The 72089-nt window shown below is 45.8% G+C and overlaps 3 protein-coding genes across 3 annotated transcripts in view; 2 read left to right on the top strand and 1 right to left on the bottom strand.

Annotated features, from left to right (window-relative positions):
• Positions 1-405, top strand: part of LOC123151733 (protein PLANT CADMIUM RESISTANCE 7-like) — a 1589-nt gene extending 1184 nt beyond the window's left edge. The window contains exon 5 of the mRNA XM_044571394.1: positions 28-405. Coding sequence (XP_044427329.1) covers positions 28-113 — 86 coding nt within the window. The 3' untranslated portion in view covers positions 114-405. The remainder of the gene's footprint in view (positions 1-27) is intronic.
• A 30098-nt stretch (positions 406-30503) lies between these two features.
• Positions 30504-33638, bottom strand: LOC123149801 (protein GET1). The gene is made up of 7 exons (XM_044569541.1): positions 33416-33638; positions 33132-33211; positions 32940-33010; positions 32668-32738; positions 32501-32582; positions 31097-31146; positions 30504-30750 (listed from the first exon to the last, which is right to left on the bottom strand). The coding sequence occupies exons 1-7, from the start codon at positions 33494-33496 to the stop codon at positions 30667-30669; spliced, it is 519 nt and encodes a 172-aa protein (XP_044425476.1). The 5' UTR covers positions 33497-33638; the 3' UTR covers positions 30504-30666.
• Positions 33639-33704: 66 nt separating this feature from the next.
• Positions 33705-39948, top strand: LOC123149799 (uncharacterized). The gene is made up of 4 exons (XM_044569540.1): positions 33705-33925; positions 35756-35877; positions 35961-36363; positions 39906-39948. Exons 1-3 carry the CDS (start codon positions 33781-33783, stop codon positions 36279-36281), a joined length of 588 nt encoding a protein of 195 aa, XP_044425475.1. The 5' UTR covers positions 33705-33780; the 3' UTR covers positions 36282-36363; positions 39906-39948.
• The last annotated feature ends 32141 nt before the right edge of the window (positions 39949-72089 follow it).

Genomic DNA, 72089 nt, shown 5'->3' with positions numbered 1-72089 from the left:
AACTGCTTTTGTTTTGCGTGCGTGCAGGCTGGGAGGGCCGGCCGCGGCCGGCGACTGCACCGGCGGCGACCGCCGTGCCCCGGGTCCAGGTGCCGATGACCAGGCGGCTATGAGCGATCGATCTAGCGCAGCGTGGGGCCGTCGAACGAGCTAACCAGCACGGTTAACTCCGGTCTCCCAGCTTAGTGAAGTACCCCACTGCCTTAATAATAACCCAGCGTGGCCGTGCGCGCGTGTGCGCAGCTTTTGGTTTGCTCTGTCTGGTATCTTCGCTAGTGGCGCGTAGTACTGCGTGATGTGGCGATTTGTACTTGGGCTGCAATGCCTGTCACTTAATTATGCGTGGTTAGTGTACCCATAATGAGAACGCAGTTTCCCTGTTCCGTCCGTGTCACGGACAGTATATTTTTTTCTATGGGAACCGGGGTTTACGGTGGCCATTCTCAGTAACAAACGGAACGGCATCATCATATTAATTTTGTTGGACGTTGCTACACAGCGCCCACGCGCTATGCGAGCGGATCTCCGGCCGGCACTTAAGGAAAGTGTCCTTGTCGCCCCCACCCCATGTGCTAAAAAGGGCAAGTTCAATTTCCCCTTTTGTTGTCACGTCCTCACAACCCAGCCATCCTTTCCCTCCACCCGCCACCAGAAAACCCAACGGCTACCGGCCCAGATCCCCCGTGCAACTCCTCCTTCCCCCAGCCACCGCCAGACGCCATGGCGTAGCGTTGGGGAGCTCTCCTCCAACAGCGAAAAAACATATTAAAAATAGGGACGAAAATAACAAAGCAAAAAATCATGGGAAAAAATTTCTGAAAACGCAATTGTGTCTGCAACTCTTCTTGCTGATCAGGCAAAAATTCTGGTGAATTGTGGGCAAAAATATTGGCAGAGTTGGGCAAGTTTCTCCCATTGAAACAACAAAAGGTAAAAGGTTGTTCCAATTATTTTGGCCATGAACTTCTTTTAGTTCTAGAACTAGTGTATTTCCCACTCTGTACCTTCCTCCCTAATCTTCTAGTTACAAAAATTGCCCCCTGTACCAAAGTGTTTGCAGAACATGACTTCGATCTTGTCCCATGCTCTTGCATCCCCGTACCCTGTAGAAATGGATGCTAGATAAAAGTTGCTAAATCTTGAATTGTATATATCTTCTCTATTGTCTTGCACCTTGCTTCTGCTAAAAAGAAAAGAAAAGAAGCAGAGTTATTTGTGTTAGTAATCTGTGTATAGTAAAAACTAGTCAATAATTTATTTGTAGTTGCTTGCAAAAAAACTTGTATTAAATTCTAGTTGCTTACAAGAACAACAAGTAGCCAGGCGAATAAAGCCTGGAAACTACTAGTAGAAAAAAATTCCTGCAACCCTGTAAAGGCTGCTCACTGAGTTTGGTGTGCTTTTGGTGATTAGTGGAACCTTGTAAAGCAACTACACCTTAGGTACAAGCCTTTCAAGTTGAGGATGTGCTTCCTCAAACCAGTTATAGCAACAAAAGAGTAAAATATGACTCTCATACAATGTAGAAATCACGGTACTTGTGATGCGGAAACCTCTCCAGGCAATTCACAATGAAATTGTATGAATCATGAGGTTCTGTAGTAGGTGGACAAACAGTATATCAGAATGACAACCTCTTTAGTCTTTGCCCATATGAACACTTTACACTATCTACATACTCCAATTATTTACTAGGATGCCAATGGCAAGGTTAAAAGTGGAGGCAACAGCATTTCGAAGGATTTTTCTTGGAAATTAAATCCACCATAGTGCTGACAGCCTTCCATGCCGATGTAAAAAGAAAAAAGCCTTCTACGTCTTTAATAAAGCCTGTCGCGGCACTGTGGAGAACCACAAAAATGGCATTATTTGACTTTTACTTCGCCATTCATGTCACAAACAAGATTTATTTTGCAATTATAGTCATAAGTCGGCTCCTGTAGTGGTGGAATATTCTCAGCAGCAAAAAAATGATTGTAGACTATATATTCTCAGCCGTGGGTAGGCGAGCTGGTTTTACCGGCTTAGGTCGATTTCTGATGGGTGTGGAGGTGCGTGTGGGCGAGTAGGTCACCAGGTTAGGCGACCTAGCACACCGTGGATAGGCAATTTGGTATTGCCAGCTTAGGCGATTTTCGATGGGTGTGGGGTTCCCATGTGGGCAAGTAGGTCGCCCGGTTAGGCGACCTAGCACGCCGTGGGTAGGCGGGTTGGTATTGCTGGCGTAGGCGACTTTTCGATGAGTGTGGGGGTCCCGTGTGGGCGAGTAGGTCGCCTGGTTAGGCAACCTAGCACGCCGTGGGTAGGCGAGTTGGTATTGGCGGCTTAGGCGGTTTCCGATGAGTGTGGGGATCGTGTGTGGGAGACCAGGTCGACTGGTTAGGCGACCTAGCACCCGGGGGTAGGCGAGTTGTTATTGCCGGCTTAGGTGGTTTCTGATGGGTGTGGGGGTACGTGTGGGCGACTAGGTAGACTGGTTAGGCGACCTAGCACGCCAAGGGTAAGCGAGTTGGTATTGCCAGTTTAGGTCGATTTTCAATGGGTATGGAGGTGCGTGTAGGCGAGTAGGACGCCAGGTTAGGCGACCTAGCACGCCAAGGATAGGCGAGTTGGTATTGCCGGCTTAGGTTGATTTTCGATGGGTGCGGGGGTGCGTGTGGGCGAGTAGGACGCCGGGTTAGACGACCTAGCACGCCGCGGGTAGGCGAGTGTTGGAGAACGTAGTAATTTCAAAAAAATTCCTACGCACACGCAAGGATCATGGTGATGTATAGCAACGAGAGGGGAGAGTGTTGTCTACGTACCCTCATAGACCGTAAGCGGAATCATTTATCAACGCGGTTGATGTAGTCGTACACCTTCACGATCCGTCCCGATCAAGTACCGAACTTACGGCACCTCCGCGTTCAGCACAAGTTCAGCTCGATGATGTCCTCACCTTCTCGATCCAGCAAGAGGGGCGAAGTAGTAGATGCGTTCCGGCAGCACGACAGCGTGGTGACGGTGTTGGTGAAGAACAATCTCCGCAGGGCTTCGCCTAAGCACTATGAAAACTATGATGGAGGATAAACTAGAGGGGACAGGGTTGCCGGCACACGGCTTGGTGTTTCTTGATGTGTCTTGGGTGCTAGCCCTATCCCTCTATTTATATGTTGAGCCTTGGGGTCAAAACTTGGAGTAAAAGTCTCCACAAAGTCGATTTCACCCGAAAGGCAAGAGTTCTTCTCGGACTCCAGGGCCAGACGCCAGGGTTCCCGGCGTCTGGACCCAGACACCAGGGACCCTGGCGTATGGCCCCTGGACTCCGCAAAACTTCCTTTTGGGCTTTCCAAAAACCTTGTGGGCTTTCCCTTTTGGCCCATATAAAGTGATTTCATACCCAAACATTTCGGGAAACATCCGGAACCCCTTCCGGACACCAAACACTATTATCCCATATATCAAACTTTATCTCCAGACCATTCCGGAGTTCCTCGTCATGTCCATGATCTTATCCGGAACTCTGAACAACATTCGGTTACCAACATACATAACTCATAAATACTATATCGTCAACGAACGTTAAGCGTGCGGACCCTACGGGTTCGAGAACTATGTAGACATGACCGAGACACTTCTCTGGTCAATAACCAATAGTGGAACCTGGATGTCCATATTGGCTCCTACATATTCTACGAAGATCTTTATCGGTCGAACCACATAACAACATACGTTGCTCCTTTGTCATCGGTGTGTTACTTGCCCGAGATTCGATCGTCGGTATCTCAATACCTAGTTCAATCTCGTTACTGACAAGTCTATTTACTCATTCCGTAATACAACATCCCGCAACTAACTCATTAGTTACAATGCTTGCACGGTTTATAGTGATGTGCATTACCGAGTGGGCCCAGATATACCTCTGCGACAATCAGAGTGACAAATCCTAATCTCGAAATACGCCAACTCAACAAGTACCTTCGGAGACACCTGTAGAGCACTTTTACAATCATCCAGTTACGTTGTGACGTTTGGTAGCACATAAAGCGTTCCTCCGGTAAACGGGAGTTGCATAATCTCATAGTCATAGGAACATGTATAAGTCATGAAGAAATCAATAGCAACAAACTAAACGATCAAGTGCTAAGCTAACGGAATGGGTCAAGTCAATCACATCATTCTCCTAATGATGTGATCCCGTTAATCAAATGACAACTCATGTCTATGGTTAAGAAACATAACCATCTTTGATCAACGAGCTAGTCAAGTAGAGGCATACTAGTGATACTATGTTTGTCTATGTATTCACATATGTATTATGTTTCCGATTAATACAATTCTAGCATGAATAATAAACATTTATCATGAAATAAGGAAATAAATAATAACTTTATTATTGTCTCTAGGCATATTTCCTTCAGTCTCCCACTTGCACTAGAGTCAATAATCTAGTTCACATCGTCATGTGATTGAACACCAATAGTTCACATCACCATGTGATTAACACCCATAGTTCACATGTCATGTGACCAACACCCAAAGGGTTTACTAGAGTCAGTAATCTAGTTCACATCGCTATGTGATTAACACCCAAAGAGTATTAAGGTGTGATCATGTTTTGCTTGTGAGAGAAGTTTAGTCTACGGGTCTGCCACATTCAGATCCGTATGTATTTTGCAATATTTCTATGTCAACAATGCTCTGCATGGAGCTACTCTAGCTAATTGCTCCCTCTTTCAAAATGTATCCAGATTGAGACTTAGAGCCATCTGGATCAGTGTCAAAATTTGCATCGACGTAACCCTTTACGATGAACCTTTTGTCACCTACATAATCGAGAAACATATCCTTATTCCACTAAGGATAATTTTGACCACTGTCCAGTGATCTACTCCTAGATCACTATTGTACTCCCTTGTTAAACTCAGTGTAGGGTATACAATAGATCTGGTACACAACATGGCATACTTTATAGAAACTATGGTTGAGGCATAGGGAATGACTTTCATTCTCTTTCTATCTTCTACCGTGGTCGGACTTTGAGTCTTACTCAATTTCACACCTTGTAACACAGGTAAGAACTCTTTCTTTGACTATTCCATTTTGAACTATTTCAAAATCTAGTCAAGGTATGTACTCATTGAAAAAAAACTTATCAAGCGTCTTGATCTATCTCTATAGATCTTGATGCTCAATATGTAAGTAGCTTCACTGAGGTCTTTATTTGAAAAACTCCTTTCAAATACTCCTTTATGCTTTCCAGAAAATTCTACATTATTTTCGATCAACAATATTGTCATACACGTATATTTATCAGAAATATTCTAGTGCTCCCACTCACTTTCTTGTAAATACAGGCTTCACCACAAGTCTGTATAAAACTATATGCTTTGATCAACTCATCAAAGCGTATATTCCAGCTCTGAGATGCTTACACCAGTCCATAGATGGATCGCTAGAGCTTGCACATTGTGTTAGCACCTTTAGGATCGACAAAACCTTCTAGTTGCATCATATACAATTCTTCTTTAAGAAATCCATTAAGGAATGTAGTTTTGACATTCATTTGTCAGATTTCATAAAATGTGGCAACTTGCTAACATGATTCGGACAGACTTAAGAATCCCTACGAGTGAGAAAATCTCATCGTAGTCAACACCTTGAACTTTGTCAAAACCATTTTCGACAAGTCTAGCTTTGTAGATAGTAACACTACTATCAGCGTCTATCTTCCTCTTGAAGATCCATTTATTTTTTATGGCTTGTCGATCATCGGGCAAGTCAACCAAAGTCCACACTTTGTTCTCATACATGGATCCCATTTCAGATTTCATGGCGTCAAGCCATTTCACGGAATCTGGGCTCATCATCGCTTCCTCATAGTTCGTAGGTTCGTCATGGTCAAATAACATGACCTCCAGAATATGATTACCGTACCACTCGGTGCGGATCTCATTCTGGTTGGCCTACGAGGTTCGGTAGTAACTTGATCTGAAGTTTACATGATCATCATCATTAGCTTCCTCACTAATTGGTGTAGGAGTCACAGAAACAGATTTCTGTGATGAACTACTTTCCAATAAGGGAGCAGGTATAGTTACCTCATCAAGTTCTACTTTCCTCCTTCTTTCGAGAGAAACTCCTTCTTTAGAAAGGATCCATTCTCAGCAATGAATGTCTTGCCTTCGGATCTGTGGTAGAAAGTGTACCCAATAGTTACTTTTGGGTATCCTATGAAGACGCACTTCTCCGACTTGGGTTTGAGCTTATCAAGATGAAACTTTTTCACATAAGTATCGCAACCCCAAACTTTAAGAAATGACAGCTTAGGTTTCTTGCTAAACCACAGTTCATACGGTGTCGTCTCAACGGATTTAGATGGTGCCCTTTTTAATGTGAATGCAGCTGTCTCTAATGCATAACCCCAAAACGATAATGGTAAATCGGTAAGAGACATCATAGGTTGCACTATATCAAATAAAGTACGGCTATGACATTCGGACACACCATTACGCTGTGGTGTTCCAGGTGGCATGAGTTTGTGAAACTATTACACATTGTTTTAATTGAAGACCAAACTCGTAACTCAAATATTCGCCTCTGCGATCAGATCGTAGAAACTTTATCTTCTTGTTACGATGATTTTCCACTTCACTCTGAAATTCTTTGAACTTTTCAAATGTTTCAGACTTATGTTTCATCAAGTAGATATACCCATATCTGCTCAAATCATCTATGAAGGTCAGAAAATAACAATACCCGCCATGAGCCTCAACACTTATCGGATCGCATACATCAGTATGTATTATTTCCAATAAGTCAGTTGCTCGCTTCATTGTTCCGGAGAACGTAGTCTTTAGTCATCTTGCCCATACGGCATGGTTCGCATGCATCAAGTGATTCATAATCAAGTGATTCGAAAATTGCATCAGCACGGAGTTTCTTCATGCGCTTTAAACCAATATGACATAAACTGCAGTGCCACAAATAAGTTGCACTATCATTATTAACTTTGCATCTTTTTGGCTTCAATAGTATGAATATGTGTATCACTACGATCAAGATCCAACAAACCATTTTCATTGGGTTTATATGTTGGGTTTCGTAGTAATTTCAAAAAATTTCCTACGCACACGCAAGATCATGGTGATGCATAGCAACGAGAGGGGAGAGTGTGATCTACGTACCCTTGTAGATCGACAACGGAAGCGTTAGCACAACGTGGTTGATGTAGTCGTACGTATTCACGATCCGACCGATCCAAACACCGTTACTCCGGCACCTCCGAGTTCTTGGCACACGTTCAGCTCGATGACGATCCCCGGGCTCCGATCCAGCAAAGCGTCGGGGAGGAGTTCCGTCAGCACGACGGTGTGGTGACGATCTTGATGTTCTACCGTCGCAGGGCTTCGCCTAAGCACCGCTACAATATGACCGAGGTGGAATATGGTGGAGGGGGGCACCGCACACGGCTAAGGAACGATCACGAAGATCAACTTGTGTGTCTATGGGGTTCCCCCTGCCCCCGTATATAAAGGAGTGGAGGAGGGGAGGGCCGGCCCTCTCTATGGCGCGCCCTAGAGGAGTCCTACTCCCAGAGGGAGTAGGATTCCCCTTTTCCTAGTCCAACTAGGAGTCCTTCCATGTAGTAGGAGTAGGAGACAAGGAAGGGGAAGGGAGAAGGGAAGGAAGGAGGGGGCGCAGCCCCTCCCCCTAGTCCAATCCGGAGTAGGCCTTGGGGGGCGCGCGGTCTGCCCTAGGCAGCCCCTCTCTCTTTCCCATATGGCCCAGTAAGGCCCAATACTTCTCTCCCGTATTCCCATAACTCCCCGGTACTCCGAAAAATACCCGAACCACTCAGAACCTTTCCGATGTCCGAATATAGTTGTCCAATATATCGATCTTTACGTCTCAACCATTTCGAGACTCCTCGTCATGTCCTCGATCTCATCCGGGACTCCGAACTCCTTCGGTACATCAAAATTCATAAACTCATTATATAACTGTCATCGAAACCTTAAGTGTGCGGACCCTACGGTTCGAGAACAATGTAGACATGACCGAGACACGTCTCCGGTCAATAACCAATAGCGGGACCTGGATGCCCATATTGGCTCCTACATATTCTACAAAGATCTTTATCGGTCAGACCGCATAACAACATACGTTGTTCCCTTTGTCATCGGTATGTTACTTTCCCGAGATTCGATTGTCGGTATCTCAATACTTAGTTCAATCTCGTTACCGGCAAGTCTCTTTACTCGTTCTGTAATACATTATCTCACAACTAATTCATTAGTTGCAATGCTTGCAAGGCTTATGTGATGTGCATTACCGAGAGGGCCCAGAGATACCTCTCCGACAATCGAAGTGACAAATCCTAATCTCGAAATACGCCAACCCAACATCTACCTTTGGAGACACCTGTAGAGATCCTTTATAATCACCCAGTTATGTTGTGACGTTTGGTAGCACACAAAGTGTTCCTCTGGCAAACGGGAGTTGCATAATCTCATAGTCATAGGAACATGTATAAGTCATGAAGAAAGCAATAGCAACATACTAAACGATCGGGTGCTAAGCTAATGGAATGGGTCATGTCAATCAGATCATTCACCTAATGATGTGATCCCGTTAATCAAATAACAACTCTTTGTCCATGGTTAGGAAACATAACCATCTTTGATTAACGAGCTAGTCTAGTAGAGGCATACTAGTGACACTCTGTTTGTCTATGTATTCACACATGTATTATGTTTCCGGTTAATACAATTCTAGCATGAATAATAAACATTTATCATGAAAGGAAATAAATAATAACTTTATTATTGCCTCTAGGGCATATTTCCTTCAGTCTCCCACTTGCACTAGAGTCAATAATCTAGTTCACATCGCCATGTGATTTAACAGCAATAGTTCACATCACCATGTGATTAACACCCATAGTTCACATCGATATGTGATCAACACCCAAAGGGTTTACTAGAGTCAGTAATCTAGTTCACATCACTATGTGATTAACACCCAAAGAGTACTAAGGTGTGATCATGTTTTGCTTGTGAGATAATTTTAGTTAAAGGGTTTGTCACATTCAGATCCGTAAGTATTTTGCGAATTTCTATGTCAACAATGCTCTGCACGGAGCTACTCTAGCTTATTGCTCCCACTTTCAATATGTATCTAGATCGAGACTTAGAGTCATCCAGATCTGTGTTAAAACTTGTATCGACGTAACTTTTTATGACGAACCTTTTTGTCACCTCCATAATTGAGAAATATTTCCTTATTCCACTAAGGATAATTTTGACCGCTGTCCAGTGATCTAGTCTTAGATCACTATTGTACTCCCTTGCTTAACACAGTGTAGGGTATACAATAGATCTGGTACACAGCATGGCATACTTTATAGAACCTATTGCTGAGGCATAGGGAATGACTTTCATTCTATTTCTATCTTCTGCCGTGGTCGGGCTTTGAGTCTTACTCAATTTCACACCTTGCAACACAGGCAAGAACTCTTTCTTTGACTGTACCATTTTGAACTACTTCAAAATCTTTTCAAGGTATGTACTCATTGAAAAACTTATCAAGCGTCTTGATCTATCTCTATAGATCTTGATGCTCAATATGTAAGCAGCTTCACTGAGGTCTTTCTTTGAAAAACTTCTTTAAAAACACTCCTTTATGCTTTGCAGAATAATTCTACATTATTTCCGATCAACAATATGTCATTCGCATATACTTATCAGAAATGATGTAGTGCTCCCACTCACTTTCTTGTAAATACAGGCTTCATCGCAAGTCTGTATAAAACTATATGCTTTGATCATACTATCAAAGCGTTTATTCCAACTCCGAGAGGCTTGCACCAGTCCATAAATGGATCGCTGGAGCTTGCACACTTTGTTAGCTCCTTTTGGATCGACAAAACCTTCCGGCTGCATCATATACAACTCTTCTTCTAGAATCCATTCAGGAATGCAGTTTTGACATCATTTGCTGGATTTCATAAAATGCGGCAATTGCTAACATGATTCGGATAGACTTAAGCATCGCTACGGGTGAGAAGATCTCATCATAGTCAATCCCTTGAACTTGCCGAAAACCTTTTGTGACAAGTCGAGCTTTGTAGATAGTAACACTACTACCAGCGTCCGTCTTCCTCTTGAAGATCCATTTATTTTCTATGGCTTGCCGATCATCGGGCAAATCCATCAAAGTCCATACTTTGTTCTCATACATGGATCATATCTCAGATTTCATGGCCTCAAGCCATTTCGCGGAATCTGGGCTCATCATCGCTTCCTCATAGTTCGTAGGCTCGTCATGGTCAAGTAACATGACCTCCAGAACTGGATTACCGTACCACTCTGGTGCGGATCTCACTTTGGTTTACCTACGAGGTTCGGTAGTAACTTGATCTGAAGTTACATGATCATCATCATTAGCTTCCTCACTAATCGGTCTAGTAGTCACAGGAACAGATTTCTGTGATGAACTACTTTCCAATAAGGGAGTAGGTACAGTTACCTCATCAAGTTCTACTTTCCTCCCACTCACTTCTTTCGAGAGAAACTCCTTCTCTGGAAAGGATCCATTCTCAGCAACGAATATCTTGCCTTCGGATCTGTGATAGAAGGTGTACCCAACATTTTCTTTTGGGTATCCTATGAAGACGCACTTCTCCGATTTGAGTTTGAACTTATCAGGATGAAACTTTTTCATATAAGCATCGCAACCCCAAACTTTAAGAAACAACAACTTTGGTTTCTTGCCAAACCATAGTTCATACGGTGTCGTCTCAACAGATTTAGATGGTGCCCTTTTAACGTGAATGCAGCTGTCTCTAATGCATAACCCTAAAATGATAGTGGTAAATTGGTAAGAAACATCATAGATTGGACTATATCTAATAAAGTACGGTTATGACGTTCGGACACACCATTATGCTGTGGTGTTCCAGGTGGCATGAGTTTGTGAAACTATTCCACATTGTTTTAATTGAAGACCAAACTCGTAACTCAAATATTTGTCTCCGCGATCAGATCATAGAAACTTTTATTTTTCTTGTTACGATGATTCTCCACTTCACTCTGAAATTCTTTGAACTTTTCAAATATTTCAGACTTGTGTTTCATTAAGTAGATATACCCATATCTGCTCAAATTATCTGTGAAGGTCAGAAAATAATGATACCCGCCACGAGCCTTAACACTCATCGGATACATCAGTATGTATTATTTCCAATAAGTCAGTTGCTCGCTCCATAGTTTCGGAGAACGGCGTTTTAGTCATCTTGCCCATGAGGCATGGTTCGCAAGCATCAACTGATTCATAATCAAGTGATTCCAAAAACCCATCAGCATGGAGTTTCTTCATGCGCTTTACACCAATATGACCTAAACGGCAGTGCCACAAATAAGTTGCACTATCATTATTAGCTTTGCATATTTTGGTTTCAATATTATGATTATGTGTATCACTACGATCGAGATCCAACGAACTATTTTCATTGGGTGTGTAACCATATAAGGTTTTATTCATGTAAACAGAACAACAATTTATTCTCTTACTTAAATGAATAACCGTATTACAATAAACATGATCAAATCATATTCATGCTCAACGCAAACACCAAATAACACTTATTCAGGTTCAACACTAATCCCGAACGTATAGGGAGTGTGCGATGATGATCATATCAATCTTGGAACCACTTCCAACACACATCGTCACTTCACCCTTAACTAGTCTCTGTTTATTCTGCAACTCCCGTTTCGAGTTACTAATCTTAGCAACTGAACTAGTATCAAATACTGAGGGGTTGCTATAAACACTAGTAAAGTACACATCAATAACATGTATATCAAATATACTTTGCCATCCTTCTTTATCTGCCAATCACTTGGGATAGTTCCGCTTCCAGTGACCAGTCCCTTTGTAGTAGAAGCACTTAGTCTCAGGCTTAGGACCAGACTTGGGCCTCTTCACTTGAGCAGCAACTTGCTTGCTGTTCTTCTTGAAGTTCCCCTTCTTCCCTCTGCCCTTTTCTTGAAACTAGTGGTCTTGTCTACCATCAACACTTGATGTTTTTCTCGATTTCTACCTTCGTCAATTTCCACATTACGAAGAGCTTGGGAATCGTTTCCGTTATCCCTTGCATATCATAGTTCATCATGAAGTTCTACTAACTTGGTGATGGTGACTAGAGAATTCTGTCAATCACTATCTTATCTGGAAGATTAACTCCCACTTGATTCAAGCGATTGTAGTACTCAGACAATCTGAGCACATGCTCACTAGTTGAGCGATTCTCCTCCATCTTTTAGCTATAGAACTTGTTGGAGACTTCATATCTCTCAACTCGGGTATTTGCTTGAAATATTAACTTCAACTCCTGGAACATCTCATATGCTCCATGACGTTCAAAACGTCTTTGAAGTCCCGATTCTAAGCCATTAAGCATGATGCACTAAACTATCAAGTAGTAATCATATTGAGCTAGCCAAACATTCATAACGTCTACATCTGCTCCTGCAATAGGTCTGTCACCTAGCGGTGCATCAAGGACATAATTCTTCTGTGCAACAATGAGGATAAACCTCAGATCACGGATCCAATCCGCATCATTGCTACTAACATCTTTCAACACAATTTTCTCTAGGAACATATCAAAATAAACACAGGGAAGCAACAATGCGAGCTATTGATCTACAACATGATTTGCAAAATACTACCGAGACTAAGTTCATGATAAATTTAAGTTCAATTTAATCATATTACTTAAGAACTCCCACTTAGATAGACATCCCTCTAATCCTCTAAGTGATCACGTGATCCAAATCAACTAAACCATATCCGATCATCACGTGAGATGGAGCAGTTTCATTGGTGAACATCACTATGTTGATCATATCTACTATATGATTCACGCTCGACCTTTCGGTCTCCGTGTTCCGAGGCCATATTTGTATATGCTTGGCTCGTCAAGTATAACCTGAGTATTCCGCGTGTGCAACTGTTTTGCACCCGTTGTATTTGAACGTAGAACCTATCACACCCGATCATCACGTGGTGTCTCAGCACGAAGAACTTTCGCAACGGTGTATACTCAGGGAGAACACTTCTTGATAATTAGTGAGAGATCATCTTATAATGCTACCGTCAATCAAAGCAAGATAAGATGCATAAAAGATAAACATCACATGCAATCAATATAAGTGATATGATATGGCCATCATCATCTTGTGCTTGTGATCTCCATCTTCGAAGCACCGTCGTGATCACCATCGTCACCGGCGCGACACCTTGATCTCCATCATAGCATCATTGTCGTCTCGCCAATCTTATGCTTCCACGACTATCGCTACCGCTTAGTGATAAAGTAAAGCATTACAGCGCGATTGCATTGCATACAATAAAGCGACAACCATAGGGCTCCTGCCAGTTGCCGATAACTCGGTTACAAAACATGATCATCTCATACAATAAAAATTAGTATCATGTCTTGACCATATCACATCACAACATGCCCTGCAAAAACAAGTTAGACGTCCTCTACTTTGTTGTTGCAAGTTTTACGTGGCTGCTACGGGCTTAAGCAAGAACCAATCTTACCTACGCATCAAAACCACAACGATAGTTTGTCAAGTTGGTGTTGTTTTAACCTTCGCAAGGACCGGGCATAGCCACACTCGGTTCAACTAAAGTTGGAGAAACTGTCACCCGCTAGCCACCTTTGTGCAAAGCACGTCGGGAGAACCGGTCTCGCATAAGCGTACGCGTAATGTCGGTCCGGGCCGCTTCGTCCAACAATACCGCCGAACCAAAGTATGACATGCTGGTAAGCAGTATGACTTATATCGCCCACAACCCACTTGTGTTCTACTCGTGCATATAACATCAACATATAAAACCTAGGCTCGGATGCCACTGTTGGGTTTCGTAGTAATTTCAAAAAAAATTCTACGCACACGCAAGATCATGGTGATGCATAGCAACGAGAGGGGAGAGTGTGATCTACGTACCCTTCTAGATCGACAACGGAAGCGTTAGCACAACGTGGTTGATGTAGTCGTGCGTATTCACGATCCGACCGATCCAAGCACCGTTACTCCGACACCTCCGAGTTCTTGGCACACGTTCAGCTCGATGACGATCCCCGGGCTCCGATCCAGCAAAGCGTCGGGGAGGAGTTCCGTCAGCACGACGGCGTGGTGATGATCTTGATGTTCTACCATCGCAGGGCTTCGTCTAAGCACCGCTACAATATGACCGAGGTGGAATATGGTGGTGGGGGGCGTCGCACACGGCTAAGGAACGATCACGAAGATCAACTTGTGTGTCTATGGGGTGCCCCCTGCCCCCATATATAAAGGAGTGGAGGAGGGGAGGGCCGGCCCTCTCTATGGCGCGCCCTAGGGGAGTCCTACTCCCACCGGGAGTAGGATTCCCCTTTTCCTAGTCCAACTAGGAGTCCTTCCATGTAGTAGGAGTAGGAGACAAGGAAGGGGAAGGGAGAAGGGAAGGAAGGAGGGGGCGCAGCCCCTCCCCCTAGTCCAATTCGGACTAGGCCTTGGGGGGGGGGGGGGGGCGGCCTGCCCTAGGCAGCCCCTCTCTCTTTCCCGTATGGCCCAATAAGGCCCAATACTTCTCTCCCGTATTCCCGTAACTCCCCGGTACTCCGAAAAATACCCAAACCACTCGGAACCTTTCCGATGTCCGAATATAGTCATCCAATATATCAATCTTTACGTCTCAACCATTTCGAGACTCCTTGTCATGTCCCCGATCTCATCCGGGACACCGAACTCCTTCGGTACATCAAAATTCATAAACTCATTAAATAATTGTCATCGAAACCTTAAGCGTGCGGAACCTATGGTTCGAGAACAATGTAGACATGACCGAGACACGTCTCCGGTCAATAACCAATAGCGGGACCTGGATGCCCATATTGGCTCCTACATATTCTACGAAGATCTTTATCGGTTAGACCGCATAACAACATACGTTGTTCCCTTTGTCATCGGTATGTTACTTGCCCGAGATTCGATTGTCGGTATCTCAATACTTAGTTCAATCTCATTACCGGCAAGTCTCTTTACTCGTTCCGTAACACATCATCTCACAACTAACTCATTAGTTGCAATGCTTGCAAGGCTTATGTGATGTGCATTACCGAGAGGGCCCAGAGATACCTCTCCGACAATCGGAGTGACAAATCCTAATCTCGAAATACGCCAACCCAACATCTAGCTTTGGAGACACCTGTAGAGCTCCTTTATAATCACCCAGTTACGTTGTGACGTTTGGTAGCACACAAAGTGTTCCTCTGGCAAACGGGAGTTGCATAATCTCATAGTCATAGGAACATGTATAAGTCATGAAGAAAGCAATAGCAACATACTAAACGATCGGGTGCTAAGCTAATGGAATGGGTCATGTCAATCAGATCATTCACCTAATGATGTGATCCTATTAATCAAATAACAACTCTTTGTCCATGGTTAGGAAACATAACCATCTTTGATTAACGAGCTAGTCTAGTAGAGGCATACTAGTGACAGTTTGTTTGTCTATGTATTCACACATGTATTATGTTTCCGGTTAATACAATTCTAGCATGAATAATAAACATTTATCATGATATAAGGAAATAAATAATAACTTTATTATTGCCTCTAGGGCATATTTCCTTTATTATAACCATATAAGGTTTTATTCATGTAAACAGAATAACAATTATTCTCTAACTTAAATGAATAACCGTTTTGCAATAAACATGATTAAATCATATTCTTGCTCAACGCAAACACCAAATAATATTTATTTAGGTTCAACACTAATCCCAAAAGTATAGGGAGTGTGCGATGATGATCATATCATTCTTGGAACTACTTCCAACACACATCATCACTTCACCCTTAACTAGTCTTTGTTCATTTTGCAACTCCCGTTTCAAGTTACTACTCTTAGCAACTAAACTAGTATCAAATACCGAGGGGTTGCTATAAACACTAGTAAAGTACACATCAATAACATGTATATCAAATATAGCATTGTTCATTTTGCCATCCATCTTATCCGCCAAATACTTGGGGCAGTTCCGCTTCCAGTGACTAGTCCCTTTGCAGTAGAAGCACTTAGTCTCAGGCTTAGGTCCATACATGGGCTTCTTCACTTGAGCAGCAACTTGCTTGTCGTTCTTATTGAAGTTCTCTTTCTTTCCCTTTGCCCTTTTCTTGAAACTAGTGGTCTTGTTAATCATCAACACTTGATGCTCTTTCTTGATTTCTACCTTCATCGATTTCATCATCATGAAAAGCTCAGGAATCGTTTTCGTCATCCCTTGCATACTATAGTTCATCATGAAGTTCTACTAACTTGGTGATGGTGACTAGAGAATTCTGTCAATCACTATTTTATCTAGAAGATTAACTCCCACTTGATTCAAGCGATTGTAGTACCCAGACAATCTGAGCACATGCTCACTGCTTGAACTATTATCCTCCATCTTTTAGCTATAGAACTTGTTGGAGACTTCATATCTCTCAACTCGGGTATTTGCTTGAAATATTAACTTCAACTCCTGAAACATCTCATATGATCCATGACGTTCAAAATGTCTTTGAAGTCCCGATTCTAAGCTGTTAAGCATGGTGCACTAAACTATCAAATAGTCATCATATTGAGCTAGCCAAACGTTCATAACGTCTGCATCTGCTCCTGCAATAAGTCTGTCACCTAGCGGTGCATCAAGGACATAATTCTTCTGTGCAGCAATGAGGATAATCCTCAGATCACGGATCCAATCTGCATCATTGCTACTAACATCTTTCAACTTAGTTTTCTCTAGGAACATATCAAAAATAAAACAGAGGAGCTAAACACGAGCTATTGATCTACAACATAGATACGTTAATACTACCAGGACTAAGTTCATGATAAACTAAAGTTCAATTAATCATATTACTTAAGAACTCCCACTTAGATAGATATCCCTCTAATCTTCTAAGTGATCACGTGATCCATATCAACTAAATCATGTCCGATCATCACGTGAGATGGAGTAGTTCCAATGGTGAACATCACTATGTTGATCATATCTACTATATGATTCACGCTCGACCTTTCGGTCTCAGTGTTCCGAGGCCATATCTGTATATGCTTGGCTCGTCAAGTATAACCTGAGTATTCCGCGTGTGCAACTGTTTTGCACCCGTTGTATTTGAACGTAGAACCTATCACACCCGATCATCACGTGGTGTCTCAGCACAAAGAACTTTTGCAACGGTGCATACTCAGGGAGAACACTTTTATCTTAAAATTTAGTGAGAGATCATCTTATAATGCTACCGTCAAACAAAGCAAGATAAGATGCATAAAAGATAAACATCACATGCAATCAATATAAGTGATATGATATGGCCATCATCATCTTGTGCTTGTGATCTCCATCTCCAAAGCACCGTCATGATCACCATCATCACCGACGCGATACCTTGATCTCCATCGTAGCATCGTTGTCGTCTCGCCAACTTATGCTTCTACGACTATTGCTACCACTTAGTGATAAAGTAAAGCATTACAGGGCGATTGCATTGCATACAATAAAGCGACAACCATATGACTCCTGCCAGTTGCCGATAACTCGGTTAAAAAACATGATCATCTCACACAATAAAATATAGCATCATGTCCTGACCATATCACATCACAACATGCCCTGCAAAAACAAGTTAGACGTCCTCTACTTTGTTGTTGCAAGTTTTACGTGGCTGCTACGAGCTGAGCAAGAACCGTTCTTACCTACGCATCAAAACCACAATGATAGTTCATCAAGTTAGTGTTGTTTTAACCTTCTCAAGGACCGGGCGTAGCCACACTTGGTTCAACTAAAGTTGGAGAAACTGACACCCGCCAGCCACCTATGTGCAAAGCATGTCGGTAGAACCAATCTCGCGTAAGCGTACGCGTAATGTCAGTCCGGGCCGCTTCGTCCAACAATACCGCCGAACCAAAGTATGACATGCTAGTAAGCAGTATGACTTGTATCGCCCACAACTCACTTATGTTCTACTCGTGCATATAACATCTACGCATAAAACTAGGCTCGGATGCCGCTGTTGGGGAACGTAGTAATTTCAAAAAAATTCCTACGCACACGCAGGAATCATGGTGATGCATAGCAACGAGAGGGGAGAGTGTTGTCTACGTACCCTCGTAGACCGTAAGCGGATGTTGGGTTTCGTAGTAATTTCAAAAAAATTCCTACGCACACGCAAGATCATGTGATGCATAGCAACGAGATGGGAGAGTGTTGTCTACGTACCCACGCAGACCAACTGCGGAAGCGGTGACGCAACGTAGAGGAAGTAGTCGTACGTCTTCACGATCCAACCGATCAAGCAAGTTCGAGCACACGTTCAGCTCGATGACGATCCCCGGACTCTGATCCAGCAAAGTGACGGGGAAGAGTTCCGTCAGCACGACGGCGTGGTGACGATCTTGATGCACTACAGCAACAGGGCTTCGCCTAAACTCCGCTACAGTATTATCGAGGACTATGGTGGCTGGGGGCACCGCACACGGCTAAGGAATAGATCACGTGGATCAACTTGTGTGTTCCTGGGGTGCCTCTGCCTCAGTATATAAAGGATTAGAGGGGGGAAGCTGGCCGGCCACAGGAGGCGTGCCAGGAGAGTCCTACTCCCTCTGGGAGTAGGATTCCCCCCCCCCAATCCTAGTTGGAATAGGATTCCTTGAGGGGGGAAAGAGAGAGAGGGGGCCGGCCACCTTTCCTAGTCCAAATAGGACTAGGGGAAGGGGGGAGGCGCACAGCCACCTTGGGCTGCCCCTTTCTCCTTTCCACTAAAGCCCACTAAGGCCCATATAGCTCCCGGGGGGTTCCGGTTATCTCCCGGTACTCCGGTAAAATCCCGATTTCACCCGGAACACTTCCGATATCCAAACATAGGCTTCCAATATATCAATCTTTACATCTCGACCATTTCAAGACTCCTCGTCATGTCCGTGATCACATCCGGGACTCCGAAAAACCTTCGGTACATCAAAATGCATAAACTCATAATATAACTGTCATCGTAACCTTAAGCTTGCGGACCCTACGGGTTCGAGAACAATGTAGACATGACCGAGACATGTCTCTGGTCAATAACCAATAGCGGGACCTGGATGCCCATATTGGCTCCTACATATTCTACGAAGATCTTTATCGGTCAGACCGCATAACAACATACGTTGTTCCCTTTGTCATCGGTATGTTACTTGCCCGAGATTCGATCATCGGTATTCCTATACCTAGTTCAATCTCGCTATCGGCAAGTCTCTTTACTCGTTCTGTAATACATCATCCCGCAACTAACTCATTTAGTTGCAATGCTTGCAAGGCTTAAGTGATGTGTATTACCGAGAGGGCCCAGAGATACCTCTCCGACAATCGGAGTGACAAAACCTAATCTCAAAATACGCCAACCCAACATGTACCATTGGAGACACCTCTAGTACTCCTTTATAATCACCCAGTTACGTTGTGACGTTTGGTAGTACCCAAAGTGTTCCTCCGATAAACGGGAGTTGCATAATCTCATAGTTATAGGAACATGTATAAGTCATAAGAAAGCAATAGCAACATACTAAACGATCGGGTGCTAAGCTAATGGAATGGGTCATGTCAATCAGATAATTCTCTTAATGATGTGATCCCGTTAATCAAATAACAACTCATTGTTCATGGTTAGGAAACATAACCATCTTTGATTAACGAGCTAGTCAAGTAGAGGCATACTAGTGACACTTTGTTTGTCTATGTATTCACACATGTATTATGTTTCCAGTTAATACAATTCTAGCATGAATAATAAACATTTATCATGATATAAGGAAATAAATAATAACTTTATTATTGCCTCTAGGGCATATTTCCTTCAGTCTCCCACTTGCACTAGAGTCAATAATCTAGATTACACTGTAATGATTCTAACACCCATGGAGCTTTGGTGTTGATCATGTTTTGCTCGTGGAAGAGGCTTAGTCAACGGGTCTGCAATATTCAGATCCGTATGTATCTTGCAAATCTCTATGTCTCCCACCTGGACTAGATCCCGGATGGAATTGAAGCGTCTTTTGATGTGCTTGGTTCTCTTGTGAAATCTGGATTCCTTTGCCAAGGCAATTGCACCAGTATTGTCACAAAAGATTTTCATTGGACCCGATGCACTAGGTATGACACCTAGATCGGATATGGACTTCTTCATCCAGATCCTTCGTTCGCTGCTTCCGAAGCAGCTATGTACTCCGCTTCACATGTAGATCCCGCTACGACGCTTTGTTTAGAACTGCACCAACTGACAGCTCCACCGTTTAATGTAAACACGTATCCGGTTTGCGATTTAGAATCGTCCGGATCAGTGTCAAAGCTTGCATCAACGTAACCTTTTACGATGAGCTCTTTGTCACCTCCATATACGAGAAGCATATCCTTAGTCCTTTTGAGGTATTTCAGGATGTTCTTGACCGCTGTCCAGTGATCCACTCCTGGATTACTTTGGTACCTCCCTGCTAGACTTATAGCAAGGCACACATCAGGTCTGGTACACAGCATTGCATACATGATAGATCCTATCGCTGATGCATAGGGAACATCTTTCATATTCTCTCTATCTTCTGCAGTGGTCGAGCATTGAGTCCTACTCAATTTCACACCTTGTAACACAGGCAAGAATCCTTTCTTTGCTTGACCCATTTTGAACTTCTTCAAAATTTTGTCAAGGTATGTTGTTTATGAAAGTCCAATTAAGCGTCTTGATCTATCTCTATAGATCTTTATGCCTAATATGTAAGCAGCTTCACCGAGGTCTTTCATTGAAAAACTTTTATTCAAGTATCCCTTTATGCTATCCAGAAATTCTTTATCATTTCCAATTAGTAATATGTCATCCACATATAATATCAGAAATGCTACAGAGCTCCCACTCACTTTCTTGTAAATACAGGCTTCTCCGAAAGTCTGTATAAAACCAAATGCTTTGATCACACTATCAAAGCGTTTATTCCAACTCCGAGAGGCTTGCACCAGTCCATAAATGGATCGCTGGAGCTTGCACACTTTGTTAGCTCCTTTGGATCGACAAAACCTTCTGGTTGCATCATATACAACTCTTCTTCCAGAAATCCATTCAGGAATGCAGTTTTGACATCCATTTGCCAAATTTCATAATCATAAAATGCGGCAATCGCTAACATGATTCGGACGGACTTAAGCATCGCTACGGGTGAGAAGGTCTCATTGTAGTCAATCCCTTGAACTTGTCGAAAACCTTTCGCGACAAGTCGAGCTTTGTAGACAGTAATATTACCGTCAGCGTCAGTCTTCTTCTTGAAGATCCATTTATTCTCAATTGCTTGCCGATCATCGGGCAAGTCAACCAAAGTCCATAGTTTGTTCTCATACATGGATCCCATCTCAGATTTCATGGCTTCAAGCCATTTTGCGGAATCTGGGCTCACCATCGCTTCTTCATAGTTCGTAGGTTCATGATGATCTAGTAGCATGACTTCCAGAACAGGATTACCGTACCACTCTGGTGTGGATCTCACTCTGGTTGATCTACGAGGTTCAGTAGTATCTTGATCTGAAATTTCATGATCATTATCATTAGCTTCCTCACTAACTGGTGTAGGTGTCACCAAAACAGTTTTATGTGATGTACTACTTTCCAACAAGGGAGCAGGTACAGTTACCTCGTCAAGTTCTACTTTCCTCCTACTCACTTCTTTCGAGAGAAACTCCTTCTCTAGAAAGTTTCCGAATTTAGCAACAAAAGTCTTGCCTTCGGATCTGTGATAGAAGGTGTATCCAATAGTTTCCTTTGGATATCCTATGAAGACACATTTCTCCAATTTGGGTTCGAGCTTATCAGGTTGAAGCTTTTTCACATAAGCATCGCAACCCCAAACTTTCAGAAACGACAACTTTGGTTTCTTGCCAAACCACAGTTCATAAGGCGTCGTCTCAACGGATTTTGATGGTGCCCTATTTAACGTGAATGCGGCCGTCTCTAGAGCGTATCCCCAAAACGATAGCGGTATATCAGTAAGAGACATCATAGATCGCACCATATCTAGTAAAGTACGATTACGACGTTCGGACACACCATTACGCTGAGGTGTTCTGGGTGGCGTGAGTTGCGAAACTATTCCACAATTTTTCAAATGTACACCAAACTCGTAACTCAAATATTCTCCTCCACGATCAGATCGTAGAAACTTTATTTTCTTGTTACGATGATTTTCAACTTCACTCTGAAATTCTTTGAACTTTTCAAATGTTTCAGACTTATGTTTCATTAAGTAGATATACCCATATCTGCTTAGATCATCTGTGAAGGTGAGAAAATAACGATATCCGCCACGAGCCTCAATATTCATCGGACCACATACATCTGTATGTATGATCTCCAACAAATCTGTTGCTCTCTCCATAGTACCGGAGAACGGTGTTTTGGTCATCTTGCCCATGAGGCACGGTTCGCAAGTACCAAGTGATTCATAATCAAGTGGTTCCAAAAGTCCATCATTATGGAGTTTCTTCACGCGCTTTACACCGATATGACCTAAACGGCAGTGCCACAAATAAGTTGCACTCTCATTATCAACTCTGCATCTTTTGGCTTCAACATTATGAATATGTGTGTTACTACTATCGAGATTCAACAAGAATAGACCACTCTTCAAGGGTGCATGACCATAAAAGATATTACTCATATAAATAGAACAACCATTATTCTCTGATTTAAATGAATAACCGTCTCGCATTACACAAGATCCAGATATAATGTTCATGCTCAACGCTGGCACCAAATAACAATTATTTAGGTCTAATATTAATCCCGAAGGTAGATGTAGAGGTAGCGTGCTGACCGCGATCACATCGACTTTGGAACCGTTTCCCACGCGCATCGTCACCTCGTCCTTAGCCAATCTTCGCTTAATCCGCAGCCCCTATTTCGAGTTGCAAATATTAGCAACAGAACCAGTATCAAATACCCAGGTGCTACTGCGAGCATTAGTAAGGTACACATCAATAACATGTATATCACATATACCTTTGTTCACCTTGCCATCCTTCTTATCCGCCAAATACTTGGGGCAGTTCCGCTTCCAGTGACCAGTCTTCTTGCAATAGAAGCACTCAGTTTCAGGCTTAGGTCCAGGTTTGGGTTTCTTCTCTTGAGTAGCAACTTGCTTGCCGTTCTTTTTGAAGTTCCCCTTCTTCTTCCCTTTGCCCTTTTTCTTGAAACTAGTGGTCTTGTTGACCATCAACACTTGATGCTCCTTCTTGATTTCTACCTCCGCAGCTTTTAGCATCGCGAAGAGCTCGGGAATAGTCTTGTTCATCCCTTGCATATTATAATTCATCACGAAGCTCTTGTAGCTTGATGGTAGTGATTGAAGAATTATGTCAATGGCGCAATCATCTGGAAGATTAACTCCCAATTGAATCAAGTGATTATTATACCCAGACATTTTGAGTATATGCTCACTGACAGAACTGTTCTCCTCCATCTTGCAGCTATAGAACTTATTGGAGACTTCATATCTCTCAATCCGGGCATTTGCTGGAAATATTAACTTCAACTCCTGGAACATCTCATATGCTCCATGACGTTCAAAACGTCGTTGAAGTCCCGATTCTAAGCCGTAAAGCATGGCACACTGAACTATCGAGTAGTCATCAGCTTTGCTCTGCCAGACGTTCATAACATCCGGCGTTGCTCCTGCAGCAGGCCTGGCACCCAGCGGTGCTTTCAGGACGTAATTCTTCTATGCAGCAATGAGGATAATCCTCAAGTTACGGACCCAGTCCATGTAATTGCTACCATCATCTTTCAACTTTGCTTTCTCAAGGAACGCACTTAAAATTCAACGGAACAACAACACGAGCCATCTATCTACAATCAAACATAAACAAGCAAGATACTAATCAGGTACTAAGTTTCATGATAAATTTAAGTTCAGTTAATCAAATTAATTAAAGAACTCCCACTTAGATAGACATCCCTCTAATCCTCTAAGTGATTACGTGATCCAAATCAAGTAAACCATAACCGATCATCACGTGAGATGGAGTAGTTTTCAATGGTGAACATCGTTATGTTGATCATATCTACTATATGATTCACGCTCGACCTTTCCGTCTCCGTGTTCCGAGGCCATATCTGTATATGCTTGGCTCGTCAAGTATAACCTGAGTATTCCGCGTGTGCAATTGTTTTGCACCAGTTGTATTTGAACGTAGAACCTATCACACCCGATCATCACGTGGTGTCTCAGCACGAAGAACTTTTGCAACGGTGCATACTCAGGGAGAACACTTCTTGATAATTTAGTGAGAGATCATCTTATAATGCTACCGTCAATCAAAGCAAGATAAGATGCATAAAAGGATAAACATCACATGCAGTCAATATAAGTGATATGATATGGCCATCATCATCTTGTGCTTGTGATCTCCATCTCCGAAGCACCGTCGTGATCACCATCGTCACCGACGTGACACCTTGATCTCCATCGTAGCATCGTTGTCGTCTCGCCAAGCTTATGCTTCCACGACTATCACTACCGCTTAGTAATAAAGTAAAGCATTACATCGTGATTTCATTGCTTACAATAAAGCGACAACCATATGGCTCCTGCCAGTTGCCGATAACTCGGTTACAAAACATGATCATCTCATACAATAAAATTCAGCATCATGTCTTGACCATATCACATCACAACATGCCCTGCAAAAACAAGTTAGACGTCCTCTACTTTGTTGTTGCAAGTTTTACGTGGCTGCTACGGGCTTAAGCAAGAACCAATCTCACCTACGCATCAAAACCACAACGATAGTTTGTCAAATAGACTCCGTTTTAACCTTCGCAAGGACCGGACGTAGTCATACTTGGTTCAACTAAAGTTGGAGAGACAGTCGCCCGCAAGCCACCTGTGTGCAAAGCACGTCGGAGGAACCGGTCTCGCGTAAGCGTACGCGTAAGGTTGGTCCGGGTCGTCTCGTCCAACAATGCCGCCGAACAAAGTATGACATGCTGGTAGGCAGTATGACTTATATCGCCCACAACTCATTTGTGTTCTACTCGTGCATATAACATCAACATAAATAACCTAGGCTCGGATGCCACTGTTGGGTTTCGTAGTAATTTCAAAAAAATTCCTACGCACACGCAAGATCATGTGATGCATAGCAACGAGATGGTAGAGTGTTGTCTACGTACCCACGCAGACCAACTGCGGAAGCGTTGACGCAACGTAGAGGAAGTAGTCGTACGTCTTCACGATCCAACCGATCAAGCGAGTTCGAGCACACGTTCAGCTCGATGACGATCCCCGGACTCCGATCCAGCAAAGTGTCGGGGAAGAGTTCCGTCAGCACGATGGCGTGGTGACGATCTTGATGCACTACAGCAGCAGGGCTTCGCCTAAACTCCGCTACAGTATTATCGAGGACTATGGTGGCTGGGGCACCGCACACGGCTAAGGAATAGATCACGTGGATCAACTTGTGTGTTTCTGGGGTGCCTCTGCCTCAGTATATAAAGGATTAGAGGGGGGGAGGCTGGCCGGCCACAGGAGGCGCGCCAGGAGAGTCCTACTCCCTCTGGGAGTAGGATCCCCCCCCCCAATCCTAGTTGGAATAGGATTCCTTGAGGGGGGAAAGAGAGAGAGGGGGCCGGCCACCTCTCCTAGTCCAAATAGGACTAGGGGAAGGGGGAGGCGCACAGCCACCTTGGGCTGCCCCTTTCTCCTTTCCACTAAAGCCCACTAAGGCCCATATAGCTCCCGGGGGGTTCCGGTAACCTCCCGGTACTCCGGTAAAATCCCGATTTCACCCGGAACACTTTCGATATCCAAACATAGGCTTCCAATATATCAATCTTTACGTCTCGACCATTTCGAGACTCCTCGTCATGTCCGTGATCACATCCGGGACTCCGAACAACCTTCGGTACATCAAAATGCATAAACTCATAATATAACTGTCATCGTAATCTTAAGCGTGTGGACCCTACGGGTTCGAGAACAATGTAGACATGACCGAGACATGTCTCCGGTCAATAACCAATAGCGGGACCTGGATGCCCATATTGGCTCCTACATATTCTACGAAGATCTTTATCGGTCAGACCGCATAACAACATACGTTGTTCCCTTTGTCATCGGTATGTTACTTGCCCGAGATTCGATCGTCGGTATTCCTATACCTAGTTCAATCTCGTTATCGGCAAGTCTCTTTACTCGTTCTGTAATACATCATCCCGCAACTAACTCATTTAGTTGCAATGCTTGCAAGGCTTAAGTGATGTGCATTACCGAGAGGGCCCAGAGATACCTCTCCGACAATCGGAGTGACAAAACCTAATCTCGAAATACGCCAACCCAACATGTACCTTTGGAGACACCTGTAGTACTCCTTTATAATCACCCAGTTACGTTGTGACGTTTGGTAGTACCCAAAGTGTTCCTCCGGTAAACGGGAGTTGCATAATCTCATAGTTATAGGAACATGTATAAGTCATGAAGAAAGCAATAGCAACATACTAAACGATCGGGTGCTAAGCTAATGGAATGGGTCATGTCAATCAGATAATTCTCTTAATGATGTGATCCCGTTAATCAAATAACAACTCATTGTTCATGGTTAGGAAACATAACCATCTTTGATTAACGAGCTAGTCAAGTAGAGGCATACTAGTGACACTTTGTTTGTCTATGTATTCACACATGTATTATGTTTCCAGTTAATACAATTCTAGCATGAATAATAAACATTTATCATGATATAAGGAAATAAATAATAACTTTATTATTGCCTCTAGGGCATATTTCCTTCAGCGGAAGCGTTTATCAATGCGGTTGATGTAGTCATACACCTTCACGATCTGTCCCGATCAAGTACCGAACATACGGCACCCCTGCGTTCAGCACACGTTCAGCTCGATGACGTCCTCGCCTTCTCGATCCAGCAAGAGGGGCGAAGTAGTAGATGAGTTCCGGCAGCACGACAGCGTGGTGACGGTGTTGGTGAAGAATAATCTCCGCAGGGCTTCGCCTAAGCTCTACGAAAACTATGACGGAGGATAAACTAGAGGGCACGGGGTTGCCGGCACACGGCTTGATGTTTCTTGATGTGTCTTGGGTGCTAGCCCTACCCCTCTATTTATATGTTGAGCCTTGGGGTCGAAACTTGGAGTAAAAGCCTCCACAAAGTCGGTTTCACCCGAAAGGTAAGAGTCCTTCTCCGACTCCAGGGCCAGACGCCAGGGACCCTGGCGTCTGGCCCCTAGACTCCGCAAAACTTCTTTTTGCGCTTTCCAAAAACCTTGTGGGCTTTCCCTTTTGGCCCAAATAAAGTGTTCCCGTACCCAAACATTTTGCGAAACATCCGGAACCCCTTCCGGTGAATTCCGGAACCCTTCCGGAGACCAAACACTATTATCCCATATATCAAACTTTATCTCCGGACCATTCCGGAGTTCCTCGTCATGTCCGTGATCTTATCCAGAACTCCGAACAACATTCGGTTACCAACATACATAACTCATAAATACTATATCGTCAATGAACGTTAACCGTGCGGACCCTACGAGTTTGAGAACTATGTAGACATGACCGAGACACTTCTCTGGTCAATAACCAATAGCGGAACCTGGATGCCCGTATTGGCTCCTACATATTCTACGAAGATCTTGGTCGAACCACATAACAACATACGTTGTTCCCTTTGTCATCGGTATGTTACTTGCCCGAGATTCGATCGTCGGTATCTCAATACCTAGTTCAATCTCGTTACCGACAAGTCTCTTTACTCGTTCCGTAATACATCATCCCGCAACTAACTCATTAGTTACAATGCTTGCAAGGCTTATAGTGATGTGCATTACCGAGTGGGCCCAGAGATACCTCTCCGACAATTGGAGTGACAAATCCTAATCTTGAAATACGCCAACTCAACAAGTACCTTCGGAGACATTTGTAGAGCATCTTTATAATCACCCAGTTACGTTGTGACGTTTGGTAGCACACAAAGCGTTCCTCCGGTAAACGGGAGTTGCATAATCTCATAGTCATAGGAACATGTATAAGTCATGAAGAAAGCAATAGCAACAAACTAAACGATCAAGTGCTAAGCTAACGAAATGAGTCAAGTCAATCACATCATTCTCCTAATGATGTGATCCCGTTAATCAAATGACAACTCATGTCTATGGTTAGGAAACATAACCATCTTTGATCAACGAGCTAGTCAAGTAGAAGCATATTAGTGACACTATGTTTGTTTATGTATTCACACATGTATTATGTTTCCGGTTAATACAATTCTAGCATGAATAATAAAAAATTATCATGAAATAAGGAAATAAATAATAACTTTATTATTGCCTCTAGGGCATATTTCCTTCAGCGAGTTGGTATTAATTACCGGCTTACGTCAATGTTGATTTCCGATGGGTGTGAAGGTACATGTGGGTGAGTAAGTTACCGGGTTAGGCGACCTAGCACGCCACGGGTAAGCGAGCTGGTATTGCCGGCTTAGGTCAATTTTCGATGGTGTGTGTGTGTGTGGGGGGGGGGGGGGGGGGGGGGGGATGCGTGTGGGAAATGCTACATGATGGTTTGTTCAGAAGGAAAATAATCCCAGGATGTAGCATGTATCATGGGGTCAAAATCTGGGACTCCCTATTGTAATTTGATTTCGATTATTAATTCTTCTATGAGCACATGAATCACAGTATTTCTGTTGTAGTGAACACAAACTGATCACATTCCCCCATGTGAAAACACACACATAAAAAAGACCAAGTAACCTGACAAAACATTGGCCTTCTACAAAAAGGACCAAGCAACAATTCAGATTACAGTACTTAAAGCTTGCCTGCAAACACAGAAATCGACAGCATATATTTGCCACAAACATAGATGTTGCCTACAGAAACCTTTGTCCAACTTAACTACTGTGTGAGTTTGCCTACATATATACAGGATGAGTACTTGAGTTGCCTACAAACACATAAATGGACAACGTATATTTGCCTAATATGCAGGCAACAGAGATGAGGTTTTGCTGTAGGCAACGTAATTAGGCAACCAACACAGTATGTAGGCAAACAGAGATGAAGTTTTGCTGCAGGCAAACAGCTCTGACGCGATTTTGGTTTGAATCGCCGGCGAGGACTACGATTTCGCCTCCCCGCTCACGATTTTAGTCTCTAGTTTGCTCCCCTACCCTTCTTCCCCCAGAAACGACGAGAAAAAAAAATGGAGAGCCGCCGGAAAACTGACGTGCGGTTCGTAGATGTGGCAGAGACGCGTTGGTTCCTCGTCGGCCAGCCGCCCACGCGCGCCCCTTCCTCTCTTCTCCCCGTCGCGTCCGCGGCATGGCGTCTCGCCCGTCGGTCCACTTGCTGGCCACGCACGCGGTTCCCCTCTGCCCCGATGTGGGTGGTCGTTCCAACCGGAGAGGCTCTCCCCGTCGGCGGTGGACTCTCCCCGGCTATGGTGCGTCGAATTCCGGCGGCTAGGGATTGCTGGATTCAATCGCCCGGTGTGGAAAGCAGAGGCCTCCTGGAAAGCATGAGAGAGGGGAATGGGAGATGGGGAAGAACCGGAGGGGGGCATTTCCAAAATTCCAAAACGACAAAAGGCACCGCGCTTCGGTCGGATTCTCTCCTCCACGTGTGGTGTCCTTGTTTCTGATGGACGGTCGTCGTGTGGCCGCTCCAGCGTTCGGGAGAGCGCGCGCGCGTCAGTCAGCGTTTAGGAATTTTGTTTCTGATTATGGGACAGGAAGCTGGCCCTGCAATTTGAACCAGACTCATCCGTAAAAAAAAAAAAACAGACTGGTCAAGCCCAACTAAAACGGAAAACTCGACATGTACTCTGGACCAATCCATCCATTTCGAATTACTCACGGATTAGATTTCACTGAGACAAGTCTTTGAAAAACAATTGAACGACCAATTTGTAGCTTTCGTGATACAAAATCAGTGGCACAAATAAGTACTCCGAATACAAATCTGACGACATCAATTTTGTGTCACGTAACGTACAACATTATAGAGTGATTGGTGGTCAAAGGCTCGTCCTAGCGAAACCTATTAAATTAGGACGTTAAGTCAAACTCTTGAGCTCAAATGCTCAGGAGTTGTGAACAGTAAAAAATAAAAATAGTCTGGATTTTTTTAACAACAAACATTGTTGAATGTTCTACAGGCGTGAACAATTTTGCAAAGAAAAAAACATTCCTAATGCTCCGGGCGAAAAAAAGAACAAAAACGGTGCTCCAAAAAGACTAATTTTGAAAGCATATTCGTCCAATCAAATCCATAGAACATCATTGCAGGGCCAAAAATTTGAGGCTCACTGCAGTAATCTTGAGGGGGGAAAGGACCTGCTTGCACCGTAAACATGACTGCATCCAGATATCAAACACCTCCATAGGTATCAGTAGGTCAGATAATTAAGCACAACATTTTTACAGAAAGTGAGAGCATCTGAAACAATGGTGCTGCAGATGTACCATCAGACAGAAAAGTCATAAGTACAAAAATGTGTGAGAGAAGATGAAAGCTCCAACAACATTTACTTCATCAGAAGGAGCTACTAGTGCAGAAACATGGGGGCGAGTTTTTGGGACAATAATTTGCTGACACGAGAGGTCAAAAATAGCCATGGCATAATTCCAACCTGCAACAGAAACACAAACACGAGGGGTATTAGAGAACATAGAACAGCGTAACTTTTGTGTTAATTCCTGTGAAAATATCCAGCAAATTAGCTAGGACATTTGGATAATCTTTTCCAAACATGTGCATTCAAGATATTTGGGAGCAAACGATTAAAGGAAGCATGAAATAGGACACCCGCACACTGTATTTGCCAATCCTGCAAGTTTATGTATGTACACAGTAGGGTGTATCCCCAAAAGGAAATTCCTATTCATGTATTCCAGGAGAATATTTTTAGCATTGTGATAAAACCAAACTTGTCCTGTGCAAAGGAGAACCTTAGGCTAAACTTTGATTATGCTTACCACGACACGTCCTGTAGCAGCATCGACGCCTTTCCAGGAGAACATCCTTCCTGTAAATAATTCAAAATCATCAACTTCTTAATGCCTTGATGATGTGTTTTTCCGGCAGATACATCTTCATGGTTACACGTATAGTGTGTCCATGAAAACCAGTTTCGTTCCCAGAGAGTAAACAAGAACAAACATCCAACTCGAAAGTATGTTGCCTTTAGAGAAGTTGAAAGTATGTCAACATTCAATGATCTTACAGTCAAATATTATTGTATACCAAATATAAATGCAATTATACATATTAATGATCTGAAAACGGATAGAATGATATGGTAATTTGGCAGTTTGTCTAATTGTATTCGGTGGAGCTGGAGGGAGTATAAGGTTGATGAATTACTTTATTGGAAATCACTACACCACTACTTTGGGTAAAACTTTGTTTTTGCCACTCTAGCTTTTGCCCACTTTGCTTATGACATCGACAGTCTATCTCTGTACACACCTCTGGCTATTACTTTTTCAAATACAGAGATGTCAGTACTTGAATATGACAAACTCTAAAACTTGTGTTTGTATGAGCTCTCAAGAAAAAATAAACAGGACTAGCCTTGGTGGCATTTTTGTAAGAAGAAAGGCGAGCACCAACCCAGCGGAAGCTGAGCCTCAAACGCAGGTCGGAGGGCTGTCAACACTTCAGCATGCTCCAGCTTGCCAACTGGTCAACACCCAGTTCTCTGAAAAAACTTTGACCAACCAGGACCAGCCCTCGGTGGCATTTTTGTAATCTATCTATACCAATATAAAAAGACCCAAAGGGGCAGATCCAACTGATCTCGGCCATCGAACTAAGTCAATCCAACGACCTATACTGCTCCAATGGTGAGCGTTAAACGTGTTTAACATGCAACTAATATCATACCAAATATTGCACTAATCACAGGATTAACACACAAATAATAGAATACCTAATATCCGCGTGCAATTAATATATTGCCTAAATATTAACGTGTGTTGCGTTGCACATGCGCATTTACTAGTAAGAAGAAAGGCGAGCACCGAGGTTGAGCCTCGAACGTGAGTTAGCGGGCTGCGAGCAGTTCAGCCTGCTCCTGATCTGGCCTAGCCAACTGGTTGACACCCAGTTCTCATTTATATGAGCTCTCAATGTTTCAAAATGTCGAGTGTACACATTCTAAAATGATATACTATATATCACGATGAGCAAGCCTGGCAATTTAAAGCACAATGAGCAGACATCAGGCAGCTAATGAGGCTTTGGGTTTGGAACAAGTTAAGTGACAAGTGGCATTAACAAAGTGAGCAGACCTGGCAATTTAAAGCACAATGAGCAGACATTAGGCAGTCAATGAGGCTTTGGACGAGCTAACAAAGTGATAAGTGGCATTAACATACCGAAGGGCTGTAGAAGATGGTTGGGGACGGTAGCTACAGGTGCACTCCAAAACGACAGAACGAGCAAACCATAGACTAGGACCTACCACCAGATCAATTTCATGAGACACTCCTGAGGGTATAAATGTCAAATACAACAGAGAACAAAAACTAAAATCATGAAGCACCTTGGTAGCCTTCAGAACTTTGCCATATTTCTCATGTTGAGACTGCTTCCCCTTAATGTCCGACTGTTGCACTGCAAAATAGAAAGAAGCTTATTTGTGTGCTGCATACTGATGGATGAGATTTGCTTTGATATCAATACCGGTGGAGGGTTTTCGTCCCAAAGAAATATAATTTTGGTAATCGGCTAATATGAGAAGAAAGATCACAACCACACCCAAATGTCAAGGGAACTAAATGTTTCAATGTAGGCAGCCAAGAATTCAACTCTTACATTTGGCTAGATCCTTCTCTTTAGCAGCAGCCAGCCTCTTGAGCTTTGCGGCCTGCGCAAACGTCGAGGGCCTGCAACAAGAACAGGGAAGGAATCGATGACATTGCAAAACATAAAGTTCTGAAGAACAACTCTATCAGAATCACCAAATCAGAAGACAGAGGAGAGGGTGCCGGTAAAGAAATCGCCTACGTTGACAGTGCACTGGACTCCTTGAGAAGCTGCGTGATTGCCACCCGTAGTTTGACCTGCTCATCGCTCACTGATCCCCTCTGCAACACATGAACCGGTCAGGACAAGATTACCTGAACATAGCAGTCGAAATCGCGCAATGCAGCAGATCCACCAATCCTCCTCAATTCGCCACGAAATCGGTCCTACTCTTCCATAGAGACCGAATTCTCCGGGGGGAATCGGCGCCAAATTCATCGGAGGGAAAGAAGGAGAGAGAGAGAGAGAGCTTCCGTGTCGCTGACCTTCTTGGCGAGATCGAGCATGCTCTCGAGCACGTGCACCGCGCAGACGAGAAGGAAGACGAAGATGGCCGCCAGGGCCATGGTCGCCGGTGGCGAGCGGGGCGGCGCCGCCGCGCGTGGGGGTCAGGGCGGTGGCGGTGGTGGTGACGGGTTCGTGGGTGGGTGGGTCTCCGTTGTGCGCGTGCGTGAGCCCGACCGGCCGAGCCAGGTAAGGTGCCTTGTGCGCGGCGTGGAGCGATACGAGCCGTTGGTTGCTGGGCCATCTATCGCGCTCGACGGCCCGGATTGGTTCAGGAGACCGGATAGGAGCCGTAAGAGGCTGGAAGGGAAAGGCACCACCAGACCGGGGAGGCGAAGCGGGATCCATGGCGCTGTCGAGCACGGAGAAGAAGACGGCGGCGGAGGTGGTCGCGGCGCTGGAGCTGCACCGCCACCCCCACGGCGGCTTCTACCTGGAGACCTTCCGCGACCCCTCCCTCACGCTCCCCAAGTCCGCGCTCCCGCCCCAATGTGTGTAAGCTTCGCCTCGGATTACTCGCTGCATTCGCCTAGATTTCTTGATCTCGCGGTGGGATCTTCGACTAGACCACTCGGAGAATTGTAGAAGCGCTAGCTAGTTGCAGTAGCTCTTCAGTTTTCCTTGGTACTAGCCGCACTCCGTTTTGTGAGCTGGGGCTCGGTTAAGTGATGTTAATTACTTCTAGTTCGATATAGATCAGGAAACAGCACCATTGCTGGTGAGCGTTGCATTGTTCCGTGGTTGAAGCGGTGCCCGGATAATCCACTGAAGATAAAAAGGCCAGCATTTTGTTTGGCTACGCTGCTAATTCTCAAATCCGATCCGTCCGAAATGTTTGATTTGATTTCACTATTCTCCACCCCAATGGTTGCGGACAAAGATTAGACTCTTCCCCCAATCGCTCATGTACTTATTGCATCTTATTTACTCTCTGATTTGGTTTGAAGAAATTCATTGTTTCTCATGCTTAGAAAGTTTGTTGTTCATGTGCTATTTTCTAATTCAGAAAAATATTTTATGTCATTGTTTCCTGAGTTTTGCGCATTGACGTTCTCAAGCAATGAGCAATGCGTGTACTTACAAATTTGTGTCTGTAACTTCATGGATTTTGATGTCTTCTTGCACATAAAAAATTCAAGGTAGTAAGAATAAACGCACGAAGAAGAAAATACGTTTGTAAATTTCAAGACAATTAATTTTGCATGTTTGTTTTATGTTAGTCGAGCATGCTTTGTACCTGCACTATAGCTAGTGTTAGAAACCGTAGTGGTTGTTTTTAGTGGAGAAAGTGAAGTAGTTAGCACTAAGGGACTTGGGGTTATAAAAACTGTTCGGGATGTGCAAACCCCCGTATTTCTAAACCCTGACTTCTTGCTAGAAAAAAATACAAGCAGACTTGTTATTTATATTAGGTGATGCTGTCCATGTTTTAGAATAATTGTGGAAATAACATGAGCATGGCCCAGACTTGGCATATGACATTTACGTCTTACCGTTTATGAGATTTCGTAACCGCTCGAAAGGTTTGTAAATTAAAAGCCTTCTCTTGGATCTCCAACATATATTTTAATCCATCAGATTTTCTTGTTGAAAAAATCTGTCAGTCATTGCTAGTTTTCTGAACCTTGCGTGTGGATCTGCTTATTTATGAGCATGATTAAATCAATAAATTATGTTGAAAGGTTCATTTATCCTTTACTGTTCTGCCTTTTTGCCAGCCAACTAAATTATGCATGTCATAACCAAGCCAAAGTGTTGGTTGTCTCAAACATATACCATCCAAAACCTGTGACTTGGTGACATCATCCTAGCACACTAAATTGTTCTTTTATGGTCTTCTATTGTTATACAACTCAGCTTAGCCAAATTTGTGCTATAATTCTGCTGTGACTTGTCAGTTTGGGGCTATGACAACACACATCAACATTCAAAGGATTTTGCATCCTTGTGCCTATGAGCCCTCTTGTCAGAATAACGAGACAATCTGTTAGCTCACCTGAGCCATCACTACATTAACTTTCAGATGTTAGAACAAACAAACTATCAAACAAACTGAATAACTGAGACACTCGTACCTATGGTAGTAAGCCTTATCTGCTGCGTATCCTTAAATACTTTTTACAAGCACCATGCACTCAAAACTTCCGTAATTGGCTAATATAAGTGCAATGTCTAGTCGTTTCTGATATGTGTTAGTTTCTAAAGTTGGTAACAAGGAAACTCATAAGTTGATCAGTTGGATGTGCTGAGGTTTCTGAAGAATAACTTCTGTTAAGCAATAGGTCTTTCCTAATTTGTTACTTCGTGTTTAATTCTTCTAGATAAGGTGGACCGTGCTGTGAGTAGTGCAATCTATTTCCTGCTGCCTGCTGGGGAGATCGCTCGGCTGCACCGCATCCCTTGCGCTGAGGCATGGCACTACTACATGGGGGAGCCCCTCACGGTCTGCAAACTTAGCGCAAAACAAAGTTGCTGATCATTTTCTAAGTATGCTGCCCATCTTATCCAATATAATACCCATTTCAGGTATTTGAGGTGCATGATGATGGGCAAGTCAAGATGACAGTAGTCGGTCCCGATCTACGGAAAGGGCAGAGACCGCAGTACACGGTCCCTCCGTATGTGTGGTTTGGCGCCTTCCTGACCCACGACATTGAGTCCTTCACTGATGACGGCAGTGTTTTTGTCAAGACACCTGGACGGGACCCTGACCTGCACTATTCTTTCGTTGGAGTGACCTGTGCCCCGGCATACCAATTCGAGGACGATGAAATGGCCACACGCGATGGCATGAAAGCTTTGGCTCCTAACGCGGAAGCTTTCATCAATTACCTTGTTCCAGCTTAGTGCATTGCTGCTGCAAGTAGGTTGTTGTTTGTGGTGAACATCTTCCATCTGCTAGTTATTGAAAACTAATGTGTATTGATTTTAGAGAGTAGTTCAATATGGAAGTTGATACTCATCTAATCAAGTATGCAAGTTCAGTAAGGTTTGCTCTTTTTTCATGAATAAATACCATCCACTGGTGATATGTGTTTCTGTCGTTCTGTTTATGCCTGGTGGGTGTCGTTCTTATCAATAATGAGAAGTGCATGAACTAGTGACGCTCATAACAACAGACATAAGGATAAACTACCAAAATTTGAATGGAATCATTCACGTGACTCCCAATTTAGCGTTCATTTGATCGCTGCATGATAAGTTGTTAAGCGATGTTGGTTCTACTTAGCCTGTGTTTTCTCTTTGGTGATGGAATGCTAGTTGTTAGTCTTTATTTTTCATGAACTTTGTAATAATACATTGTTTTTTTTGGTAGGTACATCGTCTAGATGTATAGGTTGAAAAGGGTAAGAAAAATTTGTTTAAAACATCGATAAAGCTCTTATAGTGGCTTATAACCTACCAAAGGAGCAAGCTCGTAACCAAAGGATTCATAGCTATTGACCTACCAGAGGACCAATAATTTCATACCACTGTCTACCGCATAACTCTTTTATAAGGAGCAAGTCTTCCCTAAGGAATAACTCGTTCCTCAGTTTACTTCTGCCTTAGAATTCCATTTCGTGCAATATTTGTCATGCCTCTTTGCTAAAGGCATTTGAATTTGATAGACATGGGCATAGAAGGCACCGGGAATTTTTGATGAATAACTCGAATTGCAACATCCACTCAGTCGTGCTTAGCTCCGAGCCTCATCCCCCGGGCCGGACGGCGCAGTCATTTTTTATGTACCAGCACTCAGATCCTTCGTCTATATCTTTGTACATGCCATTAGACCAACATGCTGTAGTTGGGCTACGCACCACATTATCATGCCATCTTTAATGTACCAGCACTCGCATTGCTTCTGGTTCAGTAAGTATGGGGGGAAGAGGCATGAGAGAGGGGGGCTGCCAGACAAAATGCAACATGGCTTGATGGATTTAATCATTCAGCCTTACAGCAGGGCAACAAATTTGCGATCAGTCTGTTTTAAAGTAGAGCCTCCAGATTTGTTTGCTTTTTAGCCTGACTTGTCGGAATGGCACCAATCACTAACTCAGGCAAAAGTTACAAGACTGGCCCCAAGGCCGTCTAATTTCATCAACAATTCTTGATCGCGTTCCATGATGTTATAACTAGTGAACCAAAAAATCAAAGCACCGATTAATGCACTTTGTAGCTATTGCCTAGTATTGCCTCGTGTGCTCTGACACTCCTCCTCGAATACTTGCAGACTTGCAAGACGGCACAGACGTTGCTAGCCGTAGGTGGCACCCTGTCGATTTGTGACTGCTTGTGGTGATGCCTGCTAACCGTGGGTGCCCGCGCATGTGGAGCATTTAGGAATTCTCATCAATGGTAAGTCACAAATGACAGGTTTGTAAAATGAAAATCTTCTCTCTAGGATCTCCAACAAATATTTTTAATCCATTAGTTTTTTTTCTTGTAAGTATCCATCAGTTAGTGCTTGTTTTTCTGAAGCTTGCACGCGGATCTGCTGGTTTATGAGCATTAATCAATAAAATTATGTTGAGAGGTTTCTATATCTTTTATACTTCTGCATTTTTGCTGGCGAAGTAAATTATGCATGTCATAACCAAACCAAAATGTTTGTTGTCTCCAACATATACTCCCTATGTTTCTTTTTACTTAGCATATAAGATTTGTTCGAAGTCAAACTTTGTAAAAGTTTGACCATGTTGTTAGAAAAAAAATCAACATTCACAATATGAAATCAATATCATTAGATGCATCATGGAATTAATTTTCATATTGTATAACTTTAATATTGTAGGTGTTGATACTTTTTAATATAAATTTGTTCAAACTTTATGAAGTTTGACTTTGGAGAATTCTTATACGTGGAGTAAAAAGAAACGGAGGGAGTACCATCAAAACCTATGACTTGGTGACATCAGCCTAAAACATTAAATTATTTATGGTCGTGTGTTGTCATACAACTTTGCTTAGCCAATTTTGTGGTATAATTTTGCTTTAACTTGTGAGTTTGGGGCTATGACAAGACACATAAACATTCAAAGGATTTGTCATCCTTGTGCCTATGAGCCCCACTGTCAGAACAAAGAGACATTGAATTATCTCTCAGATCACATGAGCCATCACCCTTAACTTTCAGATGTTACAACAAACAGACTGAATAGGAGAGACACTCAAACCTATGGTTGTAAGCCTTATCTTGAACCTATCCATAAATACTTTTTCAAGCACCATGTATGCAACTGGGCAAACAAGTTGAAGCTGAACTACACAAAATGAGGAGGTACAGAGACAGGGTAGAGAGGTTCAGAGGCAGCTCCATAAGCTAGACGCACAGAGCATGTATGAACGGGAACGGCACCCAGGACAGGATCGAGGCCCTAGCATCAGGTTTTGAATGGAAGGCCCAAGTTTTGAGGTCACAACAGCGTTGAGGCACCGCAAGTTCGGGCGCATCAGCCGGAACGCCACGCCGTCACACCCAGAGTAGGTGATCAGCTTGTAAACAGAGGATGTGAAGGCTTTGCTGCCTGTCAATGCTGGATCTCAGCACCCGGCAGTCTTCAGCGCCAGGAAACGGCTGCTGGGGGATGGCTGCCGCGAGGCATTTGAACTCTTCTTCGGCCACCGACGATAGCCTGGGTGCAAAGCAGGAACGAAGCTCGGAAGATAGGAACTTGCTGACGGAGGCGAAAAAATCAGTGGCATGGGAGTAGAGTGTTGGGAACTTGAGCCGAAGCGGTCCATCCACCGCTGCTCCAGGAGTCCGACCAGAAGGAGGTTTTTCTGCCGTCCCCAAGCTCCACCGTGGTGACGTCCCTGTACTGTACAGGGGGGCTCAGCTGTGAGACAGGGTGCCAGACAGCCGTAAGAAGTGCACGTTTGTCCTCGCACCCCTGAAACTCCCGCCAGAACCAAACCGCCCAAGCAGATTGTTGCAGTTGGTGTAGCCGATGGAGGAGCTTGAGGAGGAGGCCGCGATTTTGCACCTCAAGAGAGCAGACCCCGAGGACGCCGTTGCGCTCGGGGCATTCTGTAAGCATACTGTCCATCTATCCAATAATACCCATTTCATGTATTTGAGGTGGACGATGATGAGGAAGTCAAGATGACAGTAGTCTGTCTCGATCTACCGAAAGGGCAGAGACCACAGTAGACGGTCCCTCCGAATGTGTGGTTTGGCACCTTCCTGACCCAAGACATCGAATACTTCACTGATGATGGCCGTGTTTTTGTCAAGACATCCGGACGGGACCCTGACCTGCACTATTCTTTCGTTGGAGTGACCTGCGCCCCGGCGTATCAGTTTGAGGACGATGAAATGGCCACACGTGATGGCATGAAAACTCGGCATGAAAACTTTGGCTCCTAACACGGAAGATTTCATCAATTACCTTGTTCTGGCTTAGTGCATTGCTGCTGCAAGTTTTTTTCTTTTTTGAAAAGGGGTCAGGCCCCGGCCTCTGCAATTGCCGCGTGTGATATGATGTCCAATTATTTGACTTTAGAGAGTACCTTAGTATTGGAGTTATTTTTTTTAGAGAAAAGTCATACGCCCGACTTTATAAATAAAGCCATACGGCAAGTAACAACCACATCACAGAGAAGTACCAAACAACACCCAGGCCCCAACGACGGGCGAGACGGAAGAAAAGACAGTCAGGTACATGGCACCCTCGCCAGTACACGGCACGCAGGCCGAAAGAGAATGACCAACTGAAGGTAAAGCACCCGAACCAAAAGAAGCACTTAAACATCCCGCTCCTGTCTGCATAACTGGGATGCCGTAGCCCGGACTTTGGAGATCAGCAGAGAGAGCGCCTGTTGGTCGTTGACCTTAGTCAATGATTTCCACTGCTGCATGAAAGCACATGATTTAAACAAGCAGTTAGCAGGTTTAGCCAGAAACACACGTTCAATAGTAAATTTGTTCCTAGTCGTCCAAAGGGACCAGCAAAAAGAACCTAGGCCCACCCAAAAGATATGTCTAGATACACCCGAAAGATTGTCAGCCAAGCTGCGCAACTCAGAGAAGGAGCCAGGGGCCCAAGAGACAAGAAGCCACTCCCTAACGCAGCTCCAAATGAGTTTTGCCAGGGCACAATGGAAAAAAGTATGGTCCGTGTCCTCCGCAGCACCGCACAAAGCACAGAACTGGGAGCCCGGCCCATTTCTCTTACGAATTTGATCAGCCGAGGGCAACCGGCCTCTGAAAGCTTGCCACAAGAAAATCTTGATTTTGGGAGGAATACGGGCCTTCCGGATCTGGGAAAACCGATTAGTGGGCGTGCCACCAACAAGCCTAGAATAAAGCGACTTAACAGAGAAGCGCCCAAAGGCAGACAACGGCCAGACTACCGAATCCCTATTCGTCGAGAGCGATGGGGAGAAGGCAGTAAGACGTTGCTATTCTTCAAACTCTACAGGCGACAGGGAGCGGCGGAAGACCAAGTTCCACCCCTGGGCAGCCAACTCCGCAATAGAAATGCTAGGATCAGAACAATAAGAGAAAAGGGTGGGGAAGGACACCGAGAGGGGTGAGTCTCCGCACCACCAATCAAGCCAAAACCTAATCGAGGAGCCACTCCCAACAACAAACTTAACAAAAGATTGGAACACATGTCTAACTTTGACCAAGGACTTCCAAAACTGAGAGCCATCACGCGACTGAGCAAACATCGGGCTGGAGGACGGGAAATATTTAGCCTGAAGAATCGACAGCCAGAGGGGCTGATCCTCAGCACTCATAATCTTCCACCACCATTTGATCATCAAGCATTGGTTCATGATGGAAGTATTAAGGATCCCTACCCCTCCCCCCAAGGTTTTTGGGCCTGCACATCAAGTTCCACTTAACAAAGCGGTATTTGCGGCGATTGTCCGTCGTGTTCCAATAGAAAGCCCCACGGTGTTTATCAAAACCTGCATGAATCCAAGCCAACAAGAGATAGAATCCCATCAAGAACATGGGGAGGGAGGAAAGACAAGCATTAATTAAAGCCACTTTACCCGCATTAGTCACTACTAGAAAAAGGGCTATAGATGGGATTGACACTAATGGCGCACCAGACAAGCGGTGCGCCATTAGTATATACTAATGGCGCACCACCTTCTGATACGCCATTAGAGCTGAAACTACTAATGGCGCACCTAGCCCAGGGTGCGCCATTAGTATCCAAATTTTTTTTGAACTAGTGCGCCTGTCCAAACATACTAATGGCGCATCCAGACACAGTGCGCCATTACTAGTTGTAACTAGTAATGGCGCACCTGTCGGAAAGTGCGCCACTAATGTTGTTTTTTTTATTATATTTTTTATTCCTTTTTTTGCAAAACTACTAATGGCGCACTGTTCGACCGTGCGCCATTACTAGTTTAAACTAGTAATGGCGCACTGTGGAACAGTGCGCCATTAGTATGTTTTTTTTTTGCAAAACTACTAATGGCGCACCACCAGAAGGTGCGCCATTAGTAACCTGGATTACTAATGGCGCATTTAGATTTGGTGCGCCATTAGTAAGTGGGCAGCAACAAGATATTTTGGACAGCCTCTCCTACCCACACTCACTTTCTCCCCACTTCATTCTCTCCACCTCCTCCTTGTCTTGGGTGCCTCCTCTTTTTCACCTCATTTCCACCATAGATTCATTCAATTTAAGTGGTTAAATTACCTTGTTTTAATAGGTAAGTAAGGGAGGAAGCTATATTTATGTTGTTCTCCCTACAACAATGTGCACATGCACTTTTTATGGCCTAGCTAGATCTATGTATGTTCGTGGTGTTGCATATGTTTGTGGTGTTGCATATGTGTTTGTGTTTGGAGGTGTACCGGTATTTAAAATGCGATAGTTGCCAATTTTTTGCCGGAATGTTGATTCATTTCCGTTTCGGCGAGAATTTTGGCATTAAGCATTCTTTTTGGTCCTATTTTTAGGGAAAGTCATGCCAAAATATCGTTTTGCTCTACCCCGCAGGCGACCATGGTCCACACGATGACCGAAGGCATCGTGAATAGGTTTTTGAGGTCCACGAAGGCCGAGATGCTTCAAAAGAACGAGACGGAGATAAGATGTCCGTGTCGAAGATGCAAGCTGAAGAGCCTTATTGCGGACCCGAAATCCGGGCAGGTGCGGGACCACCTGCTCTTGCGTGGTTTCATGGATGGCTATCGGTGGCAAGGTGATGAAGATGACTACGAAGTCGTCCATGGGGGCCGGGCAAGAAATGAGGAAGGGCAGCAAGACAACCACCGCGGCTCGGGCGGGCAAGAAGACGAAGAATCCCCAGGAGATGATCATGACGGTGATGCTGTACACAGTCATCCAGAAGATGCAGGACATGATGATGAGGAAGATGCCGGAGCAGACGACGGGCATGATCATGAAGATGATGATGCCGGCGGAGCAGACGACGCTGGACCATCGATGGGCTGGGTGCAGGACCCTCATATTCAAGAGCTGCTTCTCAAGCAGACGGATAACGCAAGAGCTGCCGCCCGAGAGAAAGCCAAGATGGATCAACTTGAGTTAGACGCGGTTACTCCATTGTATGAAGGATGCAGGCCCGAGGATAGCCGCCTGAAAGTAACGCTCATGGCTCTGGAGATGAAGGTAAAACACAAAATGACCGACGCATGCTTCGACGAGAACATGTCATTCTGGCACGAGTGTCTTCCCAAGGGGAACAAGTGCCCGACCAGTTTGGAGGAGGCGAAGAAAATCGTGTGTCCTCTGGATTTACCGCACGTGAAATACCATGTGTGCATGAACAATTGCATCATTTATCGGGACGAGCACGCGGAGTCTACCATATGTTCGGTGTGCGGCGTCACTCGATACAAGAAGAGGAAGAAAGCTCCTCAAAAAGTGGTGTGGTACTTTCCGATCACTCCTCGTCTGCAGCGGTATTTCGCGGACCCTAAGGTAGCAAAGCTCCTGCGTTGGCACGCGGATAGGGAGGAGAAGAAGCGAGAAGATGACGCAAATGATCCGGAGATAGATAAAAAAGACAAGATGCTGAGTCACCCTAAGGATGCGAGCCAGTGGCAAGCGTTGAACTTCGAAGACCCAGAATTTGGGAACGATCCAAGGAACATCGTGCTGGGCGTGAGCACAGATGGAGTCAATCCGTTTGGCAGCCAAAGAAGCACACATAGCACCTGGCCTGTGTTTGTGTGGATGTACAACCTTCCCCCCTGGTTGTGCATGAAGAGGAAGTACATTCACATGAGTATGCTAATTGAAGGACCGAAACAACCAGGGAACGACATCAATCTGTATCTGGGGCTGCTGAAAGAGGAGCTTGACACGCTGTGGAAAACGCCAGCCAATACGTGGGACGCCGCAGAGAAAGAATATTTCCCTATGAGAGCCGCACTGCTCACGACGGTGCACGACTATCTCAGTTACGGATATGTCGCGGGGCAGGTGGTCCACGGATGTTCTGGATGCGTCAGGTGCATGGATGACACAACGTATCGCCAGCTAGATAGAGATCCCGGGTCTTCGAAAACCGTGTTCATGGGACATTGAAGGTGGCTTCGCGACGATGACCCGTGGAGAAAACGCAAGGATCTGTTCGATGGTGAAACCGAACCCCGAGGACGCCCGCGTACGAGGAGCGGCGAGGAAATAGACGAGCTGTTGAAAAATTGGAAAGACTGCCCACTGCCGGGAAAGAAGCAAAAGGCACCAGAGCCGGGAAAGAAGCGAAAGGCGCCAGAGCCGCTGCTGAAGGTATGGAAAACGAGGTCTGTTTTCTGGGACTTTGCCGTACTGGAAGATCCACCGTGTGCCTCACAGCCTTGATGTCATGCATATCACGAAGAACGTGTGCGAGAGTCTGCTTGGTACCCTGCTCAACATGCCAGAGAGGACCAAAGATGGGCCGAAAGCAAGGGCAGACTTGAAATCAATGGGCATCAGGCAGGAGCTTCACGCTATATATGATGATGATGATGATGATGATGATGATGATGATGAGGCGAAGCAGGACACGGAAAGTCGTCGCAAAGGCAAAAAGGCCAAGAAGACCGGAAATGACTACCCTCCCGCGTGCTTCACTCTAAGTCAGGAGGAGATCGAGCAGTTTTTCACCTGCCTCGTAGGAGTAAAACTTCCTTACGGTTACGCGGGGAAGATAAGCAGATACCTAGACCCAGCGAAGCTGAAGTTCAGCGGGATGAAGTCTCACGACTGTCACGTGCTGATGACGCAGATACTTCTAGTTGCAATCAGTGGGATCATGGACGTGCACGTCCGTGAAACCCTATTTGGCCTATGCAACTTTTTCGATGTCATCTCTCGGAAGTCTGTTGGCGTGAGGCAACTCAGAAGGCTACAGGAAGAGATCGTGGTGATACTATGCGAGCTTGAGATGTACTTCCCGCCCGCATTCTTCGACGTTATGGTGCATCTGCTAGTCCATATCGTGGACGATATCATCCAACTCGGGCCGACATTCCTGCACAACATGATGCCGTTCGAAAGGATGAATGGTGTCATCAAAGGATACGTTCGCAACATGTCACGTCCAGAGGGAAGCATAGCCAGGGGCTTTCTGACCGAAGAGTGCATCTCCTACTGCACGAATTATTTAGGCACCGAGAACCCCGTTGGTTTGCCCGTCAACAGGCACCTCGGCAGGCTCACTGGATGGGGTCACCGTGAGGGTCGCCGCGAAATGCATGTCGACTTCGAGAGTCGACTCGCCGACTTTGAAAGAGCAAACCTAGTCGCGCTACAACACATAGACGTGGTCGATCCTTGGGTGGTAGAGCACAAAACCTTTATTAAGAAGACGTACAATGACCGAGGCTAACAGAAGACGGACGGAGATATACTCAAAGAGCACAACTCATGTTTCACGCGTTGGTTCAAGCAGAAGCTTCTGTCGTACCCTTTACATGAGGATTCTTCCGCGGAAGAACAACTCATATTCGCCTTGTCACAGGGCGCCGAGCACAACCTGATGACCTATGAGGCGTACGATATCAACGACTACACATTCTACACCGAGGCCAAGGACATGAAGAGCGATGGTTATCAGAACTCCGGGGTAATGATGGAATCCTACACCGGTAACGACAAGGACAGATACTACGGAAGGATCGAGGAGATCTGGGAGCTGAGCTACGCTGGAGAGAAGGTCCTGATGTTCCGTGTCAGATGGGCCAAGAGCGTCCTAAAAGAAGACCGGTATTTCACCACCATGGTTATACCCGAAGCCAAATCCAAGACCGCGGGCGCAAACGTCACCGCGAAAAATGAGCCATGGGTACTGGCTTCCCAAGTGGACCAATGCTTCTTCATTACCGACCCGTCAAAGCCCAGTCGTGTTGTCGTGAGGAGAGGCAAAAGGAAGATCATCGGAATGGATGGAGTAGCCAATGAGCAAGACTTCGACAAGTACGGCGACCCGAGGATCGAACATGACGACGATGATGAAGTAGCAGCATACACCACAAGAAGAAGCAGGACCACCCTACCTAAAGGACGTCCGTTCCACAGAAGAACTCCATTTGCGAAAAAGAAGGGCAAGAAGATTGTGAACAGATAGCTAGCTAAGATCGATTGTATTTAAATTGTAGCCTTCATTTCTTGATTGTATTTCATGGGCACTTTTTGAACTATCATGAATATTTTTAAATTTCATGGACACTCGATCTCGATCCCCCTCCATCTCGATCGCTATCCCACCTCGCCAGATCCGGTCCCCCTCGCCGCCGAACACCCCTCGGTCCACCGGCCGCCGCCGCCGACCCCCCGCACCCTCGATTCCCCTACTCAACTGCCGCCGTCGACCCCCCGCACCCCTCCCCTACTCAACCGCCGCCGCCGACCCCCCGCACACCTCCCCTACTCAACCGCCGTCGCCGACCCCCCGCACCCCGCTCACCCTCCCCCGCTCCACTGGCATTACTGTTTGATGATATTTTTTAAAAAATTATTACTGTCTTATAAAAAAATATTACTGTTATGATTTAAACAAGTTTGAACATATTTAAACACAAATAAGTATCAAACAGCATTTTAAATGCATAAAAACAATTTGTGGAGCCTGGGAATCGAACCCAGGACCTCCTGGCGTGAGAACTAGCTGCTGACCAGTCGAGCTAGTAGAGGGAACTTGGTGTGGATCAGGTCAGGTGGAAGATAACCTGTTGGCTCGAGCAGAAATAAAAAAAATACTAATGGCGCACCACGGTGAGGTGCGCCATTAGTATGGATGTACTTATGGCGCCCCTAGGGGTGGTGCGCCATTAGTATTGTGCACCCCTTCGCCCGATCCCCCCTTCCCTCTCCCCCTCGCCAGTTCCCTCTCCCTCGATCCACCGCGCCGCTCCTTCCCTCGTCCCTCCCTCCACCGCGCCGCCGCCGCCGCTGCCCCGACCCACTGCGCCGCAGCCGCCCACGCGCCCCCGCCGCCTCCCTCTCCCCTTCCTCCCCCTCAAGCCCGCGACCTCCTCGGACGGACGGCAGCGCGAGCCTCCCCGCGCTCCCCGTGACCGCTCTCCACCGCCGCCGCCGACTCCCGCGCCCGCTCCACACCCGCTCCGGCTCCCCCGCGCCCGCTCCGACGACCCCCGCGCCCGCTCCACACCTCTGCACCTCCCCACTTCCCCTCCCCTCGCGCTGCTTCACCCGACTAGGTCGTCCCCATCGACACCGCATCGTCCCCGCGACCACCTCGTCCCCGCGACCACCGGCCCTCCTCCGCCGCGACGACCAGGCGCCGCCGTCCGTGGACTGCCTCGAGCTCTATCCCCATCCGCGCGAAGATCCCCTCCACTCCGCGGGCAGGGGCTCTTCTCCTACCGCTGCAGCTACAAGAGGAGAGGAGCACCGGCCAGCCACCACCGACGGACGCCTTAGTTTGGTACGACCTCGACCCCTTCACTGTTTTGTGCTTCAAAAGTAAGTTTGTAGAGCCAACAGGCATAGTATCCATTAACTGGAACAAAGACAATCTGTATTCAGAAACTGCAGTATTTCTTCCTGTTCCACAACTGGGCGTTGTAGCCTGACATAAAGAGAATCATGAAGCACTTTTCTTTTAATTAAACACCTGCAGTAGTATACTTGACTGAACTTAAACACTTGCAGTAGTACTTTGACGAGTCTGCTTGATCAACTAAATTTAAACACTTACAGTCTTTCTACTGCTGCTTGATCAACTGGAGTACTCTGGTACTTGATCAGTAGCTGTTTTGGTGTAGCAAGTGCAGCAGCTGTAGTACTCCATTTGGTACTCCATCTGGAGACTTTAACTGGATCAGATTAGGTACTCCATTTGCTATAGTACTCTAGTTAACTGAAACTAGTGACATCACTTGAAGCAACTTAAGTCTGAATAATCAAATTCATCATACACTATTACTTGAATAAAAGATTATGTGCTTGCAGTGGAGTGCATGCGTTTTGGAGTAGCATCAGTAGCTACTGTTACTTTTCCACATGAAGTACAGTACTGGAGTAGCAAGTGTATCGGTATTGTTGGAGTAAAAAATTCAGTTAAGTTGTGCAGTAGTGTGCTCCTGCTTGCTCTTTTCTGAATCTTTTAAGTTAAATGAAACCTTTTTACTCCAGTAGAATTAGATGAATTTTGTCAGTACTGTGTATTTAAATGAATATTTTGCTGTGTATTTAAATGAAAGGGGAGTATAAATACTGTTTGGTTAAAACCAAGATTCAATATCTTGAACTACTCCAGTTGTGTAAATTTGACTTGCTATTTCTGTTATGGTTTTGTGGACAGTATTTGACCTTATGGTAACTAGTTGGGGTCTGGTTTTGGGGTTTTGATTATTGGTATGAAGTACTGACAGAGGATCTTATTCACACCAAGTTTTAGTTAAACACTGGTACTTGAATGATTTTGTGCTACTTCTGTTGACAGAGAATGGCATGTTAATACCATATAGGTACCCAAATAATGTTGCTATGATGCATTGGGGGAGAAATGGTCCAGTATTGCTTGTAGTGGTTTGTCCAAAATGTTGAATGATACTGCTTGGAGATGCATATATTGTTTCACCTCTTCACATGCGAATGTATTTTCCATGTTGTGATGGAGGCCTTTTTTGCCTTGTCCACCCGAGAGGCCCTTGAGTTTGCTGGAATGTCGATTAACTTCCGTTCCGGCAAATTCGGGTACTCCATATGTCCTATTTTCAGCAAAGGTCATGCTGAAATTTTCCGTGAATTTTAGCATGACTTTGCTAAAAATAGGACATATGGGGTACTTGTGACTAATGCATGGGCCGGGGTATCTTAGTAGTTAATTAAGTAGGATCAAGTGCCCCAACGTACTTGTGACTAATGCATGGCTTTTAGGGTGCCTCGGTGTCGATAAAAACCGAAATAATGAAAGCTTAGGCTTTTAGGGTGCCTCGGCGTCGAAAAACCCTCAATGATAAAAGCTTAGCTTTTAGGATGCCTCGGTGTCGACAAACCCTAAATGATGAGACCATGATCTTGTTCCTTGACAATAACCAACTTTTTGACCAAACTTTGTTCCTATTTAGAGAGAAACATGGCCAACAACGATGAGGCCGGGGGTTCGGGCGTCAAGGCATTCTGGGAGCTGTCCCGGGAGATGGAGGAACAACCTCACTTGTATGAGGACGCCGCCTTCCCCACCGATCCTGAGACCACTAATGGTACCGCCGAGGATGACCCCACTGATGCCACCACTGGTGGTGCCGCCGAGGATGCCACCACTGATGATGGCGGCGCATGCACAGATGGCAGCCAACCGAAGAGGCAATAGAAGGACCGGCGCTCGACCGTGCTCCGCACCCTCAAGGAGGAAGTTACTGAAGTGGACTCCGACGGGAATCCAACGGCGCCCGAACGAATAGTCAAGGGGTACTCGCTTCAGCTCGGGTGCATTCTCCGGAGCACCGTCTCGATCAACACCGAGAACCTGAGGCATCCTGACCGAGGGAATTTGCGCAACCTCCTCTTCACGAAGCTGCACGAACGATACAAGTTCCCCGCTGAATTTGAAAACACAAGCCTCAAAGGGAATAAAGTGAACAATGCTGCCCTCACGAAGATGAGCAAGGCCCTGTCTACTTGGAAAAGCAATGTGAAGAGAATGATCGAGAAAGGTGAGAGTTATGAGAAGATCAAGGAGAAAAATCCTTCGATCACCGAAGATGACTACAACGACTTCAAGATCAATTGCTCGAGCACCGCAAACTCCGAATCAAGTAAGTGGGGGAAAGAAATGCGGGAGCTGAACTTAGGGGAACACACACTCGGTCCCGGCGGTTACAGAGTGGCGGAGCCTATATGGGACAAGGAGGAGGCGGACCGTGCCGAGCAAGGCCTACCGCCCCTCTTCGATAAATACGGTGACAAGCAGACCAGGAACTTTGTCAGGGCCCGGTACAAGAAGGACCCAAAAACAAAGGAGCTTACCACGGATCCGAAGACCAGGGCGCTTGAGCTTGTTCTGGTAAGGAATACACCCCCGTGTAATTAGCTCCATATGGTTGCATTCTAATTAATGAAGCCAAATTTCTAAATGGTTCACATTCCTTCCGCAGGCGACTGAAAGCAGTAGCGCGGGGTCGACTAAGAGCAACCCTTGGGACACCACTCTAAATAGGGCGTTGAATGTAATGAAGAACAAGGATAAGCTCAGTAAGCCGACGTCAGCTGGTCGTGTGGCCGGCAAAGGCTTGTCGACAAAATGGTCGTCATACTATAACACTGGTGGGTGAAAGCAGAAAAAGACCAGCTCGGAAAGCCAGGCCCGCGAGGTTCAAGAACTCAGGGCACAGGTGGCGCGGATTCCGGAGATTGTCCAAGAGCAAGTGGAACAACAACTCGAAGGACGATCACCGCCATTGTGCCTACCTTGATCCAGGGGATTAGTGCGTGGATTGCGGGCGGCCAACAGGGGCCGCCCCCGATTCCTAGCTTCAGAGCCAGCAACTCGCAGAATGCGATGCCGGGGCCATTGGTGTCTCCAACGCCGGCATGGGAGCTTAATGCACCCGGGTGTACGCCGGCCGGCACCTCTGCAGCAAGCGGCCCCTCCGTCAACTGCACGCCCGCCGTTGGCGGTGCCTCGACATTAGCCGAGCTCGACGCCATCATCATGGTAACTAATTAAGCCTCTCTCGGCCGAGGACTTCATCTCCTTGCCTTTGACTGGGCATCCCTGACGCCCTACATGTTTTCGCAGGGCGCCGCCGACGTTTCGTGCACTCTCCTGCACTTCGTGAACAACGAGTTGGTCGATGTCGCCAAGGGAAAAATCGTTCAACCGGGCAACCCCTTGTTCCACGGTACCCAGATGCCACCCAACTTGTTTAGGGTTCAACTGGTTCGGGTGCTGCCAGGCTGCGACGAGTTGTTACCTCCGATTCGACCCGTCGGGGCCGACGATGATGACGTGATGACCCTCAGCGCCTGCCTGAGCTGGCCCCTGCTTTGGCCGAAGAGCCAGATTCGTTTGGGGGCGGGGGACACCACCCCAAAGACAACACCGCCAGTCGTGCCAGCGCCAAGTCGGCCCCATGTCAAGACCGCCGCAACGGTGCCGGACATCCCTATGCCACTGGATCCAAACATGCATATGGCACAGGATCAGAACGACGACGACGACGATACATTTGCCAACGTCGATCAGTACTTTGCCGATCATGGGTAGGGTGGCGACTTCATGGGGCCTCCTTCTCAAGAACCCAACCCAACAAAAGACGTGCGCGATCTAGCTGGTACCGCGGAGAAGCCAAGTTGCAACAGGCATCGTCTGCAGTTCAGCTCTCAGGAGACGCCTCCAGCTGCCGACTTCACCGAGCCTCAGATAGGCGAGGTGCGAAATATGATCAGCCCCAACATACTCAAGAAGGCGGTCTGTGAGCAGAACTCGGTCCCATTACAGGAGAAGAAGAAGGCACGCAAAAGAAAGACTAACAAGGGTGCGGGCCAGCCGGCACCGAGTACGATCCATGCTCAGGACGGGCCACCTTCACCTGAGGATATCTCGAGGAGGGTGCATGTGGCGGGTAGGCCGATGCTACCGAGAAATATGCTCGATGCTGCAACCGGTGCTATGCGGAGTCTGCATGACAGTGTTCTTTCTTTGGAGAAGCGGCGTCTCGGAGAGAAGGATGTGGCATACCCGGTTTTCGCGGCCAAGGTGCCAGAGGGCAAGGGCTTTGTGGATAACTCCATCGGGGGTACGATCGTCCTGCGGTTTGATGACATCCACGCTATGTTGAACCTTCATCCGCTGCACTACACCTTCCTTCGGCTATTTTCGCTGAGTATGGAGATGCGGATCATTCGCGACAAGACCCCGGACATCATGATAGTCGACCCCTTCTACATGCGTGCCAAGATCTTGGGCAGCGCTGGGGACCGGCAAGTCGCGACTTCTTACCTCGAAGGCGTCATTCTGGCAAACCAAGATAAAGATAACTTCCTCGTGCCTTACTTTCCCGAGTAAGTCCTCCCCTCAACTGCCCCGTAACATATGAATTCTTAGATTTCGATCGTTTTTCTTTTAACATTCCGTGTTTTCTGCAGTGACACACATTGCACGCTCATCCTCCTAAGCCGCAAATATTCCATGGCCATGTATTTCGACCCGGACCGTCAGTCGAACGTAGACTACACAAATGTCAAGAAGGTTCTTGATGATGTTCTCCCCGACTACGTCAAATCTGGAGGCACCTTCACCAGGCCTATTCGTAAGTACGTCAAGCACGTGTTCTCCCACAATACGATGTTCTGCTGCGTCAAGCAGCCGCCTGGCGGTCAGAAGGGTGCCTACTACGCCATCCATCACATGCGGGCGATCGTACGGGACCATCATCAACTTCTGCTACCGAGTAAACTCAAAGATTGGGCCGCGAGCGTGTCGGCAATCCAGGACGCGGACATCAGACAAGAATTCTTTCGCATCCAGTCGGAGTTTGCGGAAATCATCCATCAAGATGTCCTTCGTACCTCGGGGCAGTTCTACCTCAGAAATCAACCGTCCAACAGTGACATCGACACAATGCTACAAATGCAGGCTGACAACGACCGTTATTTCATGACTCCCACGATAGACGGCGGCTTCATCCATGCTCCGGTCCCTTGAGTCGAGTCGAAAGCAGTGATGCTGTGTCTAGTTCTGAAACATCGATTCGGCTCATGTTGTAATTAAACTTTAATAAACTTGTAGTATGTCTCTTTGGTTTCGAGAGTCGTTCAACTTAGATGTAATCGATGCTATTAATGTCTTGCTTTTCTCTTCCAATCGTTCTGTTGCATACTTATATATTGCTTATGTATTGTCTGTGAATTGGTACTAACGTTTCGTTTGGCTACTGCATAGCGATGCCGTCGTATGTCGTGTACAAGGGTAAGGTTCCCGGAGTCTACGACGACTGGGAGGAGTGTCGGAGACAGGTTCACCGATTCAGCGGTAACAGTTACAAAGGGTACACCACTAGGGCCGAGGCCGAATCTAGATACGCCCGCTATCTAGCGGGAGAGGGGAGGGAGCGCTGGAGGAACCGGATGAAGACGAGTTTCATCGTGATGATGCTCATCGTGATGACCGCAGCTCTCTTCTATGTGATGGTAGTTTAGATGATCGATATCGACTTGTAATGTGAAGACAAACTCGCTACTCGCGGTCTCGAGACTTGTAATATAATGTTCTATCTTTGTTCGGTCTTTTCAATTCGGAGACTAATATGATGAATTGTATTCGGAGACTAATATGATGAATTGTATTCAGAGACTAATCTTCTATTGTATTCGATGAATCTGTTGTTGATGTGTGTTGTCTATATTTTGTCCAATTATACATTTTGTAACTGTGCAAAAAACAGAAAAATTAAAAAAATAAAAAAAACCTAATATTCATACTAATGACGCATCACATCACAGTGCGCCATTAGTATGCCAAAGTATACTAATGGCGCATCATTAAACAGTGCGCCATTAGTATGACGAAGTTACTAATGGCGCATCTTGTTGTTGTGCTCCATTAGTATACATGGCCCCCTGGGAGGCATACTAATGGTGCACTGTTGTATATACTAATGGCGCATCTGAGGTGCGCCATTAGTATACCAGATACTAATGGCGCACCTGTGGTGCGCCATTAGTAAAATATACTAATGGCGCACCACTAATGCGCCATTAATGGCCAAATTAGGTGCGCCATTAGTAGGCCTTTTCCTAGTAGTGAGTATTATATCTACCCCGCCAAGGAAGAACCCTGTTTCCCACCTTTGTGACCACCGGGGCAAAATCTTTGGCATGAAACACGTCCGGGGATATAGGCAAGCCCAAGTATTTGAACGGAAAGGACCCCAACTTACAACTGAGAAGATGTGCCACACGCACAGCTTCTGATTCGTCCACACCAGTAAAAATCTCTTCACTCTTGGCAAAATTAATCTTAAGGCCCGACATCGCCTCAAAGCAAAGTAAGATAAACTTGAGGTGTGCAAGGCAGGCATCGTTCAGCTCAACCATAATAATAGTGTTGTCCGCGTATTGGAGGTGGGTCAGACCTTGGGGAAGAAGATTAGAGCTAACCGAAGAGATGTGCCCATAGGTAGCTGCCCTAGATAGCAAGCGGGATAAGGCATCCACAACAAAGTTGAACAAAATGAGCGAGGCAGGGTCACCTTGCCGTAGGCCCCTACCATTGGCAAAGAACTTGCTAACCTGACCATTAACATTGATGGCAGTGTGGCCTCCCGAGACCAACCGCATGATTCTATGAACAAGGGGTCCGTCAAAACCTTTAGCTAATAGAACCCTACGCAGAAAAGGCCAACTCACGGAATCATAAGCCTTCTCAAAATCTAGTTTAAGAATCATCGCTTTTGAATGGCGAATCTTGAGGTCATGAACAATTTCATGAAGGCAAAGAACCCCGTTCAAAATGAAACGGCCCTTAATAAAAGCCGACTGAAACGGGCTAATGGTCCGATGGGCAATGGGGGAGAGGCGAGTGGCTAGCCCTTTGGCAGGAAACTTGGCGAAATTATTGATAAGGGCAATAGGCCTAAATTGTGAAATCAAGTCTGCTCCCTTGACTTTCGGTATAAGAGTAATGACAGCGTAGTTGAGGCGAGAAATGTCCACCGTTCACAACTAGAACCCTTGTATAATATTGCATATGAGATTCCGCAACTGCGGCCAAAATTTCTTAAAGAAGGGGATCGAAAACCCATCAGGCCCCGAGGCAGCGTTCGGGTTAGCCGAACTGATCACCATCCAAATCTCCTCGTAGGAAAAAGGGACCAACAGTTCCATGTTTTCGTCTGGAGAGATCCTACAACCCACATCCCAGAAGTCGGAAGAGAGGGCAAGACCAGGGTCCGACTTAGAGCCGAGCAGATTGGAATAAAAACCAACGATGTGGCTCATAATGAGGGACTGGTCCGAGGTTCTGATGCCGTCAATCATCAAACTGTCAATGAAGCATCGACATCGTCTGCCATTAGCGATCGCAAAGAAATAGGCCGTCATGGCATCACCCTTCAATGTCCAATTAAGGGCTCCTCGCTGACGCTAGTAAATTTCCGACTGCTGGTGCAACAACTTCAATGCGTCTTCCAGGGAATAGCGAGTAGCCCACTGAGAGGGGGAGAGACCAGACACGTCAGCAGAGTGATCCAGATCCCGAAGCAGAGATTCAAGACTATCTTTGTCTCTACGGAGCTCAGCAGCCCTATTCCGAGACCAACCCCTTAAGAATTTATGAAGCTCATATGACAGTTTGTGCCAATCATCCATGGGGCCAAAGGAACGTCGAGGGGAAGAGAGAAGATTAGAGATCTTAGAAACCATCATCTCACAGAAGCCTTCCACAACAAGCCATGAGGCATCGAACCGGAAACGGGAGGGAGACACAAGGGAGAGGATGCCCGCGTCAACGACCAGGGGGACATGATTAGAGCCAACCGCAGGCCTGGCTTTAAGCAGCGCACGAGGGAAAAGCAAATCCCACCTATCAGAAACAAAAACCCTATCTAGCACCGACCGGACAGGAGAGGACTGGTGGTTAGACCAAGTGAACCGCGCCCCCCACCCTAGGGAGCTCGCGGAGCGCACAACTACTAATGAAATCATTAAAAGCATTGGCAAGAGTCCAAGAAAAATTAGAATTATTCTTATCCGCCGGAGTCTGTAACAAATTGAAGTCACCCCCAGTAAGAAGAGGAATAGTACACGCTTCAATCTTATTCGAAAGTTCATCGAGAAAAGAGGGGCAAGCGAACGATCCGTGGGGCCGTAAACCACCATAAATTCCCATAGAGTATTCAGCTGACGGTGATGGACCACATAACTAGCCCAAAAAAATACCATGATCAAAGGCAATGAAGTCGAAAACGTCCCGCTTGGACCCTATCAAGATACCCTCAGAATGGCCTGAAGCAGGGAGAAAGTGCCAGTCGAACCTGTCCATACCATCCACCGCCGAAAGTTCAGGAGAAGAGAAGGATTCCTTAAATGTTTCAACCAAGCCTAAAATGTCAATATGTTCTCCACAAACTAAGTCATGGATCTAGTCTCGGCGCCCCCTAGCACCGAAACCACGAATATTCCAGAATAGAGCTTTCATTTGAAGGTAAGGTTTTTAATATGAAGGCTAGATCTGCGCGGGGCCAAACAAGCCTTAGAGCACTTGGAGTGACCTTTCTTAGCTTGAGCGGGGGGTGAGGACGTCTGGCCACAACCATCTGTCGCACCACCCGCCCCAGACTGACCCTGAACCCCAGCAGGGCCAGCGACACACGCAGCCTCCACGGCTTTAGCAATGGCAGTCTGGGCTGCCTCATTCGCCCTAATGACAGAAAGTAGGTGAGAGGGAGAGCCCAAACCCGGTTCAGCAGCCACCCCAATATCAGACATAATATGAAGCAAATGGTCATCCGATAATGCAGGTAAAACAAGGCGAACAGGGGAAGCGGGGAGAGGTGGTTGGACAGACGAACCTGCAGGAGGAAGATCCCTAGTATTGGAGTTATTGTTCATGCAATCATGGTGTTCTAGTTATGTATGGAAGTTCAGTATGGTTTGCTCTTGTTTCTTGTGAGTAGTTTATGTTCAGTAGGTGGCTTTTTTAACTTCAAACTAAAGAGCATGAACTGGTGACATGAACTAGTGCCACTCTGCAGAAGCATGTACTACCTACATTTACATAGAATCCTCCACGTGACTCCCAAATTATGGTTGATGTTGATCACTGCATGATAAGTTGCTAAGTGATGTTGGTTCTACTTAGCCCGTGTTTCCTTTTGATGATGGAATGTAAGTTGTTGGACTTTATTTTCCATGAACTTTGTAATTATAATTTGTTGGTTGGCTATGTGCAACATCTAGATGTATAAGTTGAAAATGTTAATCAAATTTGTTTAAAAGATCGATAAAGCTCTCATAGTGGCTAACCTACCAAAGGACCAAGCTCATAACCAAATGATTCTTAGCTATTGATGAGTTCAAGCCACTGTCTAGTCACACAGCTATTTTATAAGGAGCAAGGCTTTCCAAGGAATAACTCATTCCATGGTTTACCTATTTCGTGCTTTATTTGTTACGTCTTCGCACTAAAGGGAATGAATTCGATAGACATAGGCATAGAAGGCACCGGGAATTATTGATGGATAAATCAAATTACAACACCCACTCGTTTGTGCTTAGCTCCGAGTCTCCTCCTCTTGCTCTGCCGGCTCATGTGTTCATTACGAGCACTCTCCCTGTGCTTAACAGTGGAGCAACATGCTGCAGTTTGTGCTATACATCGCATTTGCATGCCATCTCAGATGAACCAGCACTCATACGGGTCAATAAGCACCAGGAGAAGAGGCAGAAGGAGATGAGGGCCAAGAGAAACAAGCAGCATAGCCACTCGATGGACATCACTTTAAAGCCTTACAGTAGGACCAATCAACAACTCAGGGAAAAGTTACATGACTGGGCCCCAAGGCCGTTTAATTTCTTCAACAATTCTTGATTGCGCTCCTTGATATTGTAACTAGTGAACCAAAAATTAGAGCACCGATGAATGCGCTTTGTAGCTATTGCCTATTATGGCCTTGCGTGCTCTCACATTCCTCCTCGTATACTCTGCAGATTTGCGGTACGACACATGCATTGTGAGCCGTAGGTGGTGCCTTGTCGATTGGTGACTGCTTGTGGTGATGCCTGCTAACCTTGGGTGCCCTAGCGTGTCGCTTGCACAATGTCGCCCCGACGGGAAAATGGGGTCCTTTGTTGTGCTCCCCATTTCTGTGCTCTGACACTGCTGTAAGCTTGCCTTGATGTAGCTTTAGGCGTTCACCTAGATTTTTCTCGCATTGGGCTTTTGCACTCTTAGATTAGACCACTCGGACTAGAGCTTCCAGAATGGTAGAAACACTAGTCCACGAGGTTTCAATGATTGTAAGCAACTGCGCAGTCCATTTTGCGAAGTGGGTTTCAGATTAATTGATGGCAATTAGTTTGATTTAGATCAGGAAATGTGCCAATATCTGTGAGTGATGCATCATTGCTTGGTTTATGGGGTGCTTGTGAAGTGTTACCATCAACATCCTTCTTATGTGCTATACCTGTGTAATCTACCGAAGATAACAAATTTAGCATTTTATTGGCTAGAAAATTGTTGCTAGTCCTCAAATCTGAACCTTTCAAAAATATTTAATTCGATTTCATGCTTTTCCATCCAATGGTTGTGGGGAAAGATGAAACTCGCCACTAATGACTTCTATACTTCTTGCCCTCAGTTACTCCCCGGTTTAAAAATTGCCGTTCATCTGCTAATTCAGAAAATTATTCATGTCAATATTTTCGAGTAATGCACACTGAAGATATTCTCAAATAATGATCAACCGGGGACTCAGGGTTATCCAAACTCATTTGGATGTGCAAACCCCCGTAGTACCAAACCTTAACTTCTTGCTCAAGAAAATACAAGCAGACTTGCTATTTATATTTGGTGATGCAGTCCATGTAGTAATATAAATTGTAGAAATAACAGGAACATGGCCCAGACTTGGCCTATGTCATTTACAAATTATGACTTACGGTTATGGGGTTACCTAACCCCATACATGTTTCTGATGAAAAACTTCTCTTACAAATATTGTAATCCATCTAATCTTTCTTGTTGAAAAATCCGTCAGTTAGTCCTGGTTTTCTGAACCTTGCAGGCGGAGCTGCTGATTTATGAGCATTAATCAATAAACTTATGATGAGAGGTTTCTCTATCTTTTATACTGCTGCCTGTTTGCCAGCCAAGTAAATCATGCATGTCATGACCAAGCCAAAATGTTGGTTATGTCCAACATATGCCATCAAAATCTTTCACTTGGCAACACCAGCCTAACATAGTAAGTTTTTATGGCCTTATATTGTTGTATGACTCTGCTTAGCCAATTTTGTGCTATAATTCTATTGTAACTTGTGAGTTTGAGTCTATGATAACACACACCAATATCCAAAGGATTTAGCATCCTTGTGCATATGAGCCCCCTGTCAGAAAACGATACACTGAATTATCTCTCAGCTCACATGAACAATCACTATGTTAACTTTCAGATGTTACAACAAATAGATTTAATAGTCAAGACACGCATACACATGGTAGTAAGCCTTCTCTTGAACATATCCATACATACCTTTTCAAGCACTATGCACTCAAAACTTCCGTAATTGGCTAATATAAATGCAGTGTCTATTCACTTCTGATATTTTTTAGTTTCTAAAGTTGGGACCAAGGAAATCATATGTTGATCACTTGGTTGTGCTGAGGTTTCTGAAGAATAGCTTTTGTTAAGAAATAGTAGTTTCCTAATTTGTTACTTCGTGTTTAATTCATGTAGATAAGGTGGACCATGCTGTGAGTAGTGCAATCTATTTCCTGCTGCTTGCTGGGGAGATCACTCGGCTGCACTGCATCCCCGGTGAAACATGCCACTACTACACGGGGGAGCCCTCACAGTCTGAAAACTTACCTACAAACAAAAGTTGCTTATCATTTTCTAAGGATGTTGCCCATCTTATCCAATATACTACCCATTTCACATATTTGAGGAGCATGATGATGGGCAAGTCAAGATGACAGTAGTCGGTCCTGATTTACGGAAAGGGCAGAGATCGCAGTACACGGTCGCTCAGAATGTGTGGTTTGGCGCCTTCCTTACCCACGACACCGAGTCCTTCACTGATGACTATAGTGTTTTTGTCAAGACACCCGGACGGGGCCCTGACCCGCACTATTCTTTCGTTGGAGTGACCTATGCCCCCGTATACCAATTACCAATTCAAGGACGACGAAATGGCCACGCGCGATGGCATGCTAATTTTGGCTCCTAACATGGAAGCTTTCATCAATTACCTTGTTCCAGCTTAGCGCATTGCTGCTGCAAGTAGCTTGTTGTTTGTGTTGAACATCTTATACCTGCCAATTATTCAAAACTAATGTGTATGATATGACATCGAATTATTTGACTTTAGAGAGTTTCAGTATGGGAGTTGATATACATGTAATCAAGTATGGAAGTTCAGTAAGGTTTGCTCTCTTTTTTCCTGAATAAATACCATCCATTGCTGATGTCTGTTTCAGTTTATGTCCAGTGGGTAGTGGTCTTACAGACAATGAGAAGTGCATGTCACATGACTCCCAATTTAGCGTTCATTTGATCGCTGCATGATAAGTTGTTAAACGATGTTGGTTCTACTTAGCATGCGTTTTCTCTTTGTTGATGGAATGTTAGCCGCCAGGCTTTATTTTTCGTGAACTTTGTAACAATACAATGTTTTTTTGCTAGGTGACTTCTAGATGTATAGGTTGAAAAGGCTAAGTTAATTTATTCAAAAGATCGATAAAGCTCTCATAGTGGCTTATAACCTACCAAAGGAGCGAGCTCATAACCAAAGGATTCATAGCTATTGACCTACCAGAGGACCAATAATTTCATACCAATGTCTACCACATAACTCTTTTATAAGGAGCAAGGCTTCCCTTAGGAATAACTCGTTCCTTAGTTTGCTTCTGCCTTAGAATTCATTTCCGTGCAATATTTGTCGTGGTTCTAGGCAAAAGAGGTTTGAATTTGATAGACAAAGGCATAGAAGGCAGCAGGAATTATTGATGGATAACTCAAATTGCAACATCCACTCGATCGTGCTTAGCTCCAAGACTCATCCTCCTGCCATGTTGGCTCAGTCGTTTTTTATGCGCTTCAGTTCTTTGTCCATCATTAGACCAACATGCTGCAGTTGGGCTGCACACCAAATTATCATGCCGGCTTCGATGAAGCAGCACTTGTATGGCTTCTGGTTCAATAAGTATGGGAAGAAGAGGCATAAGAGAGGAGGGTTGCAAGACAAAATGTAAGCTGGTTACTTGATGGATTGGACCGTCCGGCCTTACAGTAGGGCAAAAATTTGCGACCGGTCAGTTGCAAACTAGAGCCTTCAGATGCGATTGCTTTTTAGCACAACTTGTCGAAATGGCACTAATCATCAACTCAGGCAAAGTTGACAAGACAGTGCCCCGAGGCCGTCTAATTTCATCAACAATTCTTGATAGCACACGAAAAAAAACAATTCTTGATTGCGTTCCATGATATTATAACTAGTGAACCAAAAATCAAAGCGCAAATTAATGTGCTTTGTAGGTATTGCCTATTATGGCCTCGTGTGCCACTGACACTCCTCCTCAAATACTTGCAGACCTGCGGTATGGCACACACATTGCTAGGCGTAGGTGGCGCCCTGTCGATTTGTGACTGCTTGTGGTGATGCCTGCTAGTCGTTGGCACCCACGCTTGTTGTGAGCACAATCCCACCCTGATGGGAAAATGGGGACACAGGGTTATCCAAACTGTTTAGGATGTGCAAACCCCCGTATTACTAAACCCTGGTTTCTTGCTAGAGCAAATACAAGCAGACTTGCTGTTTAATTATATTTGATGATGCAGTCCATGTTTTAGTATAATTGTAGAAATAACATGAACCTTGCATATATTATTTGTGACTTACCCTTTATGAGATTTCCTAAACGCTTGAAGGTTAGTAAAATGAAAATCTTCTCTAGGATCTCCAACAAATATTTTAATCCATTAGTTTTTCTTCTTCTTGTAAGTATCCGTCAGTTAGTGCTTGTTTGTTTAGGCTTACATATGGATGTGCTGGTTTATGAGCATTAATCAATAACATTATGTTGATAGGTTTCTATATCTTTTATACTTCTGCCTTTTTGTTGGCCAACTAAATTATGCAAGTCATAACCAAACCAAAATTTTTGTTGTCTCGAACATATACTCCATTTGTTTCTTTCCACTCAGCATATACAATTTGTTCGAAGTCAAACTTCGTAAAAGTTTGACCATGTTTTATGTTTATGGAAGAAATATCAGCATTCACAATACTAAATCAAGATCGTTAGATGCATCATTGAATTAATTTTCATATTGTATATCTTTAGTATTAGATATTAATATTTTTAATTACAAATTTGGTCAAACTTTATGAAGTTTGACTTCAGAGAATTCTTCTACGTGGAGTAGAAAGAAACGGAGGGAGTACCATCAAAATCTGTGACTTGGTGACATCAGCCTAGAACATTAAAGTGTTTAAGGTCTTGTGTTGCCATAGAACTCTGCTTAGCCAATTTTGTGGTATAATTTTGCTTTAACTTGTGAGTTTGGGGCTATGACAAGGCACATAAACATTCAAAGGGTTTATCATCCTTGTGCCTACGAGCCCCCCGCCAGAACAACGAGACATTGAATTATCTCTCAAATCACATGAGCCATCACTACCTTAACTTTGAGATGTTACAACAAACAGACCGAATAGCAGAGACACTCAAATCTATGGTGGTAAGCCTTATCTTTAACCTATCCATAAATACTTTTTCAAGCACCATGTATGGCAAACAAGTTGAAGGTGAACTACACAAAAAGGGGAGGTACAGAGATAGGGTACAGAGGTTCAGAGGCAGCTCTGTAAGCTAGACGCGTAGAGCATGTATGAACGGAACGACACCCAGGACATGATCGAGGTCCTAGCATCAGCTTTTGAATGGAAGGCCCAAGTTTTGAGGTCATCAGAAGCAGCAGCGATGAGGCGCTGCAAGTTTGGGCACATCAGTCGGAACGCCATGTCGTCACACGTAGAGTAGGTGATCAGCTTGTAAACAGAGGATATGAAGGCTTTGCTGCCTGTCAATGCTGTATCTCAGCACCTGGCAGTCTTCAGCACCAGGATTTAGCCACTGGGGGTTGGCCGCCCGAGGCATTTGAACTCTTCTTCAGCCATCGACGATAGCCTGGGTGCAAAGAAGGAACGAAGCTCGGAAAAAAGGATCTTGCTGACCGAGGCAAAAAAATCAGTGGCATGGGAGTAGAGCGCTGGGAACTTCAGCCGAAGCGGTCCATCCACCACTGCTCCAGGAGTCCGACCAGAAGGAGGTTTTTCTGTCGTTGTACATAGGGAGCAGCTATGAGACACGGCGCCAGACCGTAGTAAGAAGTGCATGTTTGTCCTCACACCCCTGAAATTCCGGCCTGAACCAAACCGCCCAAGCAGATTGTTGCGGTGAGTAAATTGCACAAAACCACCAGTTTGAAGGTTAGGTTTGCGAAAAACACTACAATACATTTTTTTGCAAAAAACACCATGTCCATGGTAATCTTTTTTGCAAATAACACTGATCGACGAATTTGCCTCGGCTGAGCACGTTTATGACAGATGGAGCCCGCTAGTCGGGCTGATGTGGCACCAATTTCTAACACCGTTAAGTTGAACCGTTTTACTGGACATGGGGCCCACTTGTCAGCATTTCACCCTGATTTCTCTCTCTCCCCCCGAGCCAGCAACATGCAGGAGCGCCGCTGCCGCCCATCACCATTGCCCCTGAACTCCACGAAATTCACCGCCGTTAACCAGCCCTCACCCAGATCCGGCAAGAATCAAGTCGCCGCCCTCTCTGTACCTTGGATTCGTGCTCCTCCGCCGCGAGCGTTGGTGGGACTTGGATGAGGTCGGCGACCCCGGCGATGCACGACGTCCTTGGCGCGTGGCGGAAGGCCGCCCCTCGGCCGAGGGCGGGACTGGTGGCGTCCTATGCCTCCCCCTCGATGCGGCAATAGCAACGACGGCCCTTGCCTTGGCTGGGGTCGGGACGGGCGACGACAACCGAGTCGTCGGCGCCTTCCACACTCAGATCTATTCTCCCGCTCCAATCCAGCTGGTGCCTCTGCCTCTACGCTCGAGCCGCCATCGACGTAGGAGCTGCAGTAGCCAGTGAGCAGGGTGGTCACCATGGCTGAGGAAGGAGGTGATGACTCGCTGCTCGAGCACCACGGTGGCTCTGGTTCGGAGGAGGTCGCGGTCAAGATGCACGAGACGAAGCAACAACGTCGGCGGCCAGCCCACTGCTCCCTCCCCTTGTCAGATCGACGGGGTTGTGCAATACGGCTCATCAGCGCGTGGTGGCGTCGGGCGCGGGCCTCCGGGCATGCGCCGTTGACCACGGGGGCAGGACGGGCGGCAGCGAGCTGGTATAAGGCGAGAACTGCCAGATTTTTTTATTTTTTGTTTCAGTGACAGGTGGACCCCACAGGGCTCCACACAAGAGGATAACGTCCCAAACATCGCCGTTACATGCGAGGTGTTAAGCGGTGCCACGTCAGTCTGACTGACGGGCCCCATTTGTCATAAACATACTCAACAGACACAAATCCGCCGATCAGTGTTATTTGCAAAAAGATTACAGTAGATACAGTGTTTTTTTGTAAAAAAATGTATTGTAGTGTTTTTCGCAAACCTAGCCTTCAAACTGGTAGTTTTGTGCAATTTACTCTTGTTGCGGTTGGTGTACCCGATGGAGGAGCTTGAGGAGGAGGCCGCGTTTTTGCTCCTCGAGAGAGCAGACCCCGAGGCCGCCATCGTGCTTGGGGCATTCTGTAAGCATACTGCCCATCTATCCAATAATACCCATTTCAGGTATTTGAGGTGGATGATGATGAGGAAGTCAAGATGATAGTAGTCGGTCCCGATCTACGGAAAGGGCAGAGACGCAGTACACGGTCCCTCCGAATGTGTGGTTTGGCGCCCTCCTGACCCACGACATTGAGTCCTTCACTGATGACGGCAGTGTTTCTGTCAAGACACCCGGACGGGACCCTGACCTGCACTATTCCTTCGTTGGAGTGACCTGTGCCCCGGCGTACCAATTTGAGGACGATGAAATGGCCGCACACGACATCATGAGAACTTTTGCTCCTAACGTGGAAGCTTTCATCAATTACCTTATTCCAGCTTAGTGCATTGTTGGTGCAAGTAGCTTGTTGTTTGTGCTGAACATCTTATATCTGCTAGTTATTGAAAACTAATGTGTATGACATGACTTCTAGTTATTTTACTTTAGAGAGTAGTTCAGTATGGAAATTGATATTCATGTAATCAAGTATGGAAGTTCAGTAAGGTTTCCTCTTGTTTTTCCTGAATAAATACCATCCATTGGTGATATGTGTTTCAGTTTATGTCCAGTGGGTGGTGCTGTTACCACAAAGAGAAGTGCATGAACTAGTGACGCTCATAACAACAAACGGGTAAACTACCAAAATTAATAGAATCATTCACATGACTCCCAATTTAGCGTTCATTTGATCGCCGCATGATAAGTTGTTAAGCGATGTTGGTTCTACTTAGCCTTCATTTTCTCTTTGATGATGGAATGTTAGTTGTCGGGCTTTATTTTTTATGAACTTTGTAATAATACATTTTTTTGGCTAGGTGCAACGTCTAGATGTATAGGTTGAAAAGGCTAAGCAATTTTTTTTAAAGATCGATAAAGCTCTCATAGTGGCTTAATAACCTACCAAAGGAGCAAGCACATAGACAAAGGATTCATAGCTATTGACCTACCGGAGGACCAATTATTTCATGCCATCTACCACATACCTCTTTTATAAGGAGCAAAGCTTCCCTACGAACAACTCGTTCCTCAAAGTTCACTTCTACCTTAGAATCCCATTTCGTGCAATATTTTTCGTGGCTCTAGGCAAAAGAGGTTTGAATTTCATAGACATAGGCATAGAAGGCACCGGGAATCATTGATGGATAACTCGAATTGCAACATCCACTAGATCGTGCTTAGCTCCGAGCCTCATCCTCCTGCCCTGCTGGCTCAGTCGTTTTTGATGCGCTTAACTTCTTCGATCATCATTAGACCAACATGCTGCAGTTGGGCTGCACACCACATTATCATGCCGGCTTTGATGAACCAGCACTTGTATTGCTTCTCGCTCAATAGGTATGGGGAGAAGAGGATTAAGAGAGGAGGGTTACCAGACAAAATGCAACATGATTACTTGATGGATTGGACCTTCCAACCTTACAATAGGGCAACAATTTGCGACCGGGCAAAGACAAAGTAGATGCTCCAGTTGTGTTTGCTTTTTAGCACAGCTTGTCGAAATGGCACCAATCATCAACTCAGGCAAAGTTGACAAGATTGGGCCCCGAGGCTGTCTAATTTCATCAACAATTCTTGATTGCGTTCCATGATATTATAACTAGTGAACCAAAAATCAAAGCACCGATTAATGTGCTTTGTAGCTATTGCCTAGTATGGCCTCGCGTGCTCCGACACTCCTCCTCGAATACTTGCAGACTTGCGGTATGGCGCACACGTTGCTAGCCGTAGGTGGCGCCCTGTCGATTGGTGATTGCTTGTGGTGATGCCAGCTAGCCGCGGGTGACCGCGGATGTCTAGAGCACAATGCCGCCCTGATGGGAAAATGGGGACACAGGGTTATCCAAACTGTTTGGGATGTGCAGTCCCCCGTATTACTAAACCATGGCTTCTTGATAGAGCAAATACAAGCAGACTTGTTGTTTATATTTGGAATGCAGTCCATGTTTCAGTATACTTGTAGAAATAACATGAACATGGCATGCCATCTACAACATTTTTTTGACAAATATATGCCATTTGAGACTTACCATTTATGGGATTTCCTAAACGCTCGACAGATATGTAAAATGAAAATCTTCTCTGGGATCTCCAAGAAGTATTTTAATCCATTAGTTTTTTCTTCTTGTAAGTATCCGATCAGTTAGAGCTAGTTTTCTAAAGCTTGCATGCGGATCTGCTGGTTTATGAGCATTAATCAATAACATTATGTAGAGAGGTTTCTATATATTTTATACTTCTGCCTTTTTGCTGGCCTAGTAAATTATGCATGTCATAACCAAACCAAAATGTTTGTTGTCTCCAACATATACTCCCTCCGTTTATTTTTACTCTCCATATAAGATTTGTCCGAAGTCAAACTTTGTAAAAGTTTGACCATGTTTACATTAAAAAATATAAACATTCACAATACCAAATCAATATCATTAGATGTATCATGGAATTAATTTTCATATTATATAACTTAAGTATTGTAGATGTTGATATTTCTTAATATAAATTTGGTCAAACTTTATGATGTTTGACTTCAGAGAATTCTTATATGTGGAGTAAAAAGAAACGGAGGGAGTACCATCAAAATCTCTGACTTGGTGACATCAGCTTAGAACATTAAAGTGTTTTTGTGGTCTTCTATTGTCATACAACTCTGCTTAGCCAATTTTGTGGTATAATTTTGCTTTAACTTGTGAGTTTGGGGCTATTACAAGACATGTAAATATTGAAAGGATTTATCATCCTTGTGCCTATGAGCCCCCCTGCCAGAACAACGAGACATTGAATTATCTTTCAGATCACATGAGCCATCACTGCCTTTTGGATGTTACAACTAACAGACTGAATAGCAGAGACACTCAACCCTATGGTGGCAAGCCTTATCTTTAACCTATCCACACATACTTTTTCAAGCACACTATGTATGGCAAACAAGTTGAAGGTGAACTACAAAAAAAGGGGAGGTTCAGAGGCAGCCCCATAAGCTAGATGCACAGATCATGTATGGACGGGAACGACACCCAGGATAGGAATAGGATCGAGGCCTTAGCATCAGGTTGAATGGAAGACCCATGTTTTGAGGTCATGGGTCGCAACAACGACAAGGCGCTGCAAGTTTGGGCACATCGGTCGGAACGCCACGTCGTGGCGGCGGTTCCAGATCCTCCAGAGCAGCAGCAGGCGAACCACCTAGCCTTCCTGGGGCGCAGGGGGCGGGACGAGTGAACTCCCAGATAACATCCTGGACGGCGCACCACACTCGGAGTAGGTGATGAGCCTGTAAACAGAGGATGTGAAGGCTTTGTTGTCAATGCTGGATCTAAAGCACCCGACAGTCTTCAGCGCCAGGAATGGGCTGCTGGGGGATGGCCGCCGCGAGGCAGTTGAACTCTTCTTCAGCCACCGACGATAGCCTGTGTGCAAAGCAGGAATGGAGCTCGGAAGAACGGATCTTGCTGACCGAGGCAGAAAAATCAGTGGCATGGGAGTAGAGCGCTGGGAACTTCAGCCGAAGCGGTCCGCCACTGCTCCAGAGTCCGACCGGAAGGGAGTTTTTTTGCCGTCCCCAAGCTCCACTGCGATGAAGTTGTTAGACTTAATTTTTCAAGAACTTTCTAACAATGCATTATATCTTTGGCTAGGTGCAACGTCAAGATGTTTAGGTTGAAACGGCTAAACAAATTTGTCTAAAAGATCGGTAAAGCTCTCATTATAGTGGCTTATAACCTTTTTTCAAAAAGGAGGATTAACCCTGACCTCTGCATCAACATGATGTACACAACCATTTTTTATTAACTAATTTATCAGAGTCTGACAAAATGAATACAAGGATCAATCCAAAGCCTCCTTCTAGGCGAATAAAGTCGCTACACCTACAAGTATATAGATGCCTTGTCCGCATAATAGATATAATCTAATCCAATGGTCTGAAGACCATCCGGTCTAGGCATCCGATAACGTGCACCGCCTGCGCACGCTCTTGGATCCGCCGCCGCCATCTTTCGCCATCCCGTCTTCAGAAGAAATAACTGCATAGATCTTGCCAGTCCCATCCACCGTCGAAGTCAACAACGCCACCAGCCTGCGCGTGTCGATCAATCCGCGCCCAACTCTAAGACCCCACTGCTCCATGCCGCCAAGACTCATCGTTATCAATGCGGTCGATGTAACATCGCTCCACCTGTTGACCTCTGCAGTGAACCGGTACTCCAAGACGATGCCCCCAGAAGAGAGAACGCCACAAAAGTAGTCTCCGTCATCATCCGATTCGGGAGACCCAGATCTAGTATGTCCCTGGGAACAGCTGCCACCCGGAGGAAGGGGGCATGCCATTTGCAACTGCCAACACACGCAAGCGGTGCCCACCGCCACATAGCTCTCACAACGACACCTTCAAGAAAGACACGATGCCAAGAGTGATGTTTCCGCCCTAGGGTTTTCACCCGAGAGACCGTGAGGTGGGAAAAGTAGGGCGAACTCGAACGACGTCTCCAGGAAGAAAAACGGCACCCTCGGGTGTCGTCGTCGTCGCGGCGGGCAGGAGTCGACCTGAAATTATCCCAATCAGGATCCCCACCCCCGCTCCATCCCAACCCGGTAATCGGCTAGCAGCGCGGCCATGTCCGGTAAGACGGAGTGCATGCAACATGAGCTGGAGGAAGGAGCAGCGGGGTCGTTGGCCGCCAGGGCAGCAAACCACGGCACTAACCCGCCGGTGAATCGCCGACCACATGATCCGATCCCCGACAGCCCTCTCTCAGGCTGGACGGAGTGAGCGGGCTTTTCGGCCCGCTCGTGGCCCGTTCAGGACCGGACCGTACAGACCTGGCCCGCTCAAGAAATTGGCCGGTCCGGTTACAGAATTTCGGCCCAAAATTTACTCGGTCCGGTCCAGTCTTTGACCGGTCCGACCGAACGGACCAAAGCGCGCTGGCGGCTGTTCATCGTCATCGCGGCCAGCGGCGGCACCATGCTCTGGCCGGTAAGATCCGCGCGCTGCGAGTCTGACGGCCAGGCCCCGACTTCCTTCTCCAGCGTGGCCGCGCTCCTCCTCGATTTGTTTCCTTTTATTTACTTGAACAGGAGAAGAAAACTCATATCGCATGCATCAGGTAGAAAGAACAGGCTGTCACACCCGTGATTATCGAGAGGAAAAGGGGCAACTGGAAGTCACGCGCCCTACCGCTTTGTTTTCCTTTTAATCAACCCAGAGAAAATAGTGAGAACACGATAAATTGGGATTCAATTCGATCCGATAATTACAGCGCCTTCCCACGACAACTCCTCGCTGCCTTTCGTTTTATTCACGACTAAGAGAGAAATGGTTTCGATTCGATAATCATGTGCTATCCCATGCAATCGTTCCCTTTTATTCAGTCGAAGATGCAGAAAATAGAAGGAACGGGAGAAATATGGTTCGATCCGATAATCACGATGTTATTCTACCACTAACTTCACGTCGGAATTGACCCTCAATCACGGCAAGGCCCATATACAGAAAATCGTGATCCCATGCACGCGCTAAATTACTTGCATGGAACAGAATAACTGCTAAGAAGATCGTGGCTAACACCGCGCCTTTGCCGCCGCCCAGCGCACTTTCTACCGCACGTACGTCGTTCACCTCGCCGCCGGCCCTCGTGCACGTCGTCCACCGCGCCATAGCACCCGTGCACATCTCCCACCTGGTCGCTGCACCCTCGCACGATGCCGCCGGTGGTGGGTTGGCCAGTCCGCTCGGTCCGGCCCGAGCTTCGCCGCCACCGGTCCGGTCCCTGGAAACAGGACCGCCAGGCTGGTCGGTCCGGTCCGGTCCGGACCGCCGGCGGCCGGTCAAAACGGTGGCTTGGTCAGGGACCGGACCGTGTCCACCCTGAGCCCTCTCGCCCCGCTACGCCACCGGACGGGGAAGACTCGCCAAAGGGAACGCCGTCCCAGATCCATGGATCACAGCCGCCATACCAGCACCGAGTAGCCGGAGAAGGGCCCTGCCGCCGCCTTCCTCGGAGTAGCGAGGGGAGGAAGGTGCAGCCGAGGAGGAAGAGGCGTCGGGGTAAAGTGACGGCGAAGGAGAGATCCGACGGCGGCACCAGATCGCGATCACGGATCACCTCCCTTCTGGCTGGAGCGAGTCGCCTCGCCTCCCCGATGCATTTTTTTACAGAGCCACGTAGGTGCGTGGTGCCTCTCAGGCTAACAGAAAAACCTAGTGGCTTATAACCTACCAAAGGACAAAGCTCATAACCCAAGGATTCTTAGTTATTGACCTACGCCACTACCACAATTTACCCAATTGCCGACGGCCAAATCTATGCCGACGGCCCTCGTCGGCATCGACTGATCTATCCCGACGGCCCAGGTTAGGCCGTCGGCATAGAAAAGCCGTCGGCATACATCCACCTATGTCGACGGGGGCCGTCGGCACAGATGGGCCGTCGGCATCCCAATAAATATGCCTACGGCGGCCGTCGGCATAGAGGCTGTCTTCGGCATATCTGTGGGCCCGACTGCCCGGGCGGCGACATCCTTTGACGACGTGAAGCCTACACCGATGGGGCCTAACAGTGGCCGTCGACATATCTGCCACGTCATCGATCCACTCACCGGTCCGTGGGGTGGCATATCTATGCCGACAGCCTTGCCGTCGGCATAGGCTTGGCCCATGGACGGTGCCACGTCATCGATCCGCGCCATACGCCACGTCATCGATCCATGGCTCTACCCTTCTGTGGCTGTAGCTATGCCGACGGCATAGCTGTAGGCATAGATTTCTAATATTATTTTTTTCATATTTTATTTATTTTCTCTTTTTCCTTTTTATTTTTTCCCCTCAAAATAATTAGATTAACTTAAATGTGCGTTATGTACAGAAAACATATCTGGATTATATATATATATATATATATATATATATATATATATATATATATATATATATATATATATATATCAATTGCCCCCTCACGGGCGTCACTTCCGTCGTGTTACGAAGAGGGGAGACGGGACGGGGTACCTAGGGGGGTAGCAATGCCGCCAGGTGTTGCGGTGGGCCCTCCTACGGTTGTGGAAGCGTGGTGGCAGGCGCAGGCACCCGGCACGCGGCTCCGGGGTGTGCCCCTCATCTCACGGGCGCCGCTGCCGCCGTGTCCCGGAGGGGGGAAAAGGCAATGTCGGGCCGACACGGAGGGAATCTTGGGGTGGGTTGGGCCGGGACTGTGTTGGGGGTGTAGCTATGGGCTGGGCTATGACAACCAGGTGAAAAGGTCCACCGGTCAAACCCCGTGCGGTGAAAGTCAAAGGGCTAGACCCGGCGGCCGTCTGTGTCAGGGTTAGACGGGACGGTGTACCTGGGGGGTAGCAATGCCGCGAGGTGTCGCAGTGGGCCCTCCTACGGTTGTGGAAGCGTAGTGGCAGGCTCAGGCACCCGACACGCGGCTCCGGGGTGTGCCCCCCTCACGGGCGTCGCTGCCACCGTGTCACGGAAGGGGGAAACGACCACGTCGGGCCGACACGGAGGGAATCTTGGGGTGGGTTGGGCCGGGACGGTGTTGGGGGGTCTAGCTATGGGCTGGGCTATGACAACCAGGTGAAAAGGTCCACCGGTCAAACCCCGTCCGGCGAAAGTCAAAGGGCTAGACCCAGCGGTCGTCTGTGTCAGGGTTAGACGGGACGGGGTACCTAGGGGGTAGCAATGCTGCCAGGCGTTGCAGTGGGCTC

Source organism: Triticum aestivum, chromosome 7A (genome assembly GCF_018294505.1).
Source record: "Triticum aestivum cultivar Chinese Spring chromosome 7A, IWGSC CS RefSeq v2.1, whole genome shotgun sequence".
NCBI lineage: Eukaryota > Viridiplantae > Streptophyta > Magnoliopsida > Poales > Poaceae > Triticum > Triticum aestivum.
The sequence above is the reverse complement of the archived record's forward strand: the minus strand, read 5'-3'. Positions and strand labels throughout refer to the sequence as shown.

Excerpts from the sequence above, each read along its gene's own strand:
- LOC123149801 (XM_044569541.1), bottom strand. The coding sequence starts at position 33,496 with ATGGCCCTGGCGGCCATCTTCGTCTTCCTTCTCGTCTGCGCGGTGCAC. Across the intron at positions 33,011-33,131 it reads GAGTCCAGTGCACTGTCAAC|GCCCTCGACGTTTGCGCAGG; the intron begins GTAGGCGATTTC and ends TTCTTGTTGCAG. Across the intron at positions 30,751-31,096 it reads CTGCTACAGGACGTGTCGTG|GTTGGAATTATGCCATGGCT; the intron begins GTAAGCATAATC and ends TTTCTGTTGCAG.
- LOC123149799 (XM_044569540.1), top strand. The coding sequence starts at position 33,781 with ATGGCGCTGTCGAGCACGGAGAAGAAGACGGCGGCGGAGGTGGTCGCG. Across the intron at positions 33,926-35,755 it reads GTCCGCGCTCCCGCCCCAAT|ATAAGGTGGACCGTGCTGTG; the intron begins GTGTGTAAGCTT and ends TAATTCTTCTAG. Across the intron at positions 35,878-35,960 it reads ACATGGGGGAGCCCCTCACG|GTATTTGAGGTGCATGATGA; the intron begins GTCTGCAAACTT and ends TACCCATTTCAG.